Source organism: Ambystoma mexicanum, chromosome 10 (genome assembly GCF_040938575.1).
Source record: "Ambystoma mexicanum isolate Mex_15411 chromosome 10, UKY_AmexF1_1, whole genome shotgun sequence".
NCBI lineage: Eukaryota > Metazoa > Chordata > Amphibia > Caudata > Ambystomatidae > Ambystoma > Ambystoma mexicanum.
The window spans coordinates 191,991,265-192,063,353 of NC_090932.1; the positions used below are offsets into that span (position 1 = coordinate 191,991,265).

The window sequence follows — 72,089 nt, forward strand, 5'->3', positions numbered from 1 at the left end:
TAAAGAGAAGCTTGTACACCATCCAAAAAAAAAATATATATATATATATATAACACACATATATCAACTGCAAGGGAAAAGTACTTTCAGAAGTTCCTTCATGATGTTAACTCAATGATGTTGGATCAATTCTGGTCGAGAATACCAGCTATCAATTGCAACCTTTCAGTATATTCCGCAGCTATTAGACAGCTACCCCCAGACCAGATTAATCTAAACACAGAAAAGGGCTCACAGTCAAGGAAACACGTTGATCTGCTGTAAGACACAATGCAAAGAAATGGAATACTGTAATTTTTAATATCATTTATTTTTAGATTTGTTGTTTTAATTTAGGGAACATGTACTCATTTGTGATAATCTATTTGTGATTCTGTAAAGGTTTTAATTAAACCAAACACAAACATATATATATATATATATATATCATCTGCAAGATGGAGTGGTTTATTTGAACATTTGCGCCAGCCCAGCCTTTTTCCTCTCCCATGAATGCCCCTCATTCTATGCATAGCCAATCCAATTGCCATTATTTATATCTATTCTTCTTTGCGACGCCAAATCTTTCTCATGTGTACTTCCAGGCCCTGGCGTGGATGCTGCATTATCGCGGGCCGGCATTTCCACCAATGCTGCTTGAGGCCTCATCTTCGCTGGCACTGCCTCAGGCCTGCATGCATGTAGTGTTCTGTGGTGTTTGAAGGCCTGTACATAGTCGTAGAATGTTTCGGGTCTGCCCAGTGCCCATCCACCACCCACTCTGTTCTTTCTGAATTTAACCTACCCTGCCTGCATGTGCTCTTTGTCCCCACCGCTGTACCCCCCGTCAGAAATATGTTGGTGTTGCTCCTTGTTGGTGGCTGCTAAAACAAGAGGAACTCAATAAAGGAATTCCCCCCACGCCTGATTCCGCCCACTTTATTCCCTTGTGAACATGAATGAATGCTGTTGTAGTACCCTTGAGATGCAAGCCACATGTACTACTTTGTTACTGCCTGTGTCCTACCACTTGATGTCTCCAAGTGATTGTGCGTGCTTGAGTCCTAAACCAGACATTTGCGGCTATCTGAGCCATGCACTCTCCTCCTTTGTTTTACTAGCGCATCCCCACCCTCACTCCACTGGATGAACCATCACAGATCTCCACCAACACAAGTGTCATATGTATTCAAAGCCAGCCTCTTCTGTTTTAGGCCTCCACTGCCTTCTCGGCTATCTGAGATTTTCACTCACACCTGCACTGTGAAGCCTGCACCAACCTCAGTTGCTATCTCAAGCCTTACTCTGCCCCTGTCTAGTGCAAGGCTGGACCCAACAAGTAGCACAAACGGCTTCCAGAGCCACACATGCTCAAGACCACCCCCTGGTCAGCAGCCCTTCTGTGCTTCCGGAGGTTAAGACCCCTCAGACAAGAGGGGCGGCAAGGGCAGAGGATGTGGCTTTTTGCCACAGCGGGCCTGCCTCCCTTCCTCGGGCTCCCCCCTCGGCACACAGTGATGATGCAATGCACTCGGACGGGCATCGCCTTTTGCGGGCTTGACAGGGGCTGGAAGGGGAGCCAGCGGCATAAAAACCACAATTTAAGGGCGGCCTGAAGATGGGGAGAGCATTGCCTTCTTCCGCCTCATTGATCCCGCCATTTGTCCTGTGCCTCGCTGTGTCACCAACCCCTCAAAGCATTTTTTGAGGGTCATTGGCGGGTTCCACTGCCGCCAGCGCTTGCCGCAGAGGGTCGTTCTTCTTCCCCTCGTGCCCTGGGGCCTCCATCTTTTTTGTTTTAGGTGAAGGGCCCCGGCCTGGGGGACTCAGAATAGGTGAGTCAGCGGTGCGGTGGGTGGAAGAAATTATTGCTTCATCTCCTCGGGTTGGGGACTGTGGGGGCGGTATTGGCAGTGGTCAGGTGGTTAGATCAGGTGTGGGATACTACTGAGTGTCATGGAGCTGGAAGGCTGGTGTGGAACATCTTTAGTTTAAGTGAAGGCATTGTTTGGGGTCCGGACTGGGATGCCAATAGCTGCTGTGCATGTCAATTTTGATAAATGTTTTGTACAGATGTATACTTTGGACAAAACTATTAGCTTGGGGCATTGATGAGGAACTATTATATATGATCAAATTATTTTATTCTGCAACATCGGCCCCAATCAGAACCAACCAAGACGGCCTGGTTCCAGACTTCGTTGAAACTAGTAACAGACTCAAACAAGGTGGTGTTCTGGCACCTACTCTTCCGAATTTGTATGTTGCTGATCTAGGTGCTTACAACAATTTCCCACCAAAAATTGCTAAAATGCAGACAGTATGGCTTATGTAGGCAGATGAAACCATCTTGTTCTACAGAACACCCATCAGCTTACAAAGGGCGCTGACAGCACTCTACATATACTCCAAAAGCAATGGCCTTGAACTAAACAAATCCAAGACGAAGATTATGGATATGGGACGAAAGATATGATAGGTTATTTATAACGTGCTTAACACCCAGAGGTTTCTAAGCGCGGACCCGGGGATCGAACGTGTGTTGCTCTGTGTCGTCTTTCTTCCAAGGCGAGCACGTTGCCGCTGAGCTATCCTCCAAAGAGGCCTTCCAAAAACTTTTCATGGAAACTGGATGGCGAGATAATAGAGAACGTTCCGGCATACATATATTTAGGGGCATTTATCTCTCCTACTAGCTCAATTCAGGCCAATGAAGAATACGTTGCTAATAAAACAATGAGGACGTTGAGTTATTAGAAAAATCACCTGACTAAGGCCAGATGCTCAGTAGAAGGACTAGTAGTAGTCTATCGTTTCATTCTGGTCCCAAGCATATTATACGGCCTGGAAATATTTGTGGAAATACTCCTGGGCCCTTCATTGCCATCACTGATGTATCGCAGATGTGAGAAACGTTACTCGCTCAGACAACCATTCAAACCATACCAAATTGATAACATGGAGGAATTGTCATCGATCGAACAAGTTGACTGACTATGACCTCATAAAGCTGATGTCACCACTGACATTATGACACAGATGCATTAGACATGAAGCATATAGGCATCCATGCACAAAGCTACACAAACACTTGGTTTATTTGCAGATAGAAACAAAGCAGATGCTTATGACCCATAAGAGTTAGAATACTTACACAGACATATCCTTTGCTATGCTAAAACAGCAAGATACCAAGAGTACATACAATCAGCTTGCACATGCGTAACTGTGACTAACATGGATGGCCATAGAAACGACGATGGAAGCCATAGGTGCATTGAAGTGAACAGGGAAAGCAAGGCAGGCATCAGAATACATGGAGGCTGTCAGCCTGGTAGGCTAAAGACAGACAGAGCTTCCAGCACAGACACAGTACACATCCTAGCCAAGGATTAGCAGAGATGGAATGCTTCCAGTATACTAAGGAGATAAGCACCTGCAAGGAACACAGCCTAAAGTCCTCATAATTACAAGCAGGAGAGCTCAATTTCGTACTGCACACACACATGATCTGGAAGACTGGGACTGTGCCTATTCATTCAAGGCAGATGGAGGGAAGCTGTTCTCATCAAACCAGAGGTGGAAATAAACAATTGCTACACAGGTTCAAAGCTGGATGTATGCTCTCAGGGTTCAGGCGATCAGAGATTGCAACATGATTGTGGGATATTTTGACTCACTCAGATGTGCTATGCCGCATCACTTTACTGCAATGGTGCAAGAAACAGCACAAAATGGCAGCGCTGACTCCTGTGCGTGCCAATATCTCTAAACTGCGTTTTGTAACAACCAGAAACTGGCTGCCACACCCTGCTACACACATTTCAGGCGGGGTGGAACAGAGTACTCACTTCAGTAATGTGCCAGTGTGTTCTGCAACATTTAACATGGAGTGAAGTGAAAGAGGCAGCATCATTGTTCTGAAAACCCAAAATGCCACTTTCCCCAACCTTAAAAGTGCTGCTTGGTGCTAAATTCATCACATTTCTCATGAACCACTGTGATTAAAAAGGACCTGAAATGCCCAGGATCATTCATTGTGTCTCAGAGGAACCAGGCCTCATTTGAATGACAGCTCCTGTCAAATGTATCCATGAAAAATCAACCAGGAGCTTTGTTTTCATTTTACACGGGGCGATGGTGGGGGGGAATTTTCTTTGCAAATCAAGAATCAGCTGTCCAGAGAAAGACTCTAAATAGATGCCTATAACTGTATCTATGCTGCAAAACAACTCCAGCACTCAAGAAAAGACCTAGAGCTGCACAAAGTGTGTATTTGCTGGAGGTGAAAACCAAATTTAAAGAAATAGTAAAATGTGCTTTTTCCTGACTGAAGGGGGAAAATCGCCTATTTAAAGTACATTGTTGTGTGAAGGCTTGATTACTTAGACATGTAAAAGGAATTGTTACTGGTAGAAATACACCTATAAACTGTTTTAATTCCATAGGTTTAAAGTCAAGATTTAAAAGGAGAAAATCAAAGCTAAAACCCAAGCTGAGTTGGCAAACTATATTAAAAAAAAAAACTTGCTCTGCCAGTTGCTAGCCCTAAGAAAGGGGGACACCTCAAACTTCTGGAACAGGAAAGTGGCTAATTGCCAGCTTGGAGGCTTTGAATACCCAGGACAAAGGGACTCCCCAAGTTGCATCAGACATTCGTCTTTGCTTCAGGCTGAGACTCTCACCCATCAAGTGTGAGGGGCAGTAAACTTCAATCAAAGGAGAGGCACCTCATCCTGCTTCAAAGGAATTCACATTTGCTTGCAACTGGGTAAAAGAAAAAAAACAGATTAAGTGACAATAGACTTCCTGTTGGTTTTAAAAGGCCTATTTTGTAACTGAACTTTAAGACATTTAACTTTGCAGCAACAATGAGGAAAAATCTGAAAAGTTTGTAGTTTTAAATCAAATTTTATGCTCTTTCTGTCATGATCCCTGCTTCCAAGGGGTCAGGACTTGCCTCACATCCTTGGAAGCAGGCCCATAACCTTGATCCTGGGTACCAGCCAGTCCCTATCGGGACCTTTTGGATCTTGTCCTGGCGCCAGTGGCACCAGGCTCATAAAGATGACCGGTCCCGGCGCTGGAAGCGCCAGGCTCATAATGCTTAAGAGTGCTTGGGTGGACCTACCTGCAGCAGACCATGCTGCTTACTTACCAGCTCGATGGTCTTCTGATCCTTCTCTGCCTGGAACTACTTTTCCTGTCTGGGTGGGGCAGGAGCCACTCCCTGGAATCAGAACACAGGAACTCTTTTCTTACCTGGGCGAGGCTGTAGAAGAAGACGCCCAAGCACTACAGAAGGTTATTTAAACCACACCCGATTGATGAAACGTGCTTCGCGTTATTCTGCATCTGCAGCAGGACGCTCACCGTGTCAGCTCCAGTCTTCCTGAGATTCTTCAGCTCCAGTTCCTGTGAAAACGAATTCCTTACCTGCTAGAGATCTGATCCTCAGCTGCACCTGCCAAGACAAAACAACAGGTTAGCAGAATTCAATTCGAGAGCAGCGCTCTTACTTACCAAATACGGCGGCATCTTCCAAAGCCTTCCGCCGCTTTCTTCGGCTCCCCATCGACATCTGCAAAGAAAAGGACTTGATTAAGCAGTGCATTCTTGAATTGCTTACCTGCGCTTCGCACGTTCTGAACTTCAAGAAGCGCTGCATGCCGGCATCTGCAAAACAAAGGGAGACATATTAAGGCGCATTCTAAACCAACCATAAACTTTCTACTTACGCGCTCACACGTTCGCCGGCATCCATCTAGCAACGCTCTCTGCATCCACGATCTGCAAGGACAAAAGAGACATTAAGGCGTGCTTTTGAAACAAACAGCAGTCATTTTACTTACGTGCACCGCGTTTCATCTTCTTCGTACATACGCGTTTGCACGATTCTGGGCACTTATTCATCAGCGTCCATTGCACCTAAACCTGCAGGACAAAGAGAGACATTAGAAAGGGTGACAGCAACCGGTCATCTTTCCTACTCACCTGCTCGCCGCATCATTCCTCTACAATTTCAATCTTGACACCCTGAGACTGAGCAAGGGACTAAATTAAGGGTGCTCCAATAACTATCAAGAAACCGCTCGTGCGGTAAGCGGCAGTATCTTCCAGCATCAACCTCTGCAATCAAGAGGATAGTCAGTGAACCAGTGAAGTAACTGGTACTTGCGCCCCTGCAAAGACGCAGGATGGAGAGCCCGGCCTTAATATATCTAAGGTGAGCAAGCCACGCCCTTGGTTCGAATAAGAGGACTGAGGAAGGAGAAGTTCAGTCAATCCAGTTCCTAAATCCTTGTTCTTCCGTCTGCAGACACCTCACTCTACACGTCCGGTACATCGTGAGAAGGGGACCAGCCCTAGGAGAAGGCTGAGATCTACGAGTCACAATAGAAGACACGGCGACAGCTCAGTCCAGCCCAGCGCCTCTGTGGAAATCAGGTGAGCGTTACAGAACGCGAAGCCCACGACAAATCTTCCACCCAGGCGCAATGGAAACCTCAGATACTGACCAACTAGCCCAGTTGCTAGGGGAATTAAGAGCAGAAGTACTAGCAGCGCGCCAGGAAACGAACACCCTAAGGAGGGAGCTAATTGTGTCCAAAGAGCGCACAGATGATCTTGCTAGACAGTTGTTACAAACGCAGGCGGGGCAAACACCGCTGCCGACCCCAGGGGGGGGTAATATCCCAGCGACCTCCACTAATCCTGTACAAATTAATCTACCTGGAAATGTGCCTTTGGCTCCACCCGAACGCTTCTCAGGCGATCCCAAAAGGTTTGCAGTGTTCATCAATCAATGTCGTCTGCACTTCCTGTGTAGGCCAGCTGCATTTCCCACTGATCAGGCCAAAGTGGCCTTCGTACTTTCATATCTAAGTGGCAGTGCTGCAGGCTGGTCAATTCCCCTGGTAACCCAGGATGACCCGATGCTTCGTAATTTTCAGGCCTTCCAGTCCAGTATGGAAAGACTATTTGCCAGACACTCTCAGGGACAGGCCGTAGATAACGAACTCCTCTCTTTACGACAAGGTAATCAGGATCTTCTGGCATATATTGCATCATTTAACAGACTGGTAGTTGAAGCCAGATGGCCCGAGGATAAAAGGATTACGCTGTTTTATAGGGGGTTGCGTGGAGAACTCAAAGATGTCCTGGCCCAAGTAGTAAATCCTCTGCAAGATTGTTCTGAATATATTGACCTGGTGGTTCAACTGGATCACAGGTTACAGAATAGGAAGGCTGATCGCTCCAGATTCGAAGCTCAGGTTTTTTCAAGACCACAGAGTTCCGCCAAAGGAGTCGATACCGTAGAACCCATGCAAATAGGAGTCGTGAAAGGGCCATTAACACAAAAGGAACGAGAAAGAAGAAGACAGCTGCAATTGTGCCTCTATTGTGGGAATTCAGGACATTTTCTTCGTGAATGCCCGGTGAAACCTGCTAAGAAGACCGTGGGAGCTTCCGACAAAAGCATCGAAAAGCCAGAATCGGGAAACAACCTCGCCCAACAAGTGTAGAGGTCCGCTTGCCGAGCATTAAAACCAGTTCTTTGACCTCGCATTTCATCGTGCCCATGGTCCTAATAAGCCCCGAGAAGCCAGATCGTTTGCATGCCATCAAGGCATACATTGACAGTGGAGCAATCGGCAATTATGTGGATCGCGAGATGGCATCCAGGATGAATCTACCTCTCTGTCCTAAAATGGTTAAAGACGTTATTACCACAGTGGATGGTATGGAAATAGCTTCCGGACCAGTTACCCATACCACCGAGGGAGTGACGTTAGTAAGCCAAAATGGACATCGTGAGGAGATCGTGTTTGATGTGATCAAGGCCCCTCAGTTTCAAATTATCCTGGGGATCCCTTGGTTAGAAAAACACAATCCTCAAATTGATTGGCGAGCAAAGGCGATCCAGTTTCCGGAATGTGCCTCCACTTGTTATCTGAAGTCCGACATTAAGCTGGCAGCAATTACATCCGAGGGTCCCCAACTGCCTCCTGAATATCTAGAGTTCCAAGATGTCTTCCAGAAAGAACAAGCCAACTCCCTACCCCCGCAGAGGTCATACGACTGTCAGATAGAGCTGGTACCTGGGTCCACTCCTCCATGTAGTAGGATCTATGCTCTCACCGAACCAGAAAATCTCCACCTTAGGCAGTATTTGGACCAATACCTGGCCAATGGATTTATTCGTCCTTCTAAGTCTCCAGCCTCTTCAGCTCTGTTCTTCGTTCCGAAAAAGGAAGGGGATCTCAGAACATGTATCGATTATCGCGCCCTGAATCAGATTACAGTCAAGAACAGATATCCTTTGCCATTGATCCCTGAACTTCTAGACCAAGTCAAGAATGCTCGCATTTATACGAAGTTGGATCTCAGAAGAGCTTACCACTTGGTCCAAATAAAAGAGGGCGACGAATGGAAGACGGCCTTCCGCACCAAGTATGGATTATTTGAGTATCAAGTAATGCCCTTTGGACAATGTAACGCCCCGGCCGCCTTCCAGTACTTCATGGATGACGTCCTCAGAGAACTAATTGACGTGTGTACAGTTGTCTACATCGACGATATCCTTATATATTCGTCCTCTGAGGCCGATCACCGGAAACACGTCAGGGCAGTTCTTGAGAGGCTTCGCCAACATAAACTCTTTGCCAAGCTTGAGAAGTGCGTTTTCCATGTCACCGAGGTCGAATTTCTGGGATTCATTCTGTCACCAAATGGAGTCCACATGGATTCAAGAAAGGTAGACGCTATCATTAAGTGGCCATCACCAATGTCGGTGAAAGGAGTCCAAAGAATGTTGGGTTTCGCCAATTTCTACCGTAGATTAATTCCAGAATCCTCCCGAATAGTCCAGCCCATTACTGCCCTTCTAAGGAAAAACCAACGGTTTGTGTGGTCTACCGAGGCGGAGCAAGCCTTCCAAGAGTTAAAAGCCAAGTTTATCTCCGCTCCTGTTTTGAGACATCCCCGCCCAGAGCTTCCTTACATCGTAGAAACCGACGCCTCCAGTCTTGCGATGGGTGCAGTCCTATCGCAAAGAGATCCAGAAACAAACCAGTTGCACCCCGTGGCATTTTGGTTCCGCAAATTCTCGGCTCCTGAAATCAACTACACCATTACCGATAAGGAACTTCTGGCTATTAAGTCCGCCTTCAAGGCCTGGCGACACTATCTTCTGGGTGCCAGACACACAGTCACAGTGATTACAGACCATCGCAACTTACAATACCTAAAGACAGCTAAAGCTCAATCCTCCAGACAACTCCGCTGGGCACTATTTTTTGCCGAGTTTGACTTCGTCATTACCTACCGACCAGGCAACAAGAACGGTAAAGCTGATGCCCTTTTCCGGATGGGAGTGGAAGAGCACATGGTCAATTCCGAGCCCGTACCTATCATTCCCGAACAAAGAATCCTAGGTCTAATCGGCACACAATCCATCGAAGAAGTTGAAGCAAAAGTTAAACAACTTATAACTCCAGCAGACATACAGAATTGGCATCTTCAGGGAAAAGACTTCACGGTGAAGAACGACCTATTGTACTTCCAAGAACGGTTATATCTACCCTGTGCTAGTTTACAGAATCAAGTCATCTCTTGTTATCACGACTCCCTAATGGAGGGACACCCCGGTATGGCCAAGACCTCGGAAAAGATCAAGCGTCACTTCTGGTGGCCTTCTTGAAGAAAGGATATCAGAGACTTTGTAATGTCCTGTGGAGTGTGCACTCAAAATAAAAGTCAAAAGGAGAAACCAGCAGGCCTCTTACGCCCACTTGACATCCCACCTCGTCCCTGGCATACTCTCTCCATGGATTTCATCACCGACTTACCTTCATGTTCCGGATATAATACGATCTTAGTAATCGTGGACCTATTCTCCAAGATGGCGCACTTCATCCCACTGAAAGGTCTACCGTCAGCAGCAATCCTGGCCCGGGAGTTTCTCGAAAACATCGTTCGGTTGCACGGTTTTCCTTCAGTTTTAATCTCAGATAGAGGAAGTCAATTTGTCTCCCACTTTTGGCAGAGTTGCTGTTGGTTGGCTCAAATTGATGTAAGGCTTTCAACCAGTCACCACCCCCAAACCGACGGACAGACCGAGAGGACCAATCAAACTTTGGAACAGTACTTACGCTGCATGTTGCAACAAACAGAAAGAACTTGGAAGGACATCCTTTGGATAGCCGAGTACGCTTACAATAATTCAGTCCACTCTGGAACCGGAAAAACCCCGTTTTTTCTTTTATATGGTAGCCATCCTCGAACGTCTAATCTGGATCCACCTCAGGATCTAGGGACACCAGCAGTAGACCACTTGCATTCTGCAATCACCCAAGCCTTTAAGGAAGCCACTTCTCATCTGCAAAGGGCTAAGGAACAATACAAGAAAGGAGCAGACCAACATCGGAAGGAGGCCCCTCAATATCAAGTAGGAGATCAAGTCTGGTTATCCACCAAACATTTACCCCTAAAAGGACCGCGCCCCTTCAACCCAAGATACCTGGGACCCTACTCAATCACTACCATAATAAACCCAGTGGCAGTCGAGTTGGACTTGCCCCCTCATATGAAAATGCACCCAGTCTTCCGTGTTTCGCTACTAAAACCTGTGCAGCCAGAGACCAGATTGACTAAATCTCCAGAACCTATCCTAGTTGATGGAGAACTCGAGTTTGAAATCAAAAACATCTTAGATTCCAAAATCTCCAAATCAAGGCTATACTACCTGATTGACTGGAAAGGTTATGGCCCTCAGGAAAGGTCTCGGGAACCTGCAGAGCATGTCCACGCACCTCGTTTAGTCAAGAAGTTTCATCGAACATTTCCTAACAAACCAAGACCCCCGGAGAAGTCAAGCTTGGGAGGGGCCTTGAGGGGGGGTGCTGTCATGATCCCTGCTTCCAAGGGGTCAGGACTTGCCTCACATCCTTGGAAGCAGGCCCATAACCTTGATCCTGGTACCAGCCAGTCCCTATCGGGACCTTTTGGACCTTGTCCTGGCGCCAGTGGCACCAGGCTCATAAAGATGACCGGTCCCGGCACTGGAAGCGCCGGGCTCATAATGCTTAAGAGTGCTTGGGTGGACCTACCTGCAGCAGACCATGCTGCTTACTTACCAGCTCGATGGTCTTCTGATCCTTCTCTGCCTGGAACTACTTTTCCTGTCTGGGTGGGGCAGGAGCCACTCCCTGGAATCAGAACACAGGAACTCTTTTCTTACCTGGGCGAGGCTGTGGAAGAAGACGCCTAAGCACTACAGAAGGCTATTTAAACCACACCCGATTGATGAAACGTGCTTCGCGTTGCTCTGCATCTGCAGAAGGACGCTCACCGTGTCAGCTCCAGTCTTCCTGAGATTCTTCAGCTCCAGTTCCTGTGAAAACGAATTCCTTACCTGCTAGAGATCCGATCCTCAGCTGCACCTGCCAAGACAAAACAACAGGTTAGCAGAATTCAATTCGAGAGCAGCGCTCTTACTTACCAAATACGGCGGCATCTTCCAAAGCCTTCCGCCGCTTTCTTCGGCTCCCCATCGACATCTGCAAAGAAAAGGACTTGATTAAGCAGTGCATTCTTGAATTGCTTACCTGCGCTTCGCACATTCTGAACTTCAAGAAGCGCTGCATGCCGGCATCTGCAAAACAAAGGGAGACATATTAAGGCGCATTCTAAACCAACCATAAACTTTCTACTTACGCGCTCACACGTTCGCCGGCATCCATCTAGCAACGCTCTCTGCATCCACGATCTGCAAGGACAAAAGAGACATTAAGGCGTGCTTTTGAAACAAACAGCAGTCATTTTACTTACGTGCACCGCGCTTCATCTTCTTCGTACATACGCGCTTGCACGATCCTGGGCACTTATTCATCAGCGTCCATTGCACCTAAACCTGCAGGACAAAGAGAGACATTAGAAAGGGTGACAGCAACCGGTCATCTTTCCTACTCATCTGCTCGCCGCATCATTCCTCTACAATTTCAATCTCGACACCCTGAGACTGAGCAAGGGACTAAATTAAGGGTGCTCCAATAACTATCAAGAAACCGCTCGTGCGGTAAACGGCAGTATCTTCCAGCATCAACCTCTGCAATCAAGAGGATTGTCAGTGAACCAGTGAAGTAACTGGTACTTGCGCCCCTGCAAAGACGCAGGATGGAGAGCCCGGCCTTAATATATCCAAGGTGAGCAAGCCACGCCCTTCGTTCGAATAAGAGGACTGAGGAAGGAGAAGTTCAGTCAATCCAGTTCCTAAATCCTTGTTCTTCCGTCTGCAGACACCTCACTCTACACGTCCGGTACATCGTGAGAAGGGGACCAGCCCTAGGAGAAGGCCGAGATCTACGAGTCACACTAGAAGACACGGCGACAGCTCAGTCCAGCCCAGCGCCTCCGTGGAAATCAGGTGAGCGTTACACTTTCTGTGAAGACTTGGTAAAACTCATTACTGCATAAGGAACAGAAGTTGTAAAGAATGACAGATTGTGGGTAAAGTATTGATATTGCACACAACATTTTGCACACACATTCCAGGGGCAAATGCGCATCTGTTTACAAAGTTGGGAAATTTTAGGCCAAATCTATCATGGTTAAAATTGCCAAAATGTAGCAGAAAGGCAAAACCAGGTCCCACAGACTTAGGGCTTGGATTGAAATGTGATCCACAAAATATGCAACATGTGCATCTGATTTTCTCAGAGGTTATAACTGTATAAATATGTATTTGTAGTAAAGTTAGATTTTGGTTCCAGTAGCTAGGGGAGGTTTCTAGTCATTGTAAAAAATCACCCCGTAAACATGACATCCTTTTCTGTGATGCAATCAGCGAAGAGCAAGGCAGAAACTATGCTCTTGCCCAATCATAGCGTCATGGGTGTGGGTAGTAAGCCTGCCCCTGCCATATATTTTAGTGATGTCATTTGGCATGATAAATAAGGGAACCAGACACACACACAGACACACCGATTCCCGACTTTCTTCCTGGATCCCGGTGTGGCATCCTGATCCTGATTTGTTCATCCTACTTGATCCTGATTCCAGATTTCATTGCAAAGCCAAGACCTATGCATTGCTGAACCCCTTTTCAGCTAGGCCTCAAATTAAAAAAAATCCCCAAAAAGGGAAGCATCCTGATCCAGTTTGGCCTGCTGCTACTAGATGCATGCCTACTGCAAACTTGCCATCTCACTAATCTCCAGTCTCCAGTAACCAGAAGGGCCAGTCCAGCGCATTCCGGTGGCCAGAACGGCCTGGTTGATCCTGTCCTGCCCGAGTTTCCCAGTTGTCCTTGGTTAGACCCAATCTGTGTGATGACCAGAACCATTGACTGTCCAAAATCCCAAATTAAAGTGGATTGTACGTATTAATAGAAATAATAGAAAGCCATAGCATACCTTGCCTCATCCCAATCTCTAAACCACCCTATCCTTGCCTTAACTTGTAACATTGTCAGAATCCTTATTGCAGTTCTGTCTGATTTATCTTGCTAAGCACCATTTCTTTAGTCATTTTTATCTTGTGTAAATCTTAAATTATCAATTCTACTTCGAGTGATCCAACTGGTTCCGCCGGAGAGGACACTGGGGATCTGGTGTTGAAGTCATGAATCAATTCTAGAGCTTACTGTGTCCCTCCTTGGTACTCTGGTGGCCAGAATGCTCCAGCATAGAGGGAATTATCGTAAATATTTTCTTGTCCAAACTGAGTTTTTCTGTTTTCACCAACCAATTTTTCTAAAAACGCCTCTCATTCACCATTACATATCTTCCTCTGTTTAATAGAGACTTCATTTCAACTCTGGATTATACCTAAGACCTATAGCTACATCCCAACCCGCACTCCAAATCAGTGCGTTTCACCCATTTTTCTTAAAGGCCGTTTTGTTAATTTGAGGGGAGAATCCACAATTCTGCAAAGTTTTACATGTGTGATTTTTATTCTAAGTTATTTTCGACCTTCTATTCACATTCAAAGTGTTTACTTTTGCTCAAACTATAGCTCATGATTGTTAGTATCGCTCCAATGTTGCTCCCATAGAGATTTGTACTGATTTAAGGATTTTTGCACACATTCATTGTTTTACCCAGCCATTTCCGAATGTCACTTTAAAGTGTAAGATTTCAAATCCGTTTTTCTCTCTTGTTTGGGGAGGGAAGGCTGGATTCGAATTCTGTTTTCCATTCCTGATTACCTGTTGCTTCCTTATATCTATCTAGAATGGTTTACTTGTTGGTTGAGGAATATTGCAGGGGGAAATCCCAACTTAAGTGCTGTATTTCCAAACAAGCCAAAAGTGTCCTTTTCTCTGGTGTTTTATATTTTGTGTTGCTTAAGAGTGAATTTAAGAGCATTACATACATTCTTATCTGTTATTGTCACCACATTGGTGATTGCAGCTCCCTAGCAAAAGTATATGTTTGATTTTAATTTTAAATAAATATTACCTTTACCAACCAGCCCGATTCCTGGTCCATCGTGACCTGGGGTATTTGAGAAGGGGTGTGATATAAGTGGTACATCGCTCAGGATATTGAAACTATAGACATAATAAAAAAAGCATTTCAGCTGTGCGCTGCATACTAGGTTTAGCCTGGGGTGTATCGCCTCATTGAAATATTTAACATGATGGAACATACAACACCATCGTGATCGTCCCAATTGCCTTGAGTAATTCCACTTAGCCTGGTAGCTGCTCAAGGTCCCAAGGGCCAATACTCTGCTATCTTTCACGTTAAGACACACTATGGGCCCCATTACGAGTCCGGCAGGTTGCCGCCAGACTCGTAATACTTTCCCGGTGCCTGACTTCCCAGTGCCAGTGGCTCATTACGAGTCCAGCAGCCTGGGAATTCAGGCACCAGTAAATTGTAAGTCCCCATTGTCATAGAGTCCTGGGGACTTGGATGCGCTAGAACCGCTAGCAACAGTGCCAGCGATTACGTGACAAGTCTGCGTACTGTGGCCAATGCGCCCGGCCGGGTCAGACCTGTCGGGCACAGCGGCCACGGAAAGCAGACTCAGAATTTGCCAGTCTGCAAACAAGGGTGCCAGTGAGCTTACCGGCCCCCTTGTTTCCGGACCGGCAAACTTAGAATGGGGCCCTATGTTGCTGTGGTCAATAATTTACCCGTTAACCTGCAACTTTGTATTTGTTACATTCAGAGGTAGTCCCAGGAGGAACCACCAGATATGGCTACTCAATAACCAAACTAACCATTATGTATTGTATATATAGTTTTCCTAAATTGACCAATACCCATCCCCATCAGGTTTTGGAGGACGCAACTTGTTTTTGTGATGTTACTTATGGTTAAAACGGTGTGACACACATTTGGAGGGAGAGAACCTGTGGACTGCTATGCCATTCTTGTGCGATACCCATCCCTTTGTTTGAAATAAAAACAGTGAACTTTGCCCTATGGTTGAGTCTTCCGTTCTTGCGGCTGGGATTTTGTTGGGGCCAAAGTACCCTCTTGCTGGTAATCTGGGTAACTGCTAAGAGTGCCCCTGTGCTTGTTTACAAAACAAATGAAGGGCCAATTTCAAACAAGGAAGCTGGAAGCAGATCAAAATTATAAGAGCGAGCAATAATGGATACGACATAGCTATTAGAGGCCGGGGCAAAATGAGAAAGATTTGAGTTTTTAGACATACAGGGGTTAAAGAGAAAGATGATGCATGATGATCTATTGAAGATCCAATATCGTGCAATTTAGATCAAAGGTTTTAGGGATTGTAGAGAATTGTTAACTGGCTATGCAAGATGAATCGTTCATATTATCTGATCCTGATCGGTGTCTTAAATGTTGAAGCTTTTAACACTACTTATCATGAATCAGAGGGCTCATTCTTCGAAAAAGCAAACATTTTTCTACATGCCACTTGACAATATGCCTGCATCTAACTGCAGGATCTGTACCCATTTTTCACATTATATAGGTTGGCTTTGCCATTGCATCAGTTCATTTCAATTGGGGCTTCATTTGGAGTGATTTGAGATTACTTACTAGATCCAACAGTCCTAGCCCTTATTCTGGTCAACATTTACAGATGGTCCTTCCCACAATCAGCCTCAGGAGAAGCATGTTGCAATGTGCCCATCTTCTCCTGCCACAGGCCTTCTCTGCTACACTAATCAAAGTTCCCACTTCATGGGTAGTAGTAAAGGCAAATAGGCAAATGTTTTTTATCCACCATAACTTTTGTTACTATGCACAATGTTTCCATCACTTTTGATAAACATTTATTTTTACCAAATCTGGTTATGCCACCTACCACAGGACCTACTTTATATGCAGAGTTGACTCCGCCTATAGCTGTTGAACAATGGATTGGGGTGGGCGTGGTTATATGGGCTGTGTGTTGTCATTATACACTTTCCCAAACTACATCCAAGAGATAAGAAAATCTGGTTGCAAAACGGTTGTTGAAGGCCTGGACTAAGCAGCCAGGTGAATTGTGATTAAATGCTCATATGGGTGCTGCTGCTAGAGAAGGGGAACAAATGGTGCTTCAGTGGCCTTTTCACTGATTACTCATGAGCAAGCAGCTCTACACACTACAGTACGGCAAAAGTCTGACTTGGATACTATCCTCACCTCAAAAGGAGGAGTATGTGTCTTAATTGACCCAAAATCCTGTACATTTATCCCAAATTACAAAGATTTTACAGTAATCATTACTCACATTAGATAATCTGTGGCTATATTACACAGAGATAATAGGTGTACAGAGTGGTCCCCTTGGTCCTGGTAACTTATTTTATTGGCTTGCTAGGAGCTTCTATAATCCATGGGATCATGCTGGGTTTTGCCATGCTTTTGGGATTGTATTGTCCATTTAATAATCAGCTGTGTTTTCTATTGTTTGTAGAAGAAAATGTGCAATAAGTTGAGTGTTCAAGAGGATTTTGTTAAGACAACCAAAGAGATCTTTGCAAATGAACCTGGCTTCTTGGAATGGACTATTGATTTGGGGCTAGCAGTAAATTAGCCTCAAAGAAGTGGAAATCTATGGAAGAAAAATGCAGCTATATGCAAATAAATTACTAGCCAATGTTGATAAGAAATGCATTTGTAAGAGAATTGAAGTGGAAGACGTATACTGAATTTTGAAAGACTAGGCCTCTATATGCAGAATTAGGCTGTATGCAGTTTTGAGACAAATGCCATCTTGAATTATTTTGGCATCTAATGTTGCATTTATTGACATGTTTTGTATTCTGGTGGCTTAGCAAGTTACTTTAGAAATATGCTTACACCACCAAAAGCACACCAATGTTTTGCAGAGGCAGATTCAAGCAAAGGAGGGTCGGAGTTCTTGATTGTATTAAGTTTGCACATGTGCCCTGGATAGCTCTTGAAGACTGGGGAAGTGACATTGGAAGGCTAGGCTTACTTGCCTCCACACAGCAAGTCATTGTGCCACTTGGTAGGACTGAACTCCTTAGTCAGTCATACATTTTTGTCATTTGTATAAGGCCTTTCATTATAATGATGGTCCCAAAGTGCTGTTTGGTTGAATGGCCTCGGAGGGACCAGAGCCCAAATTTGGGAGGTGCCATTATGCGTGTGTGCATTTTGGCCATTACAGTTATGGGAGGGTGGCCAAGACCCCGCTAGTCACCCATGTCTGAATGGAGTGTGGAAGGGCGGCGGCGAAGGTAAACTATTAATTAAACATGGTGTATTGTGTTCAAGGAGAGTAAATTATGTGGGAAGCTAGAATTTGAATTGTTGTTGTTAAAGATAGCATCATTCTTATGGAAGAGGCATTGTGCACCAGAGTTTGTGTTATACGTGAGTGCAAGGTGTGTGGAATGACCCTGTGCCTAAAGCTAAGTTACGATGGTTCACGGTGCGAGGGGAGAAAATGGGTTCGCTGTACTAACATTTTTTACATCCTGGGTTCCGTCTATGTACAAAGAGCAGTGCTACCTATCACCAAGTCATAGAATCTTCTACTCATATTGAAATCAATGTATTAAACGTATAACAATTGCTAATCAAGGGTCAGAGTAACAGAAGAGATAGCTTCAGCGTTTACTCTACAGTGCAGCTATCGAAAGATTTACCAAACTAGCTTCACCCGAGATTCAAGTACCATGACAGATTTCTGCAAAATTCCCAATTTTAATCTGGGGTGGGAAACCATTTGCCCAAACCTTTAAAGTACTGTGCCTGGGAAGGCCAGTGTAGAGCTGCTGCACATCCTCTCTGGCACCCTTATGAATGAGTTGACATGAACTTAGACCCTTTTCACGAGTTTCAAGCATCAAGTGATTTCATCTTTCCTTTCACCTCATGATCACATTTTGTAAAAGCATAAGCTATGGCAAGAGAATCCATGTGAGAGAAGCCGCTTCATAGTAGCAATAAACAGCAGAAAGCATAAAGGTTTGTTAAGTAGGGTAAAAATGCCAAGTTGCAAGCAGTCACTAACCCCTGTTGTGAATGTCAGTCCTCAACACTGTGGGGTACATTTAAGGCCTAAGGCAGAAACCCCCCCCCTACAACAAAAAAGTCACCCACAAATGGCTGTGCTTTGGTCTGCTGAGCACATAGGGGGCCAGAGTTGAAAACAGCCACCCCAAGAATAGCTGCATTTTGTTATCATTCACGTGAATCCAGAGAAACAACTCAAATTCAGAATGGCTGTGCATTGCTGTTCTGTCATTTAAACATTCAAGGCTGCACAGGAAAATGACCTGCATTTAAAATGGCATCGCACTGGTGCTATTTTCATTTCAAACCTCATACAGTTTTGTTGTTCTGTTAAAACACAGCCCTGTCTGTGTATTAATTTCCTTTTGAAAATCATAAAATAAGGCCATCACTCCCAGAGCGGCATCGTTTCATTAGTAAAGGCCATGAAAAGCAAAAGAATTCTGTTTCAAGTCCACACGGCTTAGATTTACTTTTTGAAATAAACCGACACACGCAAAGTATTTCAAAGGAAAGATGCTCTCCCCTCTTGCCTCGTGTCAATTACCAAGAAATCATTTTCAAGCATCTATCTGTCCAGAAACTGACCAGATCTATAAAAAAGTGTTTCAGAAAGTAAATGCAAAGGAAGGGGGCGTGCAGCAAAAAACACACTTGTGAAATTAACAAGAGAAAAAAAAAAAAAAACGAACATGGGTAAATCTGCTTTTACAAAGCAGAAAATGACATTGGGGAAGCTAAATGTGAAAGAATACTGTAGCTCGCATAGAAACACAATCGTACATATGCGGGAGAGGGGCTGCGAAGATATGTAGATTGTGCTCCATCCTCCCCCCCCCAAAAGACAAATCATCCTGGCTGAGGCCCAGGAATTTCTATCACACCAGTTTGGCAGCAAGGCCAATTTCGCACCTACCAGTGACTAAGGCTGCATGTGCCCTGTTCTTATGGACTAGACAGTGAGATAATTATAGGTTCTGCCATACTGCCAGGCAGAACTGCTCCCAAGGACAAAGGATGGGGGTGAAGCCCTGTGTTTTGCCTTAGGTATGATTCTCTACATTCATTCCAAGTATCCACTGGAAGACTTCAAAAGGGGAGTCATGGAAACCCTCATGCAAGCTGACCCAGGGGAGACAATTTGGATTGTGGGGGCGGCAGCGCTGCCCACATCTTGGCAAATCCACCTCGTGGACAATGCAGGACATTTATACTTTGACATTTTCCCCCGCAATTTGAATAAGAAGTAATGTGATGCTATGACAGTTTTAATGTCATCATTTTGGACAAGCACAATAAGGCTATGTGCATCTCTCTGGCACTTGGTGAACTTAACGGCAGTAAAAATGCATTTCTGGAGGAAGCAGAATGGCACATATGAAGGGGAAATATGCCAAATACTATTATGCATATGTGTAGCCATTTGCAGAATTTTAGATGTTTCGCCTGAAAACAGCGAAATTGTGCCCATGGATGAGGCAACATCGCACAGAATTGGCGTTCGAACCGGCATATTCCTTGTAAAATATTGGATCTGCCCATCTGATTTTTATGATGGCGACTTTTGTAAATATTATGTTTTGTTCTATAACCCATTTCTGTGAAAAATAAATGGTGTCATAAGAGTACACACCTACAGTGATGTCACTTCCCTGGTCCAATCAGTCCGGAGGGAGGGGGTGACACCCGTAGCCTGGTCTATCCAAATCAAGGGGTAAATCCAGTGTATTTCCACCCAGATTGTAAAATTCTATGTCACTCTGCTTATATAAGAGGGAGACACAGGGATCTTCAACATTCAAAATTGACCCTTCAAGATTCCAAGACTCCAGAACCAGGGGCAGCTGATCCCATCCAGGCAGAACCATCTATTCCCAACTACATTTATCCCAATATTCCAGGGAGAAAGGAGAAACGGCAGCTGATCCCTTTTAAGGAGAATCCAGTGACTAGACTATTTGCCCAGCGGACCCATCCCGCTGTCCATAGTAACACTTTGCCTAGCTCTTCCCAACCAGGAGAGCCCAGCTGATCTAGTAACCAGATCTCTTGACCCCACTGCCCGTGACCAGATTGTGGTCCCACCGTCTAGAGACCCTGCTGGCTGTCCAAATTACCAAACCCAAGCATGCCTTGTAAGTATCCCATCACCCAGTACCTAAAAACTGCATATCCCACGCTTCTACCTTGCTTACTGTTCAAACCATATTCAAATCCAATAAAAAAAATAAAAAACAGTAATTTCCCGAATTGCCAGTATACTCGGTTCACCCTTTCCTTAGAAGAATCTGTGTATGCCCATATCTGTTAGCATATTTTTCTGTATTTCCTTCAGTTACCTGTGTATGTCCCTAGTATCATTTGGAATAACTCAACTCCCCTATAAAGAGATTCATGGCGAGTTGGTTGTAATTTGACCTCAACCTCCTCATGACAAGTGCCTTTCTTTAACAATTATAGTCTTTAAAATAGTCTCAGTAGAACTAAACATTGTGTTAACAAAATTTTGCAAGTGCATTTGCTTTCCTTTTAAAAAAATTCTGATGTGCATTTCCCATACATAAAAACCCATATCTTCATCCTAAAAGAGTCTTCCTTTCCCCTTAGTATCGCATCTGTTCTGTGTCTGTTTCCCCATCCCAAAAACAGATTTCCGATTGTTTGCTAAACCCATTTTCTTAGCCGTCTGCCAGTTTAAAGTCTGTGTGAAATAAGAAATTGCAATTCTGCTGCGTGTGATTTTTGTTGCATCGTTTTCTTCCCAAAATCGATTTTCTCACGTGTTCACGTTGCTTTAGTGCCATGCTCAGTAGCCTGTAAGCTTCCTTGTCTCTTTAGTGCTGCCATACAGATTTCTGTTCTATCTATCCTACCGCCAATGTAAACTGATCTCCAAGTTTCCAGTGAAATCAGAGTATGCCATTTTGCTCGTTTTGAAGGTTTTCATTTTGGCTTCCCATTCTGAAGTGGTGGGTCGAATTTAAAAACCAATTCCTCCCTATTTTTGCCATTGCTTTCCATCCACACAGAATGTAAGTAGCAAGTGTTTGAGGGAATGCATAACCTATGTGCCAATTATGCTTGTGTTGATTTCCATTTAAAGGTTTATGTAGATGATGTCAGGAAGTTGAATTAATTGTATTATAAGATTTTGTATTGTCACACCGCGGTGGCTGCTGCCCTAAATTTTGTTTTGCTCTGATTTTTCATTTGAATCATAAAAATAAATATTTCATTGTTACACACCGGCCCGGTTCATAGTCCATCGCGACACGGGGCGTTTGTTAAGGCGAGTTAGACGGGTTGGGTGCCTCTTCCAGAAAGAATCCAGGGTTCAAATAAATAAAAAGGTGTTTTTTTGTGCGCCACCTTCAGGGTCAGTGCAAGAAGTCTCTGGCTGGAGTGTGCAGTGTCATAAAATCTGTTACAACACACAGACCACCAGGTCTCACCCGCCAAGAGTGAATGAACCCTGCCCAATGGCTGATGCAAATTGTGTGGTCTGCAGTCCTTCCCACACAACAGACTACAGACTTGTGGGCAACTCTCAATTGCCCCAGACTTCAGGCAGCTATTAGATAAATAATAGCACAGCGAGAGTGGCGTTGGAAACTCACACCAGAGAGTGGGTTAACATGCAGAACAAAAATAGATTATGCTCATGTGGTTTATCTCGTCTCGAGTGTGGGAATACCGGGTTAGTGTTCGTGCACATGTAGGTTTTCTGTAGATCGCTTATAGACACTTTCAGGTGGCTTAAAAGCAACATCCGGGAAGTAGAGGGCAGGGGAGGAGAAGGAAAGGGGAAGAAAAGACAGAATGAGAAAAATAACACTAAGAGGGAGGTGTTGGAAAAGAAATATTAGGGATGGGTAGGGAAAGGGGTCTGCCAAAGATGCAAGAGCCCCTCTGCTGGGAATGATCGTGGCCAAATAACTTCCTAAGGGATGATGCCCCTGCATGGAGGGCGACAACAACATTTTGACCCAGTGCTTACCAGGAAAATTATCCATTTGCATACCCTTCTAGGCCTGCCAATGGTGAGAAAAACGGCACCACCACGTACAGCAGGTTATGGTCGCTGTTAGTTCTTTATAAAGAGGCTCTCACTTTATGAACATTTCTTTTCAACACTTTGGGGTTTCACTCCAAGTGAGTGAAGGTGTGCCAGATCTGGTCATCTTTCCCACAGTGCCCAGACACTGCACCCCAATGGCGATGACCAATAAGACAGCAACACATTTCTTGGGATTGCTGTTGGTGCTCTTGTTCAGAGTCGATTTTCCTGGTATTTAAGTGCAAGGATACCCTATAGCTGCTATAGGAGGTGCGCTGCTCGTTTCCGCATGAAGGCTGCGCATGCAAGAACTGCAAACCTTTAAAACCAGCCCCACCTATGTAGGAGGATAGACCACAGAAAACCAAGCATCGTCCCCTCCCCCACCAGTCAGATACAGGTTGGGACTGGTTGTCTTCAGCACCCCTTGCCCGTTGCCCCAGGTTTGGCCTCGAGAACCCAGTAATTTGGGCTAGGCCTTTATGGTGGAGGCTGGCCTTCCTAGTAAGGATTTGGAGATACAGAAAGTCCGATGGCATTCCAGGTCACCTGGAAGCAGAGTTTATGCATGACAGGTCTCCTGGAGACTGGGGCGCTGCAACTTTCCCGTTTACCATGATCATGCAGTAGCCAGGCTGGGACCCGATTCATACCAATTCCTTTTTGTGGGGCCTGCTTGCCATGCTGCTATAGAAATGCTCTACAGTTGGTATGAGGTTAACTATCCCTTTTAATATAAAAGGGGTACGAGATGGACGAGAGTGCAAGAGAAAGTTTGTCTTGGATGCAAAGAACCTATAACGACTGGTTACAAAAGTTTGCATTCCCATCACAACGCCCACTGTGTGGACTTGTGCAGACTTGATGCCATAAGTGTAGCCCTGTAATCCGAACAGGACCCTTCCAGGCTGCCCCATGCCCAATTGCTGCCTGCTCCTCGTACCCGTTTGGTTGGTTCTGCTCGCAGCCTTCTTGTTACAGGCCCAGCACAGGGATCAACATCGCTGGACACTATTTTTCTCCTGTACGTAGTCTAGAAGAGCCGTGTCCGCTGGACACTAAAAGCTAGCTTTTGACTTGGCATTCGTTTGGGAAGGGCAATTTTTAAAGACCTGTAAACTAGAAATATTCATTAGATAATTGAAACATCTTATGTGGCAGTATAGTTGCAGCACACTACGTACCAGACAGCCATAGCCATATCCCAGAGTTACGGCCTGCTTTCTGGATGATATGTAGGAGTGCTTTTTGATCCTGGTATCTAAAGCCTGTGGTAACTAGGGGTGTCACGGTATTAGTTTTATGACGGTACAATAACCTTCTTGCCAAATGACGGTATATCATGATTATCGCGGTATAGCAGGTGGTGTTAACTAATCTTAAATATTTTCTAAAAGGTCATAAATTGTCAGATTTATCATCACAAACAAAACCAGGCACCCAGAATTGGGCTTTTTAACATACTTTACACTGAAATGCCACCCCTTGCTTCCACCAAACACAAACACACGTGGATCAGGGGGCTGCTGCGACTAGCAAAGCAAACTGAATAGCTTTTCTTAAGTGGTCATGTAGGCTTTTAGCTCCCCCACTGGCTACTGGTGAAGATGAACATGTTGCCATCTTGATGACCTGCATGCCACAGATCAATGGAGGCGGATGGTAGTATAAGCTTGTGCGCATATACACACACGCATTCCCTCCCTCTTTACGTTACAGCCTTTAGTTTACTTCCGGGCTAAAAGGTGTTCAGTAATCACGGACATGTTACCCTTTGGTATGGCAGCAGGGAATACCCACAGGAGTACATTTTGCAGTGTGACTTATATGTAAATTCAATGATAGAACCAGGGAAATCCCCCATTGTCATATGTTTAGAAAACATTATCCATTATAAATATATAAACTCCAAAGCCGCCAACTCAAAGTCCCGGGAGGATAGCTCAGCGGCAACATGCGTGCCTTGGAAGGAACACAGGTTCGATCCCCGGGTCTGCGCTTAGAAACCTCTGGGTGTTTAAGCGCGTTATAAATACGCAACTAAGACAAAAACAATTTCTTTAACACTGCCTCAATGCCCGCGGGCTGTGTGAGCGCTTTAAAAAAATAAAAGTAAACCCTTTTCCTTCTTGGCACTGTATTTATTCTTCCTATTGATTTTGTGTCAGGCACGTGTGGTTTATGGAATGGAATTAAAAACTGCTCAAACTGAAACTACTTTGCAGATGGCACATCCAACAGTGCAAGACCAAGACTGCGCAGCACTTGCTTACTGCAACCTTTCCAAATCAGATTGAAAAACACACTTAACGGTATACCGGTATAAACAATGTGACGGTTAATATACCGGTATAAACAATGTGACGGTTATTATTGTTCAATTAGGTGGTTCACGGTATCTTTAACGGTATACCGTAATACAGTTGCATCCCTGGTGGTAACATATCGCTCAAACCTCAAACCCCATTACCAGCCCAGAAATGTCCTGTCCTAATCACCAGTTGGCTTTGTTCTAGGGTTCCACCCCTCTCCCATAAACGTCCACATGTTTGCACTCTCCAGTTATGCCATGTCGGTCTAAACCACCACCCCACATTAGGTTTTCCTTCTGCTGACAATGTCAGCATGTTCTGTTCTTGGCTTCGGCCTCCACCCACAACCGGTTGTGCCTCTGGACTCGACTGGCTGGGGAGCTCCATTGCCTTTCCTGCAGCCCCATCTCCCCTCCCCTCCTCAAACAATGCCCTCTTACAAGCCCTGGTCTGGCAACCCACTTCTCCAAGCATGCAGATGAATACAAGACCTTGTGTCCGCAGAGCACAGTCGTATGTCAGAAAAGCTCTGCTTTTCAACACACTGGCATACTAGAGCCCGTGCATTACTGGCAGGGAGAGTACACGCAGAACGAAGCCTGCTCACGGTTTTGTACATACCGGCCAACCTATAGAAATGGGATTTTTAAACACCACTCCTGAAGTAGAGTATAGAACAAACACTGTTGGGCTCCATATAGAATGGATATGATTCGTTCACAAGCGCACACAGAACAAACATGAACAGTTGAAAGGGCTATTAAGAACACGCCAGACACATGTAAATACATAATATATATTAACAAATGTACAATTTATAAAAAAGTTATTTCACATATGTTTGGGCAAAAAAAAGTTAATTTCACAGTAGAACTCCCTTTGTGCGAGAAGAAAAACTTTGAAGCGCTCATGGCTTTTTAATGAAGTTTCTATGGAGCATCGTCCTGCCCGGATGTGGTTATTGGCAATCTAAAACGTTGCATCCCACCGTGCATCCGGACCGCGAGAGACTGGGGCAACTTTAATTCATAACCCGCAATGTCCGGGAGCCCCGCGTCTGGAGTCTGTGGACCTTTAGCACACGCCGGAAAGGGCCCGACCTTCGAGAGTCCCCAGTGTCCACTCGGATAGATGCTAAGGTTACCAACCGAGGCGCCCCCTGAGCCATCACTCGGCATGCACGCTTCATGCCCGACATCCACAGGCCTCTGCATGCCCCCGACATGGAGCCATCCCGGGAAGAATGTCCTGAAGCTTCTCGTGGTCTGTTCAGGACGCAGCGGTCCTTGATGCAAGCAGGTTGTAGAAACCCTGCACTACAGGTACGAGAATTCCAATTGGCAACCCCCTTACTGCACAGGGGGGCTGCGTTTCTTTTGTTTCTTCACAATGATTGCAGGCAGGAATGCTTTCCGGGGTAGGGCTCGTTGGCTCCCGTGCACTGTGTCCTCTCTGATGAGAGAAGAGAAAGAACAAAATCAGAACAGCAAAATTCAAGACACCTGAAAAAGGCTTACTTAGGGACTTGCTAATACAATCTCAGACACACCCTGCTTTCCCTAAAAGAGAAGATACAGTTTGGTGGCAACCCCCTGCCAAAAAAACTGCATTATTGGAATATTTAAGGCACAGTGTCCCATTTGTACATATAAAAAAGGGATATATTACAGTTCCCGATCAGTATTTGGAAAGTTGATTTTATTGTAAACCGTCTTTAGCTTTTCAGACTGTCAATTATGCTTTGCAAGAAAAGTACTGTGCAGAGTAACACTATGGAGTGGCCCAAAAAAGGGATTTACCTTTTAAATTGTTTAGCGCGCTACAGAGATGTTGATCAAAGCAGTACAAGGGGCAGCCATGTTTTTAAGGTGAAAACGGATGTTGGCTTGCTGTGCAAGAACTCTCCCATCACATTTGAAAACATTCAGAAAAGCACTAGTCGCCATTTATTTTACAGAGTAATAAAACCGGCATCCTTAACTATTTGGGAGGCCATCTGTACGAATTTGTCCAGGACCTGAAAGGCAGGCTGGACAAGACAGCGGTCCCCAAAAAGCAGTAGCACTCTCTAATTGGACGACAGGAGGAGGGGGTGTGGGCCAAGGGGCAAATGCTTACAATGATGAAAAAAAGCAGGCCCCAGGGAGGTGAAGCTAGAAAATCGAGGCCGAGCTGCATTCTTCGAAGGATTGCAGTGGGTGCGAATCCGGGGAAGAGGACTGGAAAACATGCGGCTGTGCAGCTCAAGCGAATCAAGATGACCGAGTTACCAGAACAAATTATCAGAGAGTCGTCCTATGAGCACTGGCAAAAGAATAGACCTTGGACAACCGTGGGGACACCGAAAAGATTAAGCAGCCTGGAGATTAGCAAACCACCCATATGAATCATGAGAACTTTGCATTGGAGTGCAATACACATCACCAAAATAAAAGTGAAGCCAATTGGAATTTGAGGTTTCTGGGGATCTCAAAATGAGAACTATAACGCTGGAATGTGGTGTGCTGTTCTGTGGGCTATATCAGCTGGTCGAGCCGGCACATTGTCAGTCGAATGGAATGTGGCAAGCTGAACAATGGAGTGTAGCCAAAGCCACCCCTCCCCCCACAACTGCCAGGCAGATTTTTAATATAATGTAAAAACCAAAAGCAGAGTAGGTATTTGCACGGGAATTCGAGAATAACAGTTAGTGGCATTACTTGCGCCCAACATTTATGTCATTTTGACTCCTCATGGGCGTGTATAACAACTTCACAGACCCTTGTCTCGGCCCATACAAAGCGCCATGGGCTCGTAAACCTTGTCAAATGCCAACAGTAGCCCTCGAAAGCTTAATTAGAACAATGGAGTGCAGAATGCTGGCAGTGCCATTGTAGACAATGCAGTGGCAGAGGACAAGAATGGCTGCTACAAGTCGTCTGTCCCAACGGACCAATGGTTCTCCACCCCCTTCCCTTGCTTTAGACAGAATATGTTATGTGCTTATGTGCTGCCCTGTTATGTGCTACAGGGCATCACTTCACTACTATCGCTAGTAACTTAATTTGTGGTGGGGGCATAAACACCTGGTAATAACCCACAGCTTCATTGGTGAAAACACACAAAATGTAAAGGAAACCTTCACTACTGTTCCACCCCACAGGGCACACAGCCTCAGCATGGCATCACCCCCTCCACACATACCTGGAGTGAGAGACCCTGTTGCTTGGGGCCCTTGGTAGAGTTGTGCTGGGCGGCCCAGGACCCACTGCTTTTCGAGCTATCTTGCCAATGAGTTCCTTCACTCGCTCCCACTGAGAAGGCTCACTCTGCAGAGAAGATTGGGAAAAAATAAAATGGTATAAACGGATTAAAACAAAAAGGGAAAGGTGCGGGTTATATAAACAGATTCCTTGAGATTTTCTACAGGCTATCGTCCCAGGCTCTACTGGTGCAGAGCCAATGAAAAACTTCCTGTATTTGGGTGCCACTTTTGCCCCAATGACCCATTCATTATTGACAAAGCATGTTAGTCAAGATACCCATGTGATCTTGAAAGTTAGCAGACTAGAATGCGTCAACATAACAGGGTTACAAAAACACACACCCCACTAAGCACAAAGTGGACAAACCACGTCTAAAGTTGAATTTGCGCGAAGGGAGGACATGCCCTAGCGGTTCAGGCTGAAGGATTCCCTTTTAGGGTAGAGGTCGAGTCAGCTCACATGTGGTTGGTTTTCTTGTGCAAGGACACAACACTGAAATAGTGGTTTATCGATGAAGCTCAATGGGGTCCATCCCCACTTTAATGTATTACTCATGAACCTCACTCAAACTTAGTGCGTCTTCTCGCTCCAAAGCCAAGCGTATACATTGAGCATTGAGTTCCTATGAGAAGTGGGCGGGGGGGAGGGGGGGTGGGGGAAATGAGAATTGTTCAGTCTTCCAAGCCCAGTACATGCGTAACTATGGGTTTTTAATGTGTGTGTTAAACAGAGGGACTAGAAAGTTTAGTTTGCAGATACACGAGGTCTGCACAAACCAAACTACCAGCAGATCTTTTTCTGGGATAGGCTCACATGTAATCCCCATTTGTAACCCTGTATTATTTAGGGGGGGGGGTCTCAAACATCTCACCAACTACTTCCCACCCCCACATGATTCAAACGAACCTTCCTTCAAAGCTGGCCCACCCAGTTTGTCAGCCACTGAGCTTACCTTGCATCTTAGTGGAAGTGGGTTCGATGGGCTCCAGCCATCAGGGACGTCCTGCAGGTCGGGGGTGCTGACAAAGTGCGCGGGGGGTGTTGCCCCTTTACCTGAAAAGGAAACCAGAATGTAAAATGCTTCCTCAAGCAGAATAGAAAAGAAAACCCCTCTTGAACCTGAAAAATGCAGTACTGTACAGCTGAGTAAACCCGGTAGACAAAGATATACACGAGAAGGAGGTGAGTGATGGAGGACAGGGTCCCCCTACCCCAAACATTTAAGGAAGAAAGGGTGCGAGCTACCAAAAAAATAGACAGAAATCAATGACCACCAACTAAATGGTTTAGATGAATTCCCATACAACTGTGCCTTCTAATCAACCTCGTTGGATCATAGTGTAGTGTTAGTTTGACGAACATACTAAATAAAATAAACCACACAAAAGATGTCACCTGACTGGCAGACCATTTGTAATAAACAGGCTGCTGAGGACTGTGATGAGGGAGACACGTCCCACCACGAATTTCCCCCAAACTCCGACATCTAAATAAGAACCCATACACCAAATGTTGCCATGGTCGGATCGGATAGTCTCCCTTAGTGTTCTAGGCCCTGGATGTCCCTATGAAGCATCCAAAAAAGTGAAGGTAGAAGAAAGCGTTCTCCTGCAGCAAGACTCTGGGCAATGGATGATACTCCAAGGACAGAAATCCCTTTTCATTAAGGTTCGGCTTCCCCAGTCAGATAAAAAGACAGGCTACACCCAGGCACAGATCAGTAGATTGTCCAACATCGCCAACTAGCAAATGTAGCACTATCATGAATGCCAGATATGCCACACTAGAGAGCCATACAATCTTTGTTAAGACACACTACCACACACAAAAGAGCTACTGTGCTTCTCGAGGGAACAAAGTCAGAGGACCAGGGAGGGTAGAGTAAGACAGGCACGTTTTACCTCTCCACCCCCAATTCAGTGGGCCAGGCTAGTCGATGAGACGGAAAGGAATAGGAGCACCAGAGTCACAAAGCTGTACAACAACTTGCAGGTGGGAGCCCCCCCCCCCTCCTGCCAGCTAGCCACAAACATGAATGCGTGCCTACACCATATGCCCCTACAGCGGCTTGCAATTCTCCCCTCCACGCCCTACTCCCCCCGCCCCCTTCACTCGTAGTCACGGACCTTGATTCACTCACCATGAATGGCTGCAAAGTCCCACAGGTTGCCCACGTCAGAGGTGGACATGGACCGCTCTCTGAAGGAAATTCGTGTCCTTCCCTGGGGATCTCCGGGGTCAAGGAGTCGGCGTGGCTCCGAAATCACGGCTTCTGGAGGGGATGCCGCAACACGCACCGTTCCTAGCACCTGCACAAGGGAGAAAGGGGTGAGTGTCTGCGTATGCCTAACAGGGGAACATTGACTATTTTGGGTGATCTGTGCAAATCGATCAAAGCAGCCGTAAGTGTGATGTGTGTACTGATCCCGGCAGTGGCCGAAGTGGAACAGTGCCCCTCTTTTTTTTATAAGTTTTACTGTTCCTATACTTTATTTTAAAAAGGGAGCGTTCCAGAATGGTTTCGTCTTAAATAAAAATGTGGGAAGACGTTGAAACGTGTACTGCATCGAACGTTTCCTTAAACAGCAGGTGACTATTTGGGGGTTTGATTTGTGCTTGTGGGAGGGCGTGGCGACGGGGTCTGTGGGAAGCAGGGGCATGCCAGCAGGGAACATGGTTCCACTACTTCACTACTTCTCACACTTCGACCACTGATCCCGGGCATTTGTTTGAGCGTTATTTAAAGTGCAACAAGGCGGCCTTCCAGCTGATGGCGAGGCGCGAGAAAGTTTCCCACGACCATTGGCCAGAACAAGCTGAGCATAGGCTCCGGAGGCCGTAACACGTCAATGAATCCCTTCTATGGGTCAAGCAGCTGGAGTTACAGACCAGGCAGCAATAACATTAAAACTACTTCCTGTGGCACTGCTCTGCTGCTGGTGCAACTAGTACGAAAAAAAGTAGAAATCCCATATGCATCGTTAGTTGCTTATTGTTTGGTGTATTTTTTCTTGAGACTGTACCTGTAGGGCTGGATGCATCACCTGGAGGTGTTGATGAGAGGGCCATGTGCACCCCTCAAAGGTCCTCGCTGACCTCTCGTTGTGCACTCCCTAGGGACCTCCTCCCTCCCAAGCACATAAGGGGCTGTCAATGCTATTTCTCAATCAGGTGGTAGGGGCCTGCACGTGGTGAATGGCAGGTCCCTTTTCCATGGAGGGTGGGGTTAGCTAGGAATAATGGTCTGGTTCCATGAAAGAGGGGTGCTTGTACGGACGGGGGAGCACTGGAGGCTCTCTCCCATGGTGAATGGTGATGGAGTTTATGAAATCACTCTTGCATTCGGCACACCGCTGTGAACCGGGACCCACCTGCTCACTTCCTGTACCATGGAGCCGTGCAGCCATTGCCTGCTTTTGCCGCCTCAGGCTCCGGTTGGTGCGCTGCAGCTCTGCCATTTGCTCCAGAACCTGGCAGACGTGTTCCAGATAACGAAGCCCACACCCGGGCAACACCATGGGGTCATCGGTCTCCACCTGCAACGAGAACCAAGGGGTCAGAAGGGTGCAGCATTCTACAGACCTGAAAGGGTTCATGCAAACCACTTGCGCCACCAACACCAAACAAGCCCATCAAGCGTATTCTGCACACCACCACATCCACACTGATCTCCACTCCGGCCATTTCCCCCAGAAGAACGACAGCCCTGCTATCTAAACCAGCCATGTTCACCTGCATCCTAGAACCATCTAAACCGACACGTGGCCATTCTACCACCCAATGACAAGGTTACAGAAGTACTGGCCTTGCAACCAGAGGCTAATAAAGGAACCCAAGAATTGTAAACTTGTGTTTCTCTGCTGTGGCATATTTCACCCAGAAAAAGGTGCAGATCTCCACAGGGGAGGTCTCTAGCACTTTCAGCTCTCGCAGGGGACAATGAGGTACAACTCTAATTATAAACTAGTATGGGAATAACCAACCACTCGCTGTAAACTACTCGGAACCAACGGCCCATTAGCACTTATGCTCCAGCATTAGAAATGGACTGGCTTTGTTTCAGTCAAGGTACTACACTCCATTCAGGTGAGGAACCTGGCAAGACAAGCTCCTGCCAGTGACAACGATGTGCCGTCACCGGTTATCAATACTCAAACCATACACTAGACCTGGAACACTTAAACATCTGCTGCACGTAATAATGTTAGACAGGCACAGCACCAACAAGGCCTGGTTTGATGCTGGACTTTCAGATCCGCAGAGTACCAGTCCTCGTATCTAGGAAGTGCCTGCAATTTTGATAGAACAGAACTGGATGTAACTGCGCATCGAGAAGGGGTTAATCGATAGGCAATTGCAGACAATTAGACAGGAATGACCTTAGAGCTGAAATCGATTGACCCAGTAATGGTTTGGAAACAGCCAACTCCAACACTGATGATACGGTTAAGACGTGGTAGATACGCCAAGCTTGCACAGACACCGATAGGCCGACTTGCCTCTGCCCCAACAAACAATAGAATGCAGTTACACCCCTAGACTAATTTGGCCTAGCTGCACACAATTATACACCACCATGAACACCTCAACAATCTTTAGAATGCAGCTACCCACCTCCCCCAAAATCCACCTAGCTGCACACAATCTCATGCTAGAATGCAGCTACCACCCCCCACTAGTCAAATCAGCCTTGACGTACACATACTACTGGTCTCCCACAAACTCCACACCACTCCTAGCATTATTATGAGCTACCCACCACAAAAATTCTGCCTAGCTGCACAAAAGCACTACTTACTACCCTATTCTCAACTGATCTGCACTACAGATCCCGAGGGCGTTCAACCCACAGCTCTTTGAGATTTTACCAATGGTAAAAAGGTGCTATAGAAATGCCCAACATCATAACATTACAAAACGAAGATGCCAGTGCCTCGGGACAGTTTGCATGAGCCCCCAGCCCAGCTTTGTGAAGGGGGTGAGGAATTCGACCATGCATGGGCTTTTTGAAACTTAATTAAATGATGGTGGATCAACCTCCGGAAAATGTGTGCGGCTAATCAGCAGCCACATTTGTTGCTGTTCACGACACGACATACACATAAACCTGTGTACCGTGGTGTTAGGGAGTATTCTCCGTTTAGGCTGAATTTCCTAACCTAGCGAGTCCCCCAGCAGCGTTGCTGGATTTCTGGAGTTTGTTTTTTTTCTCCTGCCAAGAGTGAGACTCTTTTTCCAACTCTTGGACATGATTCATGGTGTTCCTTTGACTGTTAATGGGTTTTATGGGCTATGGGGTCCTTTACTCCATAGGGTCTCATGTGTTTTTACTATGTGTGTTGCACAGCACCATCCGTGCAGTGACACAGGGGTGTCATAGTGACACCCCACCATAGACTCCATACCCTGGGACTGACTGTCTCCCAGGGCATGTAAAGTCACCATTGGCTTTACTAGTCCCAAATTATGAACAGAAACCAGTACAAACCATCATATTGTGGACGTACTGGTCGGGGCAATTCGATTGCCCCGGGGTCTGTTAGTCGAGGGGGCACGTCTTTGTCCCCCCTGATCGAGTTTCGGCTAGTGGCAGTGGATACTACTTTTTATATTCAACCGCGAATATATCCCTATGGGATTTTCCCATTGTTTGAGGCTACCAACTTTATTTAATTCTCATAGCCTCGAACATACCGCCGGTTTATTTATTTAATATGAATTCGCTGGTTGGTATTTTTTGCCAGGACTCGATTCTAAAATGGCATTCGTGTTCTCTTCTGTGACTCCAACCCAAGTCGAGCCCTTTGTTCCACTTTTGGCAGGCTTCTCCACAGAAGCCTCCAAAAGTGGTGCCAGTCTGTCTGGGTACCACAGGTGGGTGTGGGAGGGGGTTTAGGCACCCTGGACTGAGTTACCTTGGTAACTCAAGTCGCACTCTTGTGTGATTGGCCCAAGTGGTGAGCGCATGTTTGAGTGACCGCTAGGCTGAGTGAATGGGGATGTGCTGCATAAAAGCAGGGCTTTGGGGACTGGAACTTCAGAAGTCACCACAGGACCCGAGAATCCGATGAGGGAGAAGCTAAGCCGACCTGCTACGACGACACCACCGCTGGAGCCCTGCGGAACCAACTCACCACTTCCCGGCGACAGAGAAGATCTCCCGGCTGGAGAGTCTTCTTCCCCCGACTGGTGGGCACAACCAGTTTACCTTCTTTTTCTCACATCCCAGGACGTCTTGTGGTCGAATTGCCCGTGCCAAGCATCCTGGCAACCGGATAGCCACTTACCACAGGACCGCGAACCATAGGACAGCTCCTTAACTGAGAACTCTGCGGCTGGTTTCTTCCCTGGCAGTGCAACGGACTCCCGTCTTCCTCCCCGACGAGATCCTCTCTTCCCCCGGACGAAGCACAGACTTGCCTCCGCTGCCAGGAACAACTGCCCCCGCTGGAGCATTCTCACCCGTGTCCACCAGGCCTCCCTTTCTAAAGATTGCTACAAGGTAATAATAATCCCTTAACCTTCTGGACTGGGCTGGCCGCCTTGACCATCTAACTGGCCCCTTTTTTTTGGGTGCAACTCTTTCTGAACCTTTGAGACTTTTGTGCACTTTTCAACCATATGACCTTGGACACATTTCGTTCTGATCCTCTTAAAGTGGATCCGGCCTTCTGAACTCTAACTTCACAGTTTTACTCTGCCTTCCTCTCTTGTTGTGTTCTTGTGAAAGTGTTGGGATCTGTTTCAAATTCTACTCTGCTTTTCTCTCCCTTTTACAACGAATTATTAGAGTGCCATCTGCATTAAGCGCTGACCGATGTCTGAAAATAAGTGGGGCTTTTCTTAAGACTTGTCTAATATTCTTTTAAGGGAGTGTATACCTTTTAGTGACCGTGTTTTTAAACTGCTTAATATTCGTGCCTGTGTGTTTTACTAGATGTGGTTTTAAATAAATAATTATCTCTCTTTTACACCAAGTTCTGGTCAGTGTTTGCTTGTTCTACTGTGTTCTTTTGACCTATTGTGAATACTGTATATACTGCCTAACTCTTCTTGAGGGGAGTCTGACTGCTAAGCCACAGCTACCAAGTTAATCTGTGTGGTACAGACTGCTACCAAGTGGGTTTACTGCCAGCCAAACACCTGTAGTCTTAAATATTTTGCAGTGGTCCCAGAGGGAACTGCACAGGTTTCTGCCTAACACGTGGGTGGACACAGCTTACAGGCACAATGTCCCAGTCATATTTATTATGGATCTGGCAGTGGAGTACATGAGGCATCTCCAAAAGGGGGAGGGCCAAACCACCCCCCCCTGCCATGGCCAGCCTGATTAACTGACAAAGACCATTTGGACGGACCCCTTGCCCTTTTGTTGAGCCCTGCAACTGGTGGTAGCGATTAACATACACACAGAATGCCAGTCAAACAGGCCCACATGGGGCCTAGCTGCAGAGGCTAACAAAGGAGACAGGAACCCCCCCCCAACAACCTTTCATATGCACTGTGCCAACCCGAAGCCAGCTCCTGCCCTTAGTATCAACTGACTGTGAAATGTCATGTCTGGGACTGCGCGCATTACAACAGTCGTCCCGGCAGGGAGATCCCATTTAGAAGGTACCGGTATGTGCATTGACGGCGCTCGAAAGTTTGGTCTCGCCGCAGCTGCAAGGAGATCTGCCGCTTTAAATTAGGGACCACAGTGAGCGCCATTTTTTTTCTCCTCATGATGTTATTATTGGTAAGCTTTATATGCTATGTTGTGCGATTCTTTACACTTAGTGACGCAAGATCCCTTCCCTAAACATCCCCCAGGGAACAGAGATACCAAATGCAGAGGACCCTCCCGCAGCTCCAGAACGCGTACCCAGCCAGCACACAGCGTGCAGTGCTAGGCTCTGCAGCAAACTTCCTAGGTGTGAAGTACCAGAGAATCTCTGAACCAAACCAAGGACAAGCCAGCTGCCTGCAACTTTCCTCAGCTGTGGGCCGTCCGGCCGTAAGGACGGCACACGCTCAGTGAAGAAGCTAGGAGTGCATAGACAAGCATGTACCAATGTCCGCCTTAATTCGAGCAGGTGGAGCCCCTCAGCTACAACAGACTGCACTAAAGCCATCTGAGAAGTCTCGACCAGTGCTTCAGAACCACCGAGACAACGATTCCTGACCACAAGCCGTCTTGTGCCCAGCTTCGCTCGACAAACTTCCTGCCACCCGATACTGCAGCTGACTCCCGTCTTGAGCTCTTGTAGGAGCTGCAAAGTGCCCTGAAACAGACTAGACCCCGTCGAGCACGAAGAACTCCTACAGCACAATGTACATTGTGGTTCTGCCCTCCCGTTCCATCTCTGAAGGCCCATAGTGACATTTTTTGACCCATTGCTCCATTTGTGCTGAAACCAAGTAACCTTTAACTGCTGTGATAATTTACTATAACGACGACCCTCCTGTCAGTATCCAGAGTGCATCCCTTTTCCTTCTTTGAAACAGTCTGTCCTCTGCATTCCTTTACAGTGTGGGTTGCAACGTCCGTTGTGATAATAGAGATTTGTATACAACGCCGACAGCACAGTCCTTTTTATCATTGGGCGATTGTATTTCCGCTGTGTTGCAACTAACCAACTATCCACGACCTTCCTGAGATAAGCCTGCCGTTCCGCCCACGTTACCAATATTAGACATGGAGGTTTAATATTTGCTTATGTTCTCAATATGTTCAGATGCCTTCTGGTGATCTAGCGGTGTGGGGCTGATTGATGGTTTAGATATCGATATTAATCCCTGGACCATTGGGGCCCCGGAAATTGATTCGGGTGGATACTGAGTGTAGGCTCTCTGCTTCACACACACTTGGTGATGGGTTGGGACCTTGGACTTGAGGTGTGGGCTTTACAGTCCTCTGGGCCCTATTTATTTAGCAATTTGTATAGCGCTTAACCTAGAGGCTAGGCGTTTCTCTTGGCAGAAACACAAGAGTTAATGATAATACTATGTATAGTTTACAGACATATGCAGAAGAAGGTTCCTAGCAGTTCTCGAGCGCATATAGTTGTTACAAGAGTGTGGGTTTGTGAAAGGGAGTTATTTTAGTAGTTCTTGTGAAAGATGCAGTCTGGTAGCCCAGGCTCCTCACATGGAGACATTGCAGAACACGCCAGAGCACCCTTCAATGAACAGAGGGCCGAGTCCTGAGGGTTGGCAGGAATTCTGAGTATGAGGTGAGAGGGCACTGTGTGCCAGGAAGAGTGCGCAAACTAGTGAGTCACTGCATTCCAGGCCGGTCAACACCAACGCCAGGAATGTGTCCGCACTGACAAAAAGTTGTAGTACTAACTTCCGATTATGAAAATACTTCTGCAGCAGCACATGCCTCCAAGCAATTCCCAGCGAGCAAACATCACGCAAAAGGGCCCCATGCCAGTTGCATGCAGACGACAGCGTTGCAAGGCATAGCATCCAAAAACATAACATCTGCTGTATAGGTCTACAATAGGTCCGTGAAAGCAAAACTACCCCTCATCTACCAATACATACTGTGGCAAGCGGCATGCCAGTTGGAAGTCCGAAGCTCAGTATCAATGTGCCGCCACCCTCTTGCACAACAAGCGTGTAATTCTGAAGCACATACATGCCAACATTCAGACAAAGCTGGGAGGGAGATTTCCACAATGAAACCGGGAGACCAACATTTCCCCATAGGCATGCATTGGGGCTACAGGTATTTCAGGCGGGAGACAGTGAAAACTAGCCCGATTTTTCACTGACAAATCGGGAGGGTTGGCATGTATGGAAGCAACGTACCCTGCGTCCTGGCCCCACACAGGCACATCCCTTTTGCCAAGGAAACCTCTACAGTGCTGTTACCCTAGCAACCTGAAGTTTAGACCATGCCGCAGTGGGTTTAAGAGATTGTCACCGCCTTCCCCGCGCCCCGCGCCCCCCCCCCCCCCCCCCCGAAATGAGGGCAAACTATCGAAGCACAAAGTCGTTGTCCGACTCCCCACTGAACCCCAGCCAGCCTAGGAAAATATAGGAATGTGCCTGGCATAAACCCAGACTCGCCCTCACTTTAGCGCCAAACTAAAAACGAACCGTTTTACTCAGTTTATTCAACGTAATCCCATCTTCATTCAACCCATCATCCTTACAGCACCCCACACTTGAAAGCGGCAGTAGGCACTATGCAATAAATCTTCCATGGAGAGCAGTGCCCTCTGCAAACCGCGGGACTGGCCTCTCCTAGGGAGCCTCCTAATAGAAAATGTATGACGGGTGTCGACAATATTTTAACTTGAGACTGACAGACCACTAGCTGGCTCGGTCCCTCCAGCCACACAGCACGAGCACACCCCTGCCGCCCACATTGGCCTCGTGGCCGTGCAGCACTCACCTCGACCTCTTGCAGGCGTTCTTCGTCCCGCTCCTGCAGCCCCAGTCCGGCCGCCGTAGCTCGCCTGGCCTCGGGAGCGCGGCTCACGCGCCGGCAGTGCCTCCATTTGCCCCCCAGCGCGTCGGCGTCGCTGCTGACCGAGGGCAGGGAGGCGCTGTGCACCAGGCTCTCGCTGCGGCGCCGGCTCAGGGCCGCGCAGGAGGGCCTGCGCGCCGCCCGGCCGCTGGGGGGCCGGTACTTCTTGGAGCGCTGCATGGCCTGCTCCAGCTTGGCGTTTACCGGGGGTAGCCCCCTCTCGGCCCATTCAGCCTCCGCTGAGCCCGGTCCGGGCCAGTCGGGGCCTCGCGGCTCCTCGTCTGTCTCCAGTTGAAAGCTCCGCTCTGCCTCGGAGGGCGTGGACGGCGAGGCCTCCCCGCTAGCCAGCTCCACCCCGGAGTCCTCGGACTCGGACTTGGCCAGGCGGTGGCCCTTGGTGTAGAAGTCGAAGGCATGGAAGAAGCCGTCGCCCCCCAGGTGCTGGTGAATGGAATCGCCCAAGGACTGGCCGCGCGGCGGTTCCCAGAGCTCCAGCTCGCTGTCCATCGTCGCTGTCGGCGAGAGCTGCTCCCCGAGCTTCCGGTACACGCTCGCCGGCGTCGTCAGCAGGCAGCCTCCCGGCGAAGCGGGCCCATCTGCAGGCAGAGAAAAGAAAACACAGGCTGGTTAAGACCCAGGTTACGGCTTGCCGAGAGGTAGGCAGGGGGGTCAAGACTGTGCAGGTGCGTACTCGTGCTCTGCAGCGGAGCTGCTGCTGCTCAGGTAACCCTGTTAAAGAGGGGGCGCGGCCGAGATTCCTGCAGAAGCTGCCACCACCAACAGGTGCAGCGACTCATCCTGCAAGCCCTGTGATTGGTCCGCTAAACCCGCCCACTTCAACTCCCAGGACCTGTCCAGCTGGACTATAGATCAGAAAGCCATTTATTTATTTATTTATTTATTTATTTATTTATTTATTTATTTCAGATGACTGCTGATCCCGGACAAATACAAATATTGCCATGGCAAAAAAAAAAAAAATAACGTACCCCCACACATGTCATATCTGCATATATTTTCTATTGCCCCCAAACCATTTTTCGCCCCCCAAACCCCCTCCCCGCAGGACAGGCACCAGAGTTTCAAAACAACTACCTTAGATTCTTAATCCGAGCTCAGTATTGGTTGTAAAACCAATAACTCTTTTATGTCAAGTAGAGTTCTAAAATTTGTACCCTAGGTCTTCCATGCTTTCAATGTAATGTAATGCGTGTTTCCACAACAATCATATGGTGCTTCTGGAAATGTTCCTTTCAGAGGCACGAACCGGTGGTGCAATGAATTGTACAGTGTTACGATTAATTTACTCGTGTTTTTGTTGTAACGTTTTAGACCAATTGTTACACTGGTTTAATGTAGATGGGCTTGTAGCATCGCGTGTCGTTTAATCGTCGTCACCTTTTCTGTGCGGGGCGTTTTTATTTCTGCAACCGTAGGTGCGATCATTACATGCCATGAAGTGGCTCACCAGACTTAAGTTGGGAGAGATGTATGTACACCGTCTCCCTGTGACGATAGGCAGACTCATTCCAGATCTGGGAATGGGGCTGACAAGAATGACTGATTCCTGGAGTCTCCCAGGCATTTGCAGGCTGTAGGCTGTAGGCTCTCCGGGGACATTCCAAGGCTTCATGGGATGCTGCTCTATGAACCCGCCAAGGCTCGCCTCCTTTCATCCTACCTAAAGCTGCAGAGTTGGTCTTGCGCCAGGGTGACTCAATGGGTCCTGTGAAGGGCCCCCCACACACTGCCGGACTCTCTCCCACTGACTGCATATTACTCATTCCCACTCACCGCGTGCACAATTGTTCTCGCTCTGCACAGTGATTTGCTTCATGAACACTTAGGAGTTCTATTTTGGTGATTTTATTCCATGTATTGAAACTATATGGTGCGCATTACGTACCCCTAGTCATGATTTACAAACATATTTTGCACATGTAGCGTGTTTTATCTGGGCAAGAGTCATAGCGCAAATTACAAGCGCTGCACATTTAAAATGCAATGACGTCAAACCTTTCGGGAATGCTGTTACGCCATCTTCTGACGGTAAAGCACATTGAGAAATACATAGTTCTCCCAAGTTGCTCCAGAGAGATGTACACCTGTATAATTTAGTATCTAGTCTTTAGGCGAGACTTTGAAAATGGATACTAAATAAAAGGTAGCTAAGTGCTGGTTTGCCCTTATTCACTACCACAAAGTCCTAAGTGGAAGGCCTCCAGAGACCGCTGGCTCGCCCTGTGGAGGAACGCAACACTAAACAGTTCTTGGAAGACACTTGGTCACATTCACAGCACAATGTTCTATGAAAGCAACGCCAACTAATATATCATATTTTACGCGCTATCTCGCTGGCAACCACATTTTCTGCAGTAAGAAATATGCTATGAGGGAGCGCATCAGACCACATGTGCTCCGCATTGGCCCATCTTGCGCATCCACAACTTGTACCCTGCCTTGGGGGGCAGGAGAATATGGGGACATGGATGGCAATGTGGGTAGGTATCCCCCGCCACCCACCACAAAACAAACAGGTACTTTACAGTTTACATTCTTATGGCTGGGTGATGCCAACTAAAACGGAAAATTCTACTGCTATGCACTAATCAGAAACCCTGAGAAATAAAACCGCCAGCCTACAGCACCCACGTGCCCAAAACAGTCACCTCCCCCTCCCCCCGTGGCAATGCTTGGGGTAAATGTGGTGTAAGGTGGCCTTACATGAGCACGACTTCTGCCATTCTGGTGCCCTCTTAGCACATGGTCCTGGAAGAGAAGGGGGGACAGGGAAGATGAGTGGGAGACAGTGTGCAGCCCAAGGTGTTTGCAGGGGAAGGTCTGAACGTACCTGCGTCTTGTGAGCTGCTATATTTCTAGGTGGCTTGTGGCTGTGACGGAAGGCTACTATTAAGGTGGGGAGGATCCCAAGACCAACAAGCTACCTGCACTGATATGAAGGGGGAGTTGCTGGTCTGGCTACGGGTGGGGTCTAGGTATTGTACGACTGCAAAGACCTCCCCATGGCTCTGCAGTGGCTAATGTGGGGTGGGAGTGCTAGCGGGCATTAGGCTGCAATTTGCATGGAGGTTCTTTATATAATGTCAGCTGGTCAGAGATTGAAAAGGGATAGTTGGGGGTGAAGAGGAGAGGTCCTAAACACCCTCTTAGTTCTCACTGGACCTAGGATAGGATCCAAGCATCCTGGAACTAAGAACCCTAAATAGGGTTGGGCGACATAGCTAGATTCCGTTCAGCAAGCTGTGGAAGCGATTGTGCTCCCCTTTACCTCAGTCCTCTGTTCCGTTACCCCAGCACACTGAAAAGAGACGTGCAAAAGTTCTCATGCCATTTCGCATACCGAAAGAGCTGCACAAAGTTTCTTGTACCGTTACGTCAACACTGTATGAATCGAAAAGAGTTGTGCCACTGCACGAACCTAACACAAATCACAAAAGAGCCGCCCAAAGTTCCTCGTGCCACTGTGCAAACCTAGTACGAATCGAAAAAAGAGCAGCAAGAAATGTTCATGCTGCTGCGCGAACCTAGCACGAATCGAAAAAAGCAGCAAGAAATGTTCATGCTGCTGAGCGAACCTAGCACGAATCGAAAAACCTGTGCAAAGTTTACCGTGCTGAAGGACAAAACTAGTACGGGTGGAAAAAATGCTGGTCTGAAGTTTCTCGTCTTGCTGTCTGAAAACTAGCAGGGATCGAAAAAGAACCACACAGTTTCACTAGCATGGATCACAAATGACCTGCAACAAGTTGCTTGCGTTGCTGTGTGAACCTAGCACAACGTTTCTCGTGGCAATGTGTGAAACTAGCATGGTTTGGAAAAACCTGCACAAAGTTTTTCTTGGTGCTGCCCAAAGCTAGAATTGTAACTTCAACATGTGTTCCCATCAGTGTCAATCACTGTTGGGTCCCGGACTTCAATGGGCCGTATTGCCATGTGTAGCCTGCTGGTGCAGATAGAACATGTTTCAAAAGCCTGTGGCGTTCTGTGTGCATCAGCAGGTTACACATGGAAATATGGGACCAGTTGCCGCTGATATGAGCACATGTTCATTTGACTATTTACCCATCTATAACTTTTTTGGTGGTTGCAATGGCATACCTGAGATTTCTTAACTGTTGAGTGACGGAACTAAAGCACACTCGCTAAGTGCAACTTACAGAAAGCGCTACTTCGCTAAAACACAAACATTCATTGCGGACTGGTTCATACTGGGCGGTGGATTACCAAATGTCCAGGAAACTTTAGAAATGTGCTTAAAATAGTAGCACCATTGGGTGACGTAAACGTTTTTTGTTTGTAGAGCAGAAAGTCTGTGTCTAGTCTAGAAAAAGCCAAAGGGCCTAATTCACAGAACGTTTTCCTATGGCATTGCGCCTTTATAAAGCACTTTGTTTGGCACGTGCAGCAGTGGGTTGATGCTGGCTCAGACGTGTGTGCACAATACATAGGTGCCAGTTACTCTTTTGTTAATACCATTGATGAATGTTTAATAAAGCATTTGCTCACGGCACCATGGGTGGGCCCCCGTTTTGGTAGTCACTGAAGTGGGGGGAATACATTCTGGTATTTACTGTTTCAGGTGTTACAGTTTTGCCCTCGTCAGTTGCAGACAGTGGACAACTGTAGAGAGCAGTCATCCAATCTCTTATCGGAAGTGTTCATGGTATAAAACGGGTCGGGGCTGCACACCTTAACACTGCTGCGCAATGTTTCTGAAGTTTTTTCGGTATGTTTATTTTGTAATCCCTGTATGAGGACAAATGTGGTTTAAAAAATTCCCTTTTGGGCTCATTCTCCCACATGTTAAGCTACGAGAACCCCCAAATCTATCTTCCAGGAGTTTGGCTCGTTGGTGTGGGGCCACTTTTGGCTCCCAGTCCACCCCTGGTCACGTGTCGGTGTTACTGTTGCTTGAGTCATGCGGGCAGGCTGGTGAAGTGGGCAGGACGTGTGCTGTGTGTGTTGGCGCAGAGGAGCCCCAGGTAAAGGGCACGGCTGGGGCTGCAGAGGGCTTGCAAGGAAGGTGGAGGGCGTGTTGGCGTATGAGATCACGTCACGAGGGCACATGGCAGGGTCCCAAGGTTCAGGCGAGGCCAAGGACCACGCCTCGGTATGATTTCGGTGGGCCCCTTCAGCCCCCTTTGCCAGCCCCCATGCTAGCCTCAGACGACTCGCCTTCTGTTAAACACAACAGATGTGCTCTGGGCACATTCTAGTGCTGCAGGTGCGGCGACATGTTTTATGCCGACCAGGCTAGCGAGTAGATGGCGGCACCAGGGGCGTTGCTAGGGGGGGGGGGGGCTATAGCCCCTGATCTTTTGGTTGTAGCCCCGGATAGAATCTCAGGAGCTACAGCCAAAAGACTAGCTAGCCCCCAGTCCCAACAGTTCTGACATCAGCATAGCCCCGGGTCTTTTCCAGACCTAGCAACGCCCGTGAGCGGCACTATAAACCATACGGCACCGGCGGGTAACCACCTGCACTGCGGGGTGGGGGCGGGGGTGGTACCGCCGCACCGCTCTGTCTGGCCCGTTATGGGCAGGCCTCTGTTCCAAGGCAACTCTGATAAGAAATGTTAATGTCCCGCTGCCAGCCCCAGACCTTCACCGTGGGAAGAGCCTGGTACCTGGCGCCTCTGCCCTAGACCCCCACCTTCCAGAAGCAGTGCTCTGTCTGGAAGAAAACCGGTTCCCGCCCATTGCCAAATCGGCCTTAAGTGCTTCCTCTAAATACATGTTGCATAGGTCGCCCCCAGCCCGCCATCCACCTGTCGCCGCGGATCCAACCTTCCCATTGCCTGCCCCCCCCGCGAACACAACCATTAGTGGCAAGAGCTTTCCAGAAACTCGCCAATACACAGTGCAATATTCCGAGGCCGGTACAGACACCACCTGCACCTCCACTGCAGTCCCTTAGAGGAGGTGAGAATGGGCGAGGGGGAGGGAGGGGGTCGGCGTCAGAGGTCGCCGAAGCTCATTCACACCTGAATGGGTCACCTGGAGACTTGAAGGCGAGGCGCTAATGGCTGCCCCCAGCCGCCCTATCCCGCCCCCTGCCCAGGAGCACAGGACACTTGAGGGAAGGGAGGGGTCCCACGCGTAGGTGTGGGGGTGTACCGAGGACAGAGCCGCACACACGCCAGCTGCATGCCGATGCCAGCCTGTGCTGTTTATTTCGCCACGCCCCCTTCCCATCTTCGTGGGTGAGGGCTGGAATGTGAGGCGATGCAGGGTTCTGCAGGAGAGGACCCCGATTGGAATACTCCTGCCTCGGTGTCGACAGCACACACCCAGGAGATGGCAGGCAGCCCGGCCCCGGTTTCAGCATTGCATTCTGGCACTTGTAGTCCAAGATTTCCTCATTCTAAACTTAGTACTACAAGTCCAAAAATGTAACCTTAAAACGAGGACCGGGCCAGCATCTCCCGACTGGGATGGGGCGCGTTGGCATGCATGGCAGCTCTGGCAGCTCTAGGGTGGGTTCTCCCGCACAGCCTGCAGCTGGATTCCACCCCACCCACAGGCAAGAGGGGGGGGTCGGGGCAGCTGTGTAACCCAGTACTCTCCGCATTAAGGTCCCATACGCCGCGTAATAATCGGGCAGGGGCGTGAGGGCAGCAAGTGAGGCGTGACCCGGGCAGGCATGCCTGGAATGCGCCCGGGAATGGCTGGTGCCAGCCGAGCACCGGCACTGGCAGCCGATCACTGCCAGAGAAACCAGCGCCATCACTGCTCGTGAAAGCAGTGACGCCAATACAAGTATTCCCTATTGGGAATACTCCGCCTCCTCCGGGTGCCATCCCTCCTCGGGTCATCGCGTCCTCTGCCGCATCTTGCTCATACCAGGGCCGGTTTTAGGGTCTCCACTGACTAGTGGACCCTAGTTTGTATAAGCATGGCTATCACCATAGGTGCCATCACAGGGAGCGGCCAGAGTCCAGGGAGGTCAGCAGAAGCTGCATTACAAGGAGTTGCCACGAGCAAGTCAGGGGACAGACTGAGATGTGCAATTTAGGAACGGTCACTTATGTGGTGCAATAATGGAGTTCATGGTTTCTTTAATGCTTAAATTACAGACCAAGGTAATAGCACCCACTGTGAACTGAATCACTGGCAGATAGAGCACAGGGAGTGGAGCGATTTGCCCAGGATCACGCACACACACACTTTAGTTAAGTGGTGATGCAGGGATTTGGGACCAGCCTGCAACTTAGGCACTTGACCACATATCTTCCCAGGACTTAACAGAAATGTGCTTTTGGTTTTCAAGAATACTCTGTTTCAGAGAGAGCACTCGAAAAACAGAATGGGGCTTAAAATTGTCTCGGGCACCAATTAAAAAGTGGCCCACAGTTGCAAATGGCAATTCATTCCTTTGATTACATGTGATGCACGTTGTGCATTTTAAAGAATATTTGTCAGTTACTCATGAAACTGGCCCACATTGGCCAAAAACGTGGCTCAGTTTGACCTAAAAAACTGGCCCTACAGGCCAGTCCGAGCCTCTTGAAAAGTACACACATTGAAACAAACCACCCTCTGAGCTGTGTACATCCTTAGAGAAATGTTACTGGCTTCATTTTCCAAATGGAAGATTACAAGTACCGGCGTTCAAAGTGATGGGGTTTGCAAATGTATGTTCAATGCTTATTCTACAGTACCATTTATAAATCAACATTGCAATTATTTTACTGATCTAGGGCTATTGTGTGGCGTGTAGTCATTATTTGACACAGCCATGCTACTTGGTATTGTATAAACTGTAGAGGATGTGACTACAATGTTTATTATATAGGGGGCAAAAGACAATTTAAAGCAAACTTGTGTGTGTGTGAAATTCCAATAAGCGGCAGCTTTAAAAGAGTCCCAGCAAAGAGGGCTGCTGAGACGGTGGTAGCTGTGCTGGGGCGGCGGGTGTCGCCCCATGAAAGTACACCCCTGCCCTAGCATCTTACCCCAGAGACAACGCGCTGTACGTCAGCCCCCACCCGTTGGGCCAGAAGCTGCACTCACTGTCACAATGACTTGCTCTGCCACCCCCAGCCTGTCCCCGGCGCCGCCAGGGCGAGGAGACCAATGGCAGCTTTAATCACCCCTCTGCCCCCCACGGATGCATGCTCGCGTGACCGTTGGAATCGCAAGTTGTCGCGTGTAGGTATTAACTTCTCTATCCCGATGCTCACTGAGGCAGTTGGTACTTGCCGTGGCTGCAGGGGTCCCCGTGGATGCCTCGGGTCTTTGGCAGTCACGGTCTGGGGGCTGCCTGCGCCGCTCACTGCTTGTGTACAGCGTGACCTCGGGGCCCCCGTGCCTCCCCCACACAGTGGGCCGGGCCTTACCTCTGCTGCGCAGCCTCTGGATGTTGAGCTTCCTCTGCCTCCGTCGCATCATCTCCACAGCCGTGATTCCCCCTGAGACCTCCCGAGGGAGCACCGCTGCCCCCGCCGGCAGTCTGGTGTGGATGGGAGGCAGCGGGCCGGGGACGGCGAGGTCTTGCGGATGCAGGAAGGGGCTTGCGGGGCGGGCCTCTCCTGAGGGCAGGCGCTGGCCGGGGCTGGGGTCAGTAGGGAGCCTCGGCTGGCCAGATAAAGAGCTCTTTTTGGGGAAGAAAGTCCGCTGGAGCTGTCTGCGCGTTTCTGCCAGCCGGCCTCCTCCAGGGAGTGGGCTTATGTACTGGACTAGGAGTGCCCGAAGAGTAGAGACCTTCGTGCTGGGAAAGGGGGGGGGGCGGGGAGGAAGTGTTGGGAGGGCAGTAAGCAGCTCAGCTACAATCTGATAATAGGACTGTGGGGCCCCGCCCTACGCCGGATCAGCCCCCTGAGTGAGACATTGTGCTCGAGCCTGAGACCCCCGCCCCTCCTTCCTCCTGTACATAGACTTCTAAGATCGGGCAGATAAGAGAAACTGGTAAGGGGAGGCGCAGCGGCACCCCCTCTGAAAAGCCCCCCCCCTCCTCGCCAGGCTCTCCCCTCCCCACGTGCAGGAGTTTGGGAAACCAGGGTCTGTCCTGGAGGGAAAGGGAGAGTCGCTGACGGGCCTGTGACCACAGCGTGGAGGGAAGGGCGAAGGGGGGCCACTCACTCACTAGCGGGCCAGGCCGCTGACGCCATTACCGTCCAGTGTGCGTTATCAGCTGGCAGTCAGCTGGGTAGATAGGGTAATGGTGATTAACCAAGACCGCCACTTGTAAAGGAAATCGTATTTTCTAGAATAAAGCCTCTGTTTGCAAACTCTGCCGACTCCATGCCTCTGGGGCATACCACTTTTCCAGTATTGAACTTGCATTTTTCAAATCCCTGTTTGGAGTGGCAAGAGTTCAGCTTCTTCTGTTGAAGTGATCCAAGACTACAATTCTCAGAGTGCATTAGTCTATTAAAGCACATAGTCCACAAGGCGTTGTGGGTCCAGGGCCCCTACTATCTACAACGCTCTCTTCCCAAATACTCTCCTTCTAGAGCCCTCCGCTCCGCCGCCTCCAACTCTCTGTGTGTGAGACGTTTTTCCAAACAGATATTTGGGGTAGATCCTTATCCTCTGCAGGTGCCTTCCCCTGGAACAGTCTACCTGCCTCTCCCCATCTTGAGCTGGACTTCCTTAAGTTCTGGAAACTCCTCAAGACCTTCCCTTTCTCTTCCTCCTTCTCTCTCCCTCTCCCCTGCTAACCTCCTCTCTCCTCGCTTACTTCCCTTCTTTCTCTTCCCCAACCTTCACAGCTCCCTGACTGGTCGCCTGGTGCATCTCCAGAGCCCGACAGGTCCCAGGCTCCTCCACCAGTCTGCACTTGCCTCCGGGACTCTGCACTTTGCTTGGCACTACTGCATTATGCTCCATGAGAGAGGCAACCTCTCTGCACTTAACCCAGGCCCCTGCTGGACTGGGCGCAATTGTCTACCTCCCCTTCCCTCGCACTTCCTGTCTCTGCGCTTATCCAGGCCTAGTACTGTATTTTTTTGTGTTGTACGTTCCTTCTCCCCCCACCCCTAACCCTTCTCCCCTCACTCTTTGTCACACACTTACACTAGCAGGTATGCCTCTGGCTTAGTATGCTAGTTACTGTTGTTAGATCATTCGGAATCTTCAAGGGCTAAGAATGACAACTGTAATCCCTTGTTCCCCTCCCGCCTTGATGCACTTTGAAGCACTTCACTTGTGTATAAGCACTTTACAAATAAACAATTACAAATACAAATAAAAGGACCGGAAAACTGGTGTCACTGTGACATTTTCACTCGTCACTCTTCTGGGGCGTGGTAGATGCAGTTACAGGATAGACTAGTGGCCTCCCACATAGGTGACTGTCTACCTCAGCCTTACACAGTTTCCAGAAGCACTAACCCAAAGTGGGTGTCAATTATCTCATGTCAAATGCAGTTTTCCTAAACAAAGAGAGCAGTGCTGCCGGGAGGGTAATGTAGCCTTATAGAGGGAGGGGGGGCCAGTATTGCAGGTTAATGATCAGCTCCCATGTTATGGCCCAAGGCAAAGCTGATCTCCATACGGGAAAGGGAGATTACCCCAAGGATTAATGCCCCCTACTCGGCCTATAAATCTAATAGCACATACCAAGTGTGTAGCAATCACGTTTCTGGGGTTGTGGGAAGTATAACGTGTGTTTAATAACGAATACAAAATACAAAACGTGTTAGTAAATGAAATGTGGTTTCATTTTGTAGTCTTTATATAACTAGGCTGTCTTTAAATGGGAAGCATTTCAATTGTACACTTGGTTGAACTGGAACAGTTTTAGCACAACCTTGCTTTATGTGCAATGTAAAAGTGAAGTTCCTTTTTTACAAAAGTGTGGGCTCTGCAGGGGGGCCGTGCCAGGGGCGAAGTGAGAGGACTAGACAAATTATTCTTTTGGATACCATTCTGGCCATATTTTATTACACAGCAAACACACCAATTTACCAACCAAAAATGTCACATTTCTAACAAATACCAACTACCACAAGAATTCATCGCATTTCAGCATTATTATCCTGATAAGTGTTTCAGGTGGACCCTGGCTCCCGCCCCTCCCCCCCCACTTATGGGTTGTATGGTGATGAGGCCCTATCCCCTTCCCACTGTGCCCTGGGGCGGATCATAACAGGAGGCTGCCCCTGATCCTACCTCCACTGCCGGGAACCTCTGGTGGCTGTGCACCCATTACGTTGGGGAGGGCTGTCTTTGCCCTCCCGTCAGCACTATTCCAGCTCCAGAGTCTCAGTGTTCACCTGGTCCTGCCACCGAGGCACAGAAGCCCCAGTCCGTGTCCTTCACTCCCCACCCCCACCAGCACAATTGTCCTCATTACTGCCAAAAAGTTCTGCAACAAGAGTTTGGTCCCCATTGGGTATAATTGTACCCCATCCTGATGACATTTCCCAGGGCCCCTCAACAGGCCATTTCACATAATCAGTGGCCGCACATCGCACGTGGCTAGCTAGGCAAGTTCATTGTTTAATTTTCATGCAGAAATGTTCCAATGGTGAGCTGGACGTGGACACCTCTAGTCCAACCCAGGGATGATTTGAAACCAGGTGGTCGGAGTCCTCGGGCAACATTGCCCAAACTACGATAAGAGAGATAACAATTGCTCCATCAGGTCCCTTCTCCCCAGTTTACCAGGTCATTACCCCCACGTGTAGGATCACCAAACCGGGGTTCGGAAACCCCCTCCTTCTCTGCGACTCCACCAGCGAGCACACCTGGCATACCTACAACCCCCCCCGCATAAATCCATTGTATGTTAAAGCCTGACAAGTCCGATAACAACCCTGGGTGTTCCTGGACACTTTGCTCCATTCTCCATACCAACAAATGGCTCACAACCCATTCGTCATCCTCTCGCTGTGTGAAATGATAAAAGACAGCATGTTAGGGCTATCCCACAACTACTTTAAACACATCCCTGTAACTTGCAATCCTTGTTCCCTTTTATTTTACTGTGGCCCCGCCCAATTTTTTGGCTGCGTCATTAGCATATAAGATGTGTCCTAATGTAACCCCTATAGGCGCAGGACTTCCATCGACCGATCTCCTTGATCTGCCTCTTCACACCCATACCCTGCCGCCTTGGTGGGCGCCCCACTCCAGAAGGAGTGTGGGGCGACCCCCAAAGCCCTGCACCCTCGAAAGATCTCTAAAAAATCCTTCTGAACTGAAATCTTGATAATTCTGAGCCATCCTTATGCAGAAATAGCACCCCTTCTGCCTCCCATGTGCCCCAGGAATGTTTTCAACAGTGTCAAAGAGCAGATTTAACCCAGGGCATGCACTGTTACTGTAACCCTGGCCCCCTTTCCCTCCTGATCTAACTTTGACCTGATTCCTGACCTAAAAATGCACCACTGCATCCCCCTCAAAGGAAAGGTCTCCCCTCGAAGGCAACCCACCTGGTCAGACATGGAGGCACCCATTAATGCTCCTATCCTGAAGGTGCCAAAAATGTGACTCAAATTACTGGTCCTGAAGAAGAGGACCCCAATAAGTGTGTCACTGAAACCGGTTGATCTTTTTCCTCTGATGATATCCTTAAAAAATGTGGGATACTATGTGTTTGAATTGACCACCTATATCGGCTTCTTGGCTGATGTAGCACTGACGATACTGGTTTGATTTAACTAACTCTCATGAGAGTCACATTCTAGCTGAAATAGTGAACAGCTATTTAACTAAATGTTTTTTACCCCAAATTCTTTTTACCATAATTTTTTACACTACTTTGATCATTAGTCCCGCACCTTGCACTCTGTGCACCTACTTCGTTGTGGGTGAATAAAGAATGGCTTGTTGCGAAAGAAAAAAATCCCCTCTGAAATATCCAGAAAGTTACAAGGTTGGGAAATGGCTGAATGGTTTTTAGATATTTTGTGAAATGCTCATTCTATAGACAGAGACAGTTCCTCTCCCTCTTTTTTATTAGATAGGTGGCACACCACCATTGACCTAGGGACAGCACTACCCTATAGGGATAGGGTGTGCTTCTAACTAGGGACAGTGTTAGCGGACTTATTTATCGATTGTATGAACAACTCATGTATGCAGTGAAGTGTGCTCCATACTTGTTCTTGTGTGATATAATATATTAATTATTTAACAGTGGAGCCTCTACCCGGTGAGGGTTCATAATTTGTTGTTGTCGCTGTTTGTTCTTGTCGAGAGGAGAGTGACCATATGCCTTTGTGTGCAGTGTTGAGAGTAGCTCAAGAGGGGCGTGACGTGACGGAGGCGGTAGAATTAAGTGTGACTGGTGGTCATAATAGGATGCAATGGAGCTTCAATAAACTAGAGAGGGCTAGAGAGATAGAGCTGGAAAAGCTGAATGGTCATCTGATCAGAGTGGAATTTAGTGCATCGACAGTAGCACAGAATGGGTTATTGAGGAGTTTGAGAAGGTGGTGGCCAATATCCAGGACTGGGTATTCCAGATTGGTAACTCGAAACCAATAAAAGGGCAATATAAGGATAAACCGAAATACAAAAGGAAAGATCATGATGGAGTGGTACAATTAGAAAGAAAATGCCTCATAAGGGACCTTGAGGAATTAATACATAAAACACACATCGGGGGTTGCGGCATCGAATAAAAGCCTGAGTTGGAAACTGAAGATTAAAAAATCCCCATCTAAGAGATGGGTTCAAACCCATTTTAGAAATTAAAAAAAAGGAGGAGTGGTTGGGTATGGCGAAAGCATTGAATGACAATGATTATAGGCGGTTTTGGCAATGTGTAAATAGAAATAATAATCTGGGGATTCTAATTAATGGGGCATCAAGCAGAGAGTGGGAGGATTGTGTTATCTCAGCTTTAGGGACGTTGGCAGTGGCCGATCAGATGGAGGAAAGTTTAGATGGTAATGACTGCTCATTTAAACATTCTACCGAAGCTCTTAATATGTGAACTGAAGGTCTCTAGAGCTATGGGCCCAGATCGAACCTTCAATTTTCTACTGAAACTGGACGCTTTATTATGGTCTTGAACTTTCTCTGGGGTATTGGCTGCAATTAGCAAATCTGGAAAAATCCTCAAAACTTGGCAAGATGGCACAATATTGCCAGTGTTTAGGAAGAGACAGCGAAACGATCCTGCTAACTGTTAGGAACGTTTCCCATTTATGTGTAATTTTCCCTCCAGTTGTGAACCCCCAACTTTTTTCTGTTGTCTGACAAGCCTAGCCTGACTTTTGCCAATGGAACACAGCCTTCTGCTGCCCTCTGCTGGGTTTTCGCTCACTTTGTTATGGGGAAACTGACATGCCCTTAAAGACAGTCAGTACTGGGGGACTGTTTCCCTTAGTCCTTTCCTATGTTGCAACTTTTCTGCAACATGTTACAGGTGCACAAAATACCTTACAGTACAGTGCACTTGGGTCTTCCTTTCGTTTCCAAAGGATTTTTTGGTAGAAGTACAGATGTGCCTTGGACAGGCTGGTGGCAGCTTCTCTTTTTGTATATTTTTAACCCTTGCCACGCAAACCGCATTTACCGCAGTTGGCACAGGAAGGTGGCCTGGCTCCAAAATGGCCATGCCACAAGGTTCTTTGTCCATTCCTTTGGCCATATTGTCCCTATACCTTCCCCAGGTCGAGCAGACCCAGGCCAGCTCTTATTTAGTCATGCAATCTCCTGCGAAACACCAAGCTTTCGCAGGCTTCTGCATGCATTGTGTGTGTGCCTCCAGGATGTGGGCTGGACTGTCTAGTTCCAATGCACATCCTGGGTGCCAGATAGTCTGGTATGCTGGGAATGACTGGGACCACCGTGGTCCGTGATTCCGTGATTGTTCCACGTCTGGTGTGACATATTTGAGCAGATCTCCTATTGGGTCCTCTTCGTTTTGGTGCTAAGGAGATTCTGGATAAGAGAAGGCTCCAAACACCCTCTTAGTTCTCACTGGGCCTAGGATAGGATCCAAGCATCCTGGAACTAAGAAGCTGAGTCGAGGAACCGCTGGTGACCCTCTGGAAGGTTTGGCACCCTGAGCCTGTTGTTGTCCCGCTGGACCCCCTCTGCTCTGATGGAACCGAAGGTCTGCAAAGGGTCTTCGACCCTTTTGAATAGTGGGAACATCTACTCACAGCACCTTCATTTTAACCTGCAAGCGAGCCTCTTCGGAAGTGTTCCTGGGCCAACCAGCGAACAGACCAGCTTGCACAGGACCTTTGCTCTGAAACCGCTGCCATTTTGAATTGACACTTGAAACTTGCTAGATCGTAATCACGGGGTCCAAGGCACTCTCCTACTGAGTTTCGTACACCTAGATGCCCTAGGTCTGGAATTAGGAGAGTGCGCCTGAACCCAAGGGCCCTCTGTCACTGTGTCGCCCAGCCGTGGTGACAAACTTTGCAGGTCATATGATATTGCATTTATTACGCACATATACACAAGTGTTTCAAGGAGCGACGAGTCAAGGGAGGGGAACAAAGGGAGGGCAGGCAACAATCCTACTAGGCCAGGTGTCATTCAGATCGCTCAAGTGTGTGGGAAGGGGGCAGGGACAGTGCAGTACATGGGAAAAGATGATAACAATAAGTAAGTAATGGCCAACATGTGGCAAGTGCATGGATAAGTGCAGGCATCAGGTGTCAAGGGCTGGTAGGGGGACTGTAGGGATGCAGAAACAGTCCCCAAGTGCGGGGGTTGCCAGGTGGGCAGTGCAGTGTGTGACGCTGGCGGGGGAAGAACCTGGGCCCGAGATCATGGGTTGTCTAGGTAGCCAGTGCAGTTCCGGTTACAGCCAGGAGGTTAGCAGAGAAGAGGAGAAAAAGCAGAAGCAAAGAGAAAGGGTTTGAGGTGCTTCCGGAACCAGAGATGGTTCTCCTTAAGTTTAAGGGAGGCAGGGAGGCTGTTCCAGAGGGAGGCACCAGCCGAAAAAAGAGATCTACCACCAACCCGTTGCTTGGAGAAGCGACTGACCCCAAGGGAGTTGGAGGCGGATAAGCGAAGAGCTTGAGAAGGAAGATATTTAGGAAGAGTGAGTTGAAGGTATTGAGGCCCCAGGCCCCAGAAGGTCTTGTGAAAGATGCAGAGAGTTTTGAACTTAATCCTTGCAGCCACTGGGAGCCAGTGCATAGATTTCAGCCCTGGAGAGATACGATCCCTGGGCTTGAGGCCAAGGATAAGTCTCGCACTCCTGTTCTGGAGTCCAGCCTAGAGAGAACCAGAGCTCTGGAGACAGTGAGCTTTTGGGGGAAGGAGAGGAAAGGAAGAATACCTCTGAGGAGGTGCAGCTGGTAGTGTGACTTCTTAGAGACGTCAGAGATGTGTGGAGGTGAAGATGACCCCGAGGTTTTAGCCTTGCAGGTGGGAGCAGGAACAGGGCCAAGAGAGGCCGGCTAGAGAGCTACAGGGAAGGAGGGAGTGAGTGTGCCGATGCAGAGAATCTCAGTCTGACTGAAAATTAGGTTAGAGGTCATTGGGAACACACCACTCCTGGATAGCAGACAGACAGTCAGAGATGAGGAAAGGAGAGGAGAAGGCCGAGAGTAGCCTGAAAATTAGCTGGGTGTCATCCGCATAGCACTGAAAGTTGGGGCAGAGAGCGGCGATGCGGTGGGCAAGGAGTGTCAGGTATTAGTTCAACAGCCAGGGACAGAAGTTAGACCCCTGGGGGACACCACCGGTAGAGAAAAAGATAGCGGAGAGGAATGACTCAAGTTGGACCTGGGAGGGTCGGTCAGCCATGCCAGAGCCTAACCAGTGATACCCAGGTTATCACAGAGACGGTTGAGCAGGATGGCACGGTTGACCGTGTCAAAGGCAGAAGAGAGGTCAAGCAAGATGAGGACGCAAAGGGTGTTAGTTTAGAGGCAAGTCTTCACGGATGTTCAGGAGAGCAGTTTCCGTGCTTCTGGCAGCTCTTAAGCGAGACTGATGGTCATGAAGACAACCAACAGATTCAGTATGGAGATTAAGCTGGGAGATGGCAAGTTTCTCCAGGAGCTTGCCCAGGAGAAAGACGCCTTGCTGCTGTGCCCCTCTGTGCCCTGAATCCTGCTACAATGAAACTTGCTTGATCCCTTCAGCCGGGGCTGAGAAATTGCCACTGACCTGCCACGGAATCATCGCTGTAACTCAGACGCTGAAAGCCGCAGAGCCGCAGAATTGCCACATTTGAACCTGCAACCAAAGTGGACTCGATTGCTGAAGTTGGGTCCAGAGTGCGCCCGGCCTCTGTGAGTACTTTCAACCCTTACTGGTGGCCCCTAGCGCATCGATCCATGTTTATGCATGAGGGCCACTCGCCTTCCCAGAAGTAGCCTGTGCTACCGCTCTTTTGCCAACTGCTGGAACCTGTTCTGACCTCTTGGGGAGACCCTCTTGGAATAGTGGGAACCTATTCTTCATTGCTTCACCCACATTTCTGAGTCCCTACAGCCCCTACAAGAGACCCTGTTTTCAGATCTACTGCACCATCGCATGCACCTGCATCCAAAAAAGTACTTTTGAGCGTTAGGCTCCACTCTTCGTAGGGACTGGACTGCCTCTTAGTTAGGGATTGATTGATGAAGGACTGCCTAAAGTCTATTTGCACTGTTTGCTCCCTCTGTCTTTAGCTTGTGGACCCATTCTGTGCACTATTCCTTTAGGCCACTTGGTAACTGTATATATGTTTCATAGTAGCGTTGTATTGGTTTGGAGTATTACTGTTGATAATTGCTTTGTGTTTGATTTCAAAGGCCTTGAATAAATGTATATGTATTTTTGATATACACATGACTGGGACTGATTTGTTGTTACGTTTACTGTGTGTGCTCGTTGTGGGCTTTCAGTCACCCTCACCCCTCTTGAGACCTAGTCTTGACCACCGCCAATGCTACCTTGATTGGTCTGACTTGTCCAGAAGGTTACCCTGTTCCAAGAAACTGGGCTGGCCTTCTGAACCTCTGCCCACCAGGTCAGAGTTCAGAAATCAATCTTAACACTAACTACAGGATGCACGCTATGCTTGGCCTTCCATAAAAAGTATTTGCCAGGATTTTGCTTGCAGAATTCAGGGATTGGTGTGAGAATGCTAAAATATTGCTCTTTAACCAAACTTGTTTTTGTAAAAAAATGGGGACCAGTGATAACATCTTGGCCCTTACTAACATAATATAGTTTATGTAGGACAGGAGGGGACTACTCTGTATGTGTCCTACATAGATTACTCGGCTGCATTCGACACAGTGAACAGAGGTAAACTTTGGAAAAAACTGCGTGATTGGAGCATCCCAGGTGGCCTCTTGCGTATGATTGTGGTGTTTCACACAAACACCAGGGTTCGCGTGCAGTTGGATCAAGTTGGGGAGGTTTCTAACTGGCTGCCTGCTAATTTAACCTGTATTTGGCAGATCTTACGCTCGCCTTTGATTCATCGAATGTGTGCCCTGTTAAATTTGGGAACTTGAGACTTTCTTGGTTAGGTTGTGCGGATGATTTCATTATCATGGATTATACGCTGCATGGACTTAAACAAAAATGAGACGCCCTAGAACAATACTCAAAGAATAATGACCTGAGGGTTAACCCGTTGAAAACGAAGGGAATGGTCTTTAGAAGAGGGAATAAAAGACTGAAAAATCATAAGTGGTACCTCCAGGATAAGGAACTAGGTGGTCAGAGACTACACATATCTTGGAGTAATTGTAGATGACTGGATACAATGGGAAAAACACTGGGAATTAGTCAAACTAAAAGTAAGTAAAATAGTGGGAGGAATTAACGTTTTTTCAGGTATCCGCAGTGGTAATAGCTTGGAAGCAATCACTACATGGTATAAAGCAAACATTCACCCTATTTTGACCTATGGGGTTGAAATTTGGGGCAGCAAGTTTGTGGCCCGCCTAGATAAATTAGAGGTAAAAACGTAAGGAAACTAGTCAAAACAAGACCAACTCTCCAGGTGGAATACCTCACTTTGGACCTTAATGTGGCCAGCTGCAAAGTAGTCTTTAGACAAAAGTTAACATTGTTGTATAGGAAGTTGGTTACAGCTGAAGGGGACACATTGGTTTGCCTAAAACACCATGAATATCCCCTTTAGACAGGGCCTGCTGAGAAACATCGTATCGATTGTAGTAGGGTGGGAACTGGACTCCATTGTATTACCAGTAGGGAATTATAGTCACATGGTGTATTGGACTCCAAGAGAGAGATCAACAGATTGGGACGCTTGCGTCTGAATCTAATGGCATGGCATTTCTGATCTAGCCCCCTAGCGCAATATCTCAAGGCACACCCAGATCGTAACACCGTAAGGAAATATTTAGATATTAAATATAAGTCTATGCCCTCAATGGAGGCGCTAGGTGGTCGTATGGGTATCCCCAGGAGATGGAAACTGGCGTTTATGTGGCGAGCGTGTACTGGGATCTACACGCCCTTTGATTATATATTCTACAATTTTGGACAAGTTAAGGGGTGCTACCTCAGGAAATCCTGTAGTAATGGTACAATTGTTGGTGTGGATTTACTGTCTGTGCAATGTTTAAACGGTAATGATTTTAATTGATGTTTTATATAGTGAGATTTACTGATGTGATATTTGATTTACTGTATGCGTTTTTTTGTTAGGCTATGACATTTCTTTTTTATTTCTGGTTATAGTAAACTGTACATTTTGTGAGTTGGCATTGGTGAAATGACTGAGGTGTGTATAAGGTCTTTATGAGATTATATGTACACAATAAAAAAAATCGAAACAAACGAAAGGGATGTTTCTTAAAACGTTGCTGAAAAGTAGCTGTCTGCTTGCATCCAATTTCCCCATCAAAGGGTTGCCTCTACAGTGAGGAGATTAAAGCAAATGCTTGCGCACTGCTTTCGGATATCCAAACAGTCAATACTGCTGCCAAACCTATCCAAGTGCAGCAAACCCATCTCAGTGCTACTCATGTTATCAATCTTGCAAAGATGAAAGGCTGAACTGTTCTGAGGCGGGTTTCCAGATCTGCGAACTATGCAACATGCACCTTCAGACCAGGCCTATTTTCTTGAGATTGGATATGTGGCCATGGTGTCTCTGTAGCAGGTATGTTACCCTCTGAGCTATCAAACTGCGACTCAAACCCATGCAACGGGACCGTTAACAACTAAGGACCAGTGGACTAGTTTACTGGAATTGGAACCAGTGAACGCCATGTTAACCTGTGGACGTCTACAGCAGTCACATTAACCCACTGCGCTGTATTTGTGAGTGGTTGTGCACGCAAGCACGTATGAATTTGTTTCTGTGAGTGTTTGTGGTCTCCCTGTGTGCCTCAGAATATGCTACGTCGTCTTGTGAAAGCGTGGCGCTGGATGCGCACGTGCTGCCGACCCCATCTCCAATGGTGGCCGTGCCCGTGTGAGGGTGCACAGCCTGCAGGGGGGCGGCCGGGCACTGGGAATCTCTCTAATCCCTCAGCCCTCGCTGCAGGGCGCCGCTAATTGCCTAAACGGATTGTTTCCTGTTCATGGACTTTATCAGCATCTGAAGAGCAAGCGAAGGCAGTTCAGGGGGCACAAAAGGTCAGCGTCAGCCCCAACGAGCAGCCACAGGTATGTGTGTGGGGGGGGGGGCGGTGGCGTGGGGGCAGGCCAGGTGCACAGAAGGAAATAAAACCTGAGTGCAAAATACTTGCAAAAAGGTGCTTCTATGAGCACTGTGACCTCTGACTCAGCGAAGGCACCCCCACAGATTGTAGGGACCTCAGATCACTGTTCTCCTGAGACATTAACACCTAATTTAGTGGCATGGGAAAATAGTGAAACTCTCCAGTGTGCCAACGTTGTATCTGTTAGAATCTCTCTAGCAGGGGGGAGTCGGATATCACGCAACACCGGGAAGCGACCAGCGCCGAGTCTGAAGGAAGAAAGTGGGGATGGAAATATGAAGGCCGAGGAAGACGGCCAGATTCGCAGAACATGGACTGCACCGAGGGCGTCGAGCCGAAGGAAAGCGTGTGTGCTTAGAATGCACACTATGGAGGGGAGAGAGTGCGGACCATGCCCATATAGTGGGCATATCGACCAACGTGCAGAACATCCACTGCACAGATGCATACGCTGGTGACTACAATCCATTCAGAATGAGGGGGGCTGCACAAAGCAGAGGCCACTAAGGCGCCTAACAAGAAAAACACACCCTCCTGCATAGTGACCCGGCTTGCAAAGCATAGAAGCCCATGCACACACCGCACACTTGCAAGGTGTAGCCTGGACTTCTATTCATTTAGAAAAGTGAGTGCTAGTAGCCAGTGGCATCAATCTACACCACACGCCTCTGTGACCTCATAAGAAGGATTGTCACGTGTATTTGAACACCAATGACGATGAGTGTAGTAACCAAAAGAGGACAGGTGGCAGTCCAGACGCAGGCCAGCTGTGAGCCTCTGGGTTAGGAGGTCCAGGTAAGCTTCATTATACACATGGACAGTGCCTTATGGGTTCCAGTTACTCTTATGAAAGACACATAAGAGGCCATCCAGCAGACTTCCCCGTGCACTCCAGCTGAAGTCCCCAATGGACACGTTCAGTACATTCCCCCTCTGGCTCTGACCAACATTCCCCTAAACTGTCATTCACACACTTGCACCAACAGTTCAACAGCATTCCTAGATCATCAGCAAGACACCACACCTGCCTTCCTTACACAAACCACACAATCATATGAACACTGCAACAATGCAAAGGCCCCACTCAGTCACTCTAGTCTCTAGCTCTCTAGCTACATACACACCAAACAAGCAGGTGAACACAGTGCTGGAAATGGAACTTACTAACTGTGGGATCCCAACAGCGGGGTGGGGGCGCTAGTTAGGGGGAGGGGAAACGCAGGGCATTTTCCCCAGCCCCCCAATAAACAAATCTTTGTTTTTCAGGAGATTACTTAAGAAATTATGATCAACTGGAAAATAACCCAAGAGATAATAAATAATGTCGCAAGCAAAGTGTACAAGATTCACACCTTTTAAACATGCAAAGCTGTACCTACATTTTTTCTGCAGAATACAAGCCTAACAAGGATATTCCTCAAACATCCCTGATCAAATGTTCCAGTGGTTAAGTCCCTCAACTTTGGTTCTGACTGTGACAAATCAATTTCCGGGGCCCCAGTGGCCCTGGATGAATATCGGTTTCTAAACCATCAATCAGCCCCACACCTCTAGTACACTAGAAGGGATCCGAACAGATTGGAAACACAAGCAAATTATAAACCTCCTTTTCCAATTTTGGTAACGTGGACAGAACTGCAGACTTATCTCTGCAGGTTCTTGGATCGTTGGTTACTTGCAACAAAGCAAAAATACAATTATTACCCAATGATAAAAGGGACTGTCTAGTCAAGGTTGTTTAAACATGTCTACTTTATTATTATCACAACAGACGTTCTGCCACACTATGAAATACATCCCACCCAGTAAAGGAATGTAGAGGACAGACAGTTTCAAAGAAGGAAAAGGGAAGCACTCTGGATACTGACAGGAGGATAGTCAGTAAAGTAAATAATCGCAACAGTTCAAGGATACTTGATTTCGACACAAAGGGAGGAATGGGTTGTTAAATGTCTCTAGGGGTCTTTGGAGAAGGACCAGGCAGACAAAACAACAATGTACCTGGTGCTTCTAGGTGTTCTTAGTGCTCGACAGGGTCAAGTCGATTTTGGGGTGCTTTGTAGCTTATGCAACAGAGTTCAAGATGGGTAACACCTGTGGGTGTCAGGCGGCAAACAGTTCCTCGAGTGAAGCAGGACGGACGGCTGCAGGCTGGTCTACACAGTGGCTTGGGGTCAGGAACTGTTGTCTTATTACTGGTCGGCAGTTCTGAAGCACTGGTCGAGGCGTCTCGGAAGTCTTTAAATGACTGCGGCATGACAGTGGTTAGTGTTGCAGTTGGTTGCAGCTCGAGTGACTTGACTGGCTCGAAAATGTCCTTTAAAGCAGATGTCGGTAGATGCTCGTCGATGCACTTCTCCTAGCTTCTTCACTGGGCTCGTGTTGTCTGTTAAGGCAGGCGGCCTAAAGCTGAGAAGTGTGTTGCGGGCATCAGCCTTGTCCTTGGTTTATGGTTCAGAGATTCTCCTGCACTTCCCACCTAGGAAGCTTGCTGCAGAGGCTAGCAGGGAATGCTGCGTGTTGGCTGGTTTCCAGTTCTGGAGCTGCTGGAGGGTCCTCTGGATTCGCTATCTCCCTCTGTTCCCTGGGAGATGTTTAGGGGCGGAATCTTGCTTCCCTCTTTGGAGGTCCTGGCCTTCCGTCACTGGCGGAAGATATAACACAGACTGTACCTTCAGCCGGAGTCCAATGCTGAGTTTCTCTTGCTACTCCTTGCAAAGTCTTCAGATCATCTGGAAAAAGAGGGTCTGAGCTCTCTTTTAAAGCAAAATGGCCACAGGGATTGGTGTAGGCTGAGCCTACCTAAAGGAACCAAACCGGGGATCCCAACACAAGCTGCTATATGTGTGAGGTCATAACCAGAGTGATTTGCAACAGAAAAGGTAAAGGGGTGAAAACATGTAACAGTAAGTGCCACCCATCTTCCTGGCTGTTGTGGATGAAAGGGTCCCTCTTGCTATTGTTATTTGGCATTTATAAAGTGCTCTATATATCGTTGGTATGATCGCAACGTGCTTGTGGGTTGAACACCTTTGGGGACCGTAGTCCAGGTCAGTCGAAAGAGTAGGGTAGTGTAGAGTGCTTGGGTGCACTCAATATGTGTGCAGCTAGTGTGATTTGCTTGATGGTAGCTGCATCCTCACACTATGTGCGTTGGTAGTGAGAGATTAGATTTTTTTGTGGGTTATTGCTGCGTTCTAGCAGGATGTTGAGGTGTTCATGGAGTATTGTTTGTATGTGAGCAACTAGGCCAAAATTGATCGAGGAGTATAGCTGCGCTCTATTGTGCATTGGTGTAAAGTAGAGAATGAGCATAGTGGTAGGAGGGGTGAGTGTCTGGAGTGGATTGTTTATTCATACGAGCCTACTGTTGCAGGATTCCAGGATTACATTCTGGATCTGGATGAGATGATAGTGGCCGTCCTCGTGTAGCGGCAGTCTGAGGTAGATTCACAACTCGGAGCTGAGTAAGATATGTTTGCTCGGTCAGAGGTTCATTATTCTTAGGCTCAGCACTATGCACAGGGGCCCGGTTTCCGGGTCAATGTTTGTGGTTTATGGTGGGTTGTAGGGTAGGATTAGGCAGGACATTTGGTTATAGGGCCGGAGCTATCTCGCACCAACGTAGTCAAACCAAGCCCATTTTCCGTTCTCTGGTTGTGGTTTATGGTGGGTTGCAGGGTAGGTCTAGGCAGGATATTTGATTATAGGACAGGAGGTATCTCGCACCAACATAGTAACATTCGAGGCAGTGACGCTAAAGGATAGGCTGGTCAGGGGCATTGTAGAGTCTCAGTGTTTTAGCGCCTAGGTGGGATTGTATCTTAGATATGTAATTGGTCAAGGTATGGAGCGAAAGGGTATTATCAACTTAATGGCGCAAGAGGCTGCTAGGCCTGTGTAGTAGACTTGGGAAGTGCAGAGTCAGCAGTTACATATCCTAGGGTCTGCAGGTTAATGGAGCTCTCTGGTTACTGATTAAAGTGGCAGGTCTCCCTTGAAGCTGCGGTGTGACAAGACTTTCTGGCACCGTCAATCCACATAATCATACCTTCTGAATGGGGTCCCCTGCTGGGAGAACTACTGTAAGCACGCAGTCCCAGACATGACAGTTCACTGTCAATCGATACTGAGGGCGGGAGCTGGCTTCAGGTTGGCACAGTGCGTATGAAAGGTTGTTGGGTTTTCCTGTTTCCTTTGTTAACCTCAGTAGCTAGGCCCTGTGTGGTCCTCCTCGAATTACCTATGAATAGTATGTGCTGCCACCAGGTGCAGGGCCCAACAAAAGAACCGGACAGATCCATGGAGCCTTTGTTAGTTGATCAGACTGGACATGGCAGAGTTTGGTGTTCCCACTCTCGGATATGCATTCTGTACTCTTCCTGTCATATCCCAACTAAATATTACAGGGTCTACCATCATTCAATTTCATTAAAAAAATTTTAAAAAGCCCAGGTGATCGCACGCCCACCGTGCGGGTGGTTGAGTTCCTCACACTGACAACCTGGGTTTGAATCCCAGCAACAACAAAAGCAGATGTAAAACTGTACATAAAATACTTGAAGGGTGCAAATGGATTTCCCGGATCCGATATCCATGGAGACATTTTTTGACGGATCCCAGATCTGTGAAAATCCAGGCAATGACCAGCGCTGGTTGGACACAGAGCCCAATGTACATACAGAGTGAAACTATGCACTAATATGCTTCAACCTAGGGGATTACGACAAGCAGGGTACTGCAAGTTGCCAAGCAAATGGACTAGGATGCACCTTTCAGGCATGCGGACGAACCGGGACAGCCAACCCAGTCCTTTAAGACGAGGTAGCAATACTTTGAGATGAATGGGGATGCAGAAGATACTCGAACATCAATAATCGAAACAACTCAGAAAGGTGGCAAAGTTGACTGTTTTAATATCAATGATCTAAAACAGGGAGTACAACAGACATCAATGGACGTCTCACAGCATGATCTCACAGAGAAGTTTATAAAAAACATTTCTTTTATAACAAAAACTCATCATTGCTGACGTCAACCTATATATTTGCTAATGTCATCCTACGTGGCAAACTACAAAAACCTAGTGGCAAATATGATGGGCTTAAAAGGAACATCTAGGTATACGTTCCATACTAGTCTAAGAAAGTGATAGGCTCTCTAACATCAGGGGGGACTACTAAGCCCACCGCTCAAACAGGTCGCTATGAACGTCATTAAATATGCAACGCCCCATTGGTTACACTAGCTATAGGGCTCTTAAGTATGTGGCTCACTATAATTGGTTGGCACCCTAACATCCGTCAGTACCTTTCCACCTATGCCAGCAGCACGCAGGCTGGACTACCAGGTGCTGGTGGGGTGGTCATAACCATAGCTTCCCAGCAATTAGCATATCATCCATCATCACCTCAGTGGTCTGCACATCAGTTAAGGCTTTGAACTTGGCCTTGGCCATGTTCTTTGCTCTGGAGAATACAAGGTAGTGGAGGCACGCTCTGTCAGCTTGCTTAGGTGTAGTTAATCATGTTTGTCCAGTTTCCTCCCTCCATGTGACTGAAGACCAGGAATTTGAGCTCTGGCACCTTTAAAATACTATTATTTAATGAAGCTCTGATGTCTTCCTTGTTTTCGTTCATATCTTCTGAACAGTAGTTTCATTCTTTCACACGATTGTAACTTCTGTCTGATCATCCCAGCCCAACACGACCATGGCTTCTTAGGGCTGATCCAGCCTCCCCCTTCTGAGATTCACTCCTGTAATTCAATTGCTTTCTTAACTGCAACACACTGGAAAAAAGGGCCTTCCTTTCTTTGTCCAGCTCTTCTATAATGCATAGTGGAAACATCCACACTTTACTTACATATATATATATATATATTGGCGCTTGCCGCAATCTATTCACTACATAGCTAGCCTCAAGAATACTTCTTCTGCTTGCGTTTCTTTGCATCTGTACACAATCTGCTCTTTTGCTCTCTTTTCATGCTTTTTCTGGGATTTCATTCAAATGGTCATCATACTATCTTGTATGCAGGTATGGCTTTCTTAATGGGAACCTTGCTTCTAGGATTCTCCTTGGTATGGGTATTTTCACTGGTACTGCACGTATTTCACACTCTGGTTCCTAACACATAGGCGAGATGTTTGAGGTGGAGGTACTAGGCTCTTTCTCTAAATGAACATCAACATGCTCCTCAGTCGTGTCGCACAGTCTCCAGGGTTATGCAAGTCGTGCATGCATAGGACATCCTTCCACTGTTCCGCGAGAAAATCAAAGCTTGCAGCCACCCCACCAATAGATAATGCCTGCAGAATCAGCAGATACCACTACCCAATTGCTAATATTGCACCACTAACACCCACAGCAGTGTCTCAACCAAAGACATACCAACTGAGCCTTCTGACTGCACATGATGCAACTGCAAAAGAAACACATGACATCGCCATAGGCCCCACAATTAGCCAGGTCACAGACACTGACATGGTAATACATACCCATGCGTCTCACCAGACATACAAATATCTTGCATGCACAATATGCACTCATCCGTGCACCAGACACTGATATAGACAGTGAGATGTCAACGGGCATGTAGTACCCCCTTGAGCGGTACAAAACTTAACATTTCCAAAACAATCAACTTATAGACAAAATAGAAGCAAGCAACAGCAACATGCTGGGGCACATGGACTGGGAACATGGAGCTGGGCAGAGGAAGAACCGTGGAAGGGAGGGATGGGCTGGATTGACTTTATTGACGGGTGATGATGGAGGCTGCTCTCAGGTCTTGAAGAACAAGTGGACTGGAACTGTCACATAAGGGATACAAAGACGGCCAGGTCAACATGTGTGCCTTTTCTTCCCTGTTGCACCTGGAGATCTTCACCTGCAGTTTATAGATTTGTGTTTCTTACCCACCCGTCCCTGCATTTTGTTGAATATTCGGGGGGGTGTTGGGTTGGTAGTGAAAGATCAGTAGGGTGGTTTGGGGTGTGGCGGTGTGTGCCTTGAAATATTGGAAATTGGAGGCAGGCCTTCAGAAGATTTTATTACCTTAGCGAGATAAGTTGTCTCCTAGGGGGTTAGCGGTGCGCAGTAAATGCTGGAAAAAGTTGCAATTAAAGGTCCCACTTCTTGGGGCTGACCCGGTAGGTGCACTGGAGCTGGGGGGAATGGGTTTGGGGCTGGCCAGGCTAGAAAGCTGTCACCATACTGTTCACCAGGACTGTTTCCGGGACATGTCGGTGGGGGCAGAACCAGGACGGCATGCACCCCCCCCATGTCCAGCTAGAGTAATTATAGTTGAAGAAAATCAATAATTTTGTTGTAAATTCATTACGACAGTTCTTGTCAGTTAAAATGTTTTCTCATTTCTGTAAAACCCAGTCATTGTTGCATTTTGTTAATAAATGTGGCCAAATGCCTTCCAAAGAAAATTGGTTGTCTGCATCTTCTGTATGTCCAGTCGCCGAAGCAGCTCAAGGATCCAATGATAACATTAGCAGCTGCACCTAGGGTCCTGAGTATCCAAAGTATGCCCTGTAACATTGTGAACCCACATTTTCCCCAAGGCCCGTACCTAAGGCCTATACCTGGAATACATTTCCTATAGCTAAAAACACTTCCTAGCACTAATACCACTTCTTAGCATTCATGATATTTCCTACAGGTCTATACCCACTACCTATGCAAGTGATAGTACCCATCTTGCCCTTATATTTTGGCATACGACTCATATACATGCAATAATGTTGGCTTATTCTCTACAGTCCACAGCATATACCATAAAGTGCATCCTTTCTCAGAAGGCAATGAATTGAACACTTATGAACCTAAAACTGATGCTGAGAAAAACCTAATACCCAACCATTGTGATGTAGCCTAAAACCTCTAAAATGTAAAGCTGAACATGGGGTATCAGGCTTGCGCAAACATGCTAGCCGGGCATACCACAACTCGGTAACTAAGAAGATATATGTGAGTCCTGTATATGACATTAATACACTTACATCCCGGAGATACTACGAGGCGACAGAAAAGAGCTCTGTGCGGAGGATTCCGGGGATATGTCCGTTAAGCAGACCTGGCTCTAACATAACCTGAATCAGTGTTGGCTGTTAAGTGTCCTATACTGCACAGCTCTTGCAAGTAGTTAAATTGCCGTCTCCCAGCACATGCTTCCCATTCACATACGTTGACTTCCAGTAGGCGTAGTAGAAGCAGGGCACATGACAGCTTTGCTGCAAGGAGTGCCCCCTGCCCTTCAGGGAGAGGCAAACATGACCACAATAGGATTATACTCTTAATGCACCACTTGCCAATGAACAGTGTGAGACAAGCTTGGTATCAACAGATGACACAGACAACAAACGTAACAGTTTCATTAATCTTTATTAAAATATCAGGATGGATGTAACGCCTAACTTACCCTATACCTTTGGTTGGGATTTCCCCACATAAAGAAACTAGGGAACGTCAGTGTCTAAAAGTCCAAAACCAAAAGTCAGTCTGTGTCACAACCTACGCTTGCCCTCACTTTTAACACCTTACAGAAGTGTAGGGATGGTCCAACTCAAACTCGTGTTTTAAAGTAAAAGACTGGAGCAATCTCTAGCTCTCTTTTCCACGTTCAGGATATAGTTCAAAGGGACAATGTTTTAAGGAAGCTCAGGCTCCCCTTCCCCAAGCTTCAAGTTCATATGCACAAGGAATACAGTTCCAAGATAGTTCAGGGCTCTTCCCCAAGCTGAATGCATAATAAACACAGTACCAAAGGTGCTCCGGGCTCTTTCCCAAGCTAAATGCAGAATGAACACAGATCAAAGGAGCGCAGGGCTCTTTCCCAAGCTAAATGCAGAATGAACAAAGTTCCAAAGGAGCTCAGGGCTCTTCCTCAATCTAAATGTATAAGGAACACAGTTCCAAAGGAGCTCAGGGCTCTTCCCCAAGCTGGATGCACAATAAACACAGTTCCAAAGGAGCCCAGGGCTCTTCCCCAAGCTAAATGTATAATGAACACAGTTAGAAAGGAGCTCAGGGCTCTTCCCCAAGCTAAATGTACAATAAACACAGTTCCAAGGACGCTCAGGGCTCTTTCTTAAGCTTCCTGCCTTGATTAATAACAAAGTTACAAGGCCGCTCAGGGTGCTTCCTTCCCGGCTTGGTTCATAACACAAATGTCAAAGGGCTCAGGGGTTCCCTTTCCCAGGTTTTAGCCTCGGCTTCACGTTTACACTGTCGTTGTCTTTATAGTTTATTTCAATTGGAGTTTTTTTTAACAACCTTATTTATTACGGTTACAGTGTTTATGCATTACAAGAATTATTGTGATTCCCTTTACGGCTAATGTGCATCTAGCAGGTCCCTTTCCACCTCCTATGGTCCCTCCTCTGCCACCCCTTTAGTCTGTGGCGCTCTGATGGGTTGGCGACCCGTCCGGGCTTTGGGGGCCCAGAAAGTTCAAAACCAGGCGGGATCGAAATGTTTAAACTGGGAATCAGGAGTAGTAGTCCAATACCGGGGCCCAGCAGTCGGTGAAGCGGTGGAGAGCCCCCTCCTTCGCGGCTGTGAATTTCTCCGCCACCAGAATCTCCCAGACTTGTATCCACCAGAGAGCTAGAAGAGGACCTTCCTGAGTCTTCCACTTCCGTGCCACTGTAATCTTCGCTGCTAGCAGTAGGTGTGTCAGCAGTGTGGCAGTTCGGCCCGTTTTAGGATAGCAGTCCGGGCTCGCCACCCCGAGAAGGACTACCTCCAGGTCCATCGGAAGTTTGCGCTGGGTGATGTCTTCCGCGATCTGCAGTACCTCCTTCCAGAAGGTTTGTACTGTCGGGCATCCCCACTACATGTGGAAGAAGGATCCCCGCTCACCGCAGCGTCTCCAGCAACTCAGGTCAATGTCAGCATTGCAATGGTGCAGGCTAACTGGGCAATAATACCAGCGGTGGAGGAGCTTCAGGGTTGCATTCCTTGTTTGTGACGCATCTGGATGTCAAGTTGATCCTGGACCATATCTCCACCCATGTCTGGTCCTCTATAGAGTGTCCCAAGTCCGCTTCCCATCCGGACATGTATGGTGGTCTGACCTCCAGCATATCCTCCTGGAAGAGGCGGTACAGCTTGGTAATCTGATCTCGACTTGTGTCTTCCTCTGTCACCTATTCAAGAGGGTGGATGTCCCGAGCAGCTCCCCGACGGACCGCGGGCTTCGATATCCAGAGGCGGAGTTGGATGTATGCAAACCTCTCTCCTTTTGTCAGCTGAAAGCGGGCTTTGCATTCCTCAAAGCTGAGTGGGTTGTTAGCCTCGCAAAGTTGGGAGAGGGTTCGGAGGCCTCCTTTGGTCCATCGGCTGAAGCGAGCTGCCTCCATTCCTGGCCTGAATTCTGGGTTCCAGATGACCGGGGAAAGCAGGCTCAGGTCCCTGGGCACCTTCCTCCTCTGTCGGGCCCATGCCCATGCTTCAATGGTCGCTTTGGGTGATGACAGCATCTGGGGTTCATGAATCCGGGGGGACCCGGGGATATGTAGCAGGGAGTGTAATTGTGGCTGGCATCTGGAGTGCTCGATGCAAGACCATTTGGGGGGGGGGGGGGGCTTCCGGACTCGCCCAGGCCGCAGTGCTCACTAGTTGGGCCGCTAGGAAATAGTTCATCATCTTGGGGAGCCCAAAGCCACCCCATTTTGCGGCCCCGGTCATGACCCTCATAGGTATCCTGGCTCTGCGTCCTCTCCACAAGAATTTCGCTAGCTTCCTCTGTAGATGTTCCAAGGCCTGTTTTGGGGGAGGAACCGGGAGAGCGGAGCACAGGTACAGCAGTCTAGGGAGGAGATTAATTTTGCACGCTGTGACCCGGCCCAGTAGAGAGATCTCTTGACTGTTCCATCGTTGGAGGTCCTCCTCCAGTTCCTTGAGAAGTGGGGAGAATTTAGCAGTGTAGAGCTGTTTCAGATCGGCTGTGAGGCGTATTCCCAGGTAGGCCGTTAAGGAGGAGCTCCATGCTATTCGGCAGAGAGCCTCGAGGTTGGCTACGAGGGGAGCACCCAGGTTGACGCTCAGTGCCTCTGATTTGGAGTAGTTAACCTGGAATCCAGCTACTCCCTCGAAGGCCTCCAGCTCAGCCAAGGTAGCGGGCAAGGAGGATTGACAGTTGGTGATGGAGATCATCACATCGTCGGCGTATAGGGAGATCTTGAATTGTTCGCCGTTTATTTATAGCCCAATGATGTTCTTGTTGGCTCGTGTCCTTTGGCGAATGGTTCCATGACCATAGCACAGATCTGCGGGGAGAGCGGACAGCCTTGTCTTGTCCCGCAAGAAAGCCGGATCGGGGGTGAGGTCTTCTGGTTCATGCAGAGTGATGTTCTCTGGGCTTTGTAATTTGCTAGCACCATTTTCTGGAATATCGGGCCAAACCGGAATGCCTCCATGGTAAGGCGCATGAAGTTCCAGTCCACCCTGTCGAATGCTTTGGTGGCATCCAGAGTCAAGACCGCCAGACCCTGATGTTCTTGGGTCGCGACTTCAATGAGATTGAGTGCTCAACGGATGTTGTCCATGGTGCTTCTCCCTCTGATAAACCCTGCCTGGTCCTGGTCTATGATAGTTGGGAGGATTTGTGACAACCTGTTCGCCAGTACCTATGAGTATGCATTAGCGTCCACATTGAGCAGATATCGGTATATACGACGAGCACTCCTTTGGGTCCTTGCCAGGTTTCAAAAGCATGATTGTGGTAGATTCTTGCATAGAGGGCACAATAGTGCCCGAGTCCCGAAAGGAGTTAAATAGCTCTGTCATTGGGTGTAGCAACATGGGGCGAAAGAGTTTGTAAAATCTTGGTGGGAAGCCGTCTGGGCCTGGGCCCCTGGGTTTCAGATTTTTTAGTAATTCCTCCACCTCTTCGGGTGTGATCGGGGCTTCCAGGGCAGCTCTTTTAGCCTCTGAGATGTGTGGGAGCCGGGCATCTGCTATATATTGTTCCTGGAGGGACTGTGGGCGAGGGGCTGAGGTCAGGGTGCCGGTTAGATGAGCTGTCGCTACCCACAGTTTTGCTCCTTCCTCCGTACAGGGTTCTACCTTTCGGCTCCCTCAGTGCAGTAATGTGGTTCTGTCGGCGGGTTTTGGCTAGTTTGTTCACCAGATATTTATTAGCTTTATTGCCATTCGTGTAGTAGCTCTGTTTGGTCCGGAGCAGGGTCTGGGCTGTTTCCTCGGCATAGTGGGCTTCCAGCTTTGTACGAGCTAGTCTGACCATCTTGGCTGCTGTTAGGCGACCACTTCCGTTTTATGGCCCTATCAGCCTCCCTCAAGTCCTTCTCTAGTTGGTTTCTGTTTATGGTTCTCCTCTTAGTATATGTGGTAGATTGAGCTATCAGTTCCCCTCTGATTACGGCCTTCATGGCTTCCCATCTTGTCGCTGTAGAGGTGAGATCGGGGGGTTTTCCTTAAAGTAATTGCTAACCGCCTTGGCTATGGTGTCACGCACCACCATATCATGCAACATTGGTTCGTATAGGGACCATCTACGCCGCTCCGGGGGATCCGGGTCAAAGACCCTTGCACTAAGGAGAATTGGGGCATGGTCTGACAGCAACCTTGCGCCGATCTCCACGTCGTCCGTGAACTGCAGGAGCTGTGGGCTGGCCAAGTTGAGGTCAATTTGGGATGAAGAGCGGTGGACATGTGAGAAAAAAAGAGTAGTCCACGGTGTCCGGGTGGAGGACCCTCCATGTGTCCACCACGTCCAGTGTCCTGAACAGGCGACAGAGGCCCAAAGCCAACCTGAAGTCCCTAGAGGCTGGGGGGCCCGACCTGTTCAGAGAGGGGTCGGGTACCCGATTGAAGTCCCCGCCCAGGACCACCTGGCCTTCGAGGAAGGGGAGGAGAGAGGATTCCAGGGTAGCGTAGAAGGCCGCCTGGCCATCGTTTGGTGCGTAAACCGAAATCACTGTGTGGAGCTGCCCTTAGAGCTCCCCTTTA

General features: G+C 47.7%; 1 protein-coding gene across 1 annotated transcript; it reads right to left on the bottom strand.

The window, feature by feature from the left end:
• Nucleotides 1-25,594: 25,594 nt before the first annotated feature.
• On the bottom strand, nt 25,595-47,198 carry C10H8orf58 (chromosome 10 C8orf58 homolog). The gene is made up of 7 exons (XM_069617702.1): nt 46,879-47,198; nt 38,445-39,115; nt 31,429-31,593; nt 30,198-30,366; nt 29,010-29,110; nt 27,996-28,120; nt 25,595-26,264 (listed from the first exon to the last, which is right to left on the bottom strand). Exons 1-7 carry the CDS (start codon nt 46,928-46,930, stop codon nt 26,162-26,164), a joined length of 1,386 nt encoding a protein of 461 aa, XP_069473803.1. The 5' UTR covers nt 46,931-47,198; the 3' UTR covers nt 25,595-26,161.
• Nucleotides 47,199-72,089: the final 24,891 nt, after the last annotated feature.

What these genes read in the sequence shown, in the direction of transcription:
- C10H8orf58 (XM_069617702.1), bottom strand. Translation starts at nt 46,930, where the DNA reads ATGATGCGACGGAGGCAGAGGAAGCTCAACATCCAGAGGCTGCGCAGC. An exon ending in GGACTTTGCAGCCATTCATG is followed by an intron (nt 29,111 to 30,197) that starts GTGAGTGAATCA and finishes TTTCCTTTTCAG; the next exon opens with GTAAAGGGGCAACACCCCCC. An exon ending in AACAGGGTCTCTCACTCCAG is followed by an intron (nt 26,265 to 27,995) that starts GTATGTGTGGAG and finishes TTCTCTCATCAG; the next exon opens with AGAGGACACAGTGCACGGGA.